This window comes from Porites lutea, chromosome 2 (assembly GCF_958299795.1).
Source record: "Porites lutea chromosome 2, jaPorLute2.1, whole genome shotgun sequence".
In the NCBI taxonomy this organism is placed as follows: Eukaryota; Metazoa; Cnidaria; class Anthozoa; order Scleractinia; family Poritidae; genus Porites; species Porites lutea.
In genome coordinates, this window is record NC_133202.1 from 7200425 (window position 1) to 7269817 (window position 69393).

Consider the following 69393-nt stretch of genomic DNA (forward strand, 5'->3'; position numbering starts at 1 on the left):
GCGTCGCCATATTATACGCAAGCTTCGGGCAGAGAATCTCTTGAACCAAAAATACTCGAATATGTTGATTACATCGAAAGGCCGACAATATCGAGTCCACTGGAAAGGTTTCTCGACCGCCCGAGAGTATTGTATACTCTGGCGAAAGCTGCCGAGATTGCTGTAGACAGACACAGCATCAAGACACAAAGACCTTATCGACTGCGGCAAATTATCGGGCTGAAAGAACTTCATAATAACACAGCCTTCTGGTTTCATGTGGTTCTGGAAGACGGGAAGTCACTTAAAGAAGCGTTCTTTGATGTCGTAATCCCTCATAGTTCGCTGGAAAAGAAAGAATTTGACTCATCTGAGTTCAGATTCGGAGAATTCAAATTTAAAGAAGTTCTGGAGGAAAAATGCGATGAGCTAAGCAGTCGCGCTAACTGTACATGTGGTTACCTCGGCAGATGTGACAGAGGAACAGCAGAGATTTCAGCATGGCTAGCTTTTGCACTTAAAACACAGAGAGAGATTCAACTTGACACACCTTTTGACCAGATACAAATGGTGTCTGCTCACAATGCTTTCAATGACCGAGCTAATGGGTATGGATTACCGGACGACTGTCCCTGGCCGCCACCCTATAAACATACTTGCCTGGACCTGGCCAATCAGGAGTTTAGTTTTACCGACCTACTTGACATGGGTGTACGGGGCATGGAAATTGACCCTTGGTGGTGTTTTGACAAGATGTTAATGAGCCATGATGATGACAAGCCTTATCGTGGATGTGCGCCCTGGGACAGAACATTTGAGGACGGCATAAAAGAAATAGGTGAATGGGTACACAAACCAGAAAACATGCACGAGATTGTGCGCTTGTACTTTGAAGATGGGGCTACCCACACTTTTGGACACGATGACTTAATAAATGGCCCCATCGCAGAGTATCTAGGTGACAAAGTACTCACACCCAATGAATCTGCAAAGTACTTCCCAGGAAGATGGCCGACAGCAAGAGAATTGCGGAAACTTCAAAAGAGCGTTGTCATAGCTGCAGGAGGTGACAATCATGGTGGGGAATTTATCTTTGACCTATACTGGCATGAGCTGACAAGGAATAAATTTGTCAGTCATGCTAACTGTTCAGCATTCAAACAAAACACACCATCAAGAGTCTACTGTGACAGCACAGAATATATCTTTTTTTGGGATGGCCCAAAAGAAACCGGTGTTATTCTTGATTTTTCCCAGTTTATGAAGTGTGGGGTGACATATCCTGCCGCAGATCAAGTCAATCCTGTATTACTGGCTACTGCCGTATTCACATGGGCTGAAGGTGAACCTTCCAAGGCTCTAACAGAACAGTCATGTGTGTTCTTAAATGGCAAGACAGAGCGGTGGTATGTAGGCGACTGTCAACAGGCTCACCCATTTGCCTGTCAGTCTACTATGACAGCCAATGACTGGGTGATAAGTAATGCTACAGGAGTGTACACTAAAGCGGTTTGTCCAGACGGCTATGAGTTTAGCATTCCTCACAATGGCCTAGAACATCAGACATTAGTTAATGTCATGGATGGCAAAAACACATGGATCAACATTACCCCTTACATTCATTTGCTGGCATGATGATGATAATAAGGACTTTCAAATTAGTAATGGTAACAGGACTGAGTGGAGTCCAATTCGGTCTGTAATCATAATAATGAGTGATTAACAAAATCGGATGACCGCATAGGGGGAGTCAGATTTGTTTAATCACGAGTATGATAAAAGACTGAATTGGACTCCACTCATTCCTGTTACCAATTAATCATAACTTTAACAAAAGGCTCTTTTTAAAATCAAAACACAAGAAATTCCAAGATTTTTTTTGCTGGCAATGAAAAAAAAAGCCATTTAAGCGCGTGCGTGATGGCGCGTACTGTCTAATTACTTAGGCCTGACGTGTACTGTTCTGTTAAACTGTCCTATTAAGGCTGAAATCAGGGCAGTTGATCATGCTGATAACCAATCAGATTTGAGAATTTTGTTATAGTTATGATTACTGTACATTTATTATTGGAGAATACATTGTACAAGACAGCACTCAAACCAAGTTTGTGAGTAGAAGATAATCACTTCCCAGGGTAGTATTTTGCCAGACGTTTTTTGTTTGCTGTGTTCAGTAATGACAATGAGTGTGACCATCCACAAACATAGTTAAGTACTTGTTTAAAATTAATAAATCAAAACACTGGTTGTATATAAGCCATTGACAATTTCAAGGTCATAGATTTAATAACAGTAATAAACCGTACCAAAACAAACTACAAAATTCCAGTTGCAAATGGACAAATAATTTAGAGTGACTTAAGAAAGTTATAACTTCTGTCTTCTCAAGAGATATTAATTTTTTTGGTAATGGAATAAAATATTTTGTCCTATTTTATAGTTAAATGAAGAAAATTGGCCTGATGATCAGGCCTCCTTTATTGTTCATTTTTTCTTAATTGATGAAAGACTACATCAAAGTTGTATAACAATGTTTGATATCAACAAGCATGAGAGAAATAATGTTGACATTTAAAATAATTAACATAAAATTTATAAAAAAATTACAAAATACATTTGTAAGAAATTTATTACTCACCATCAGGGCAGCACATGTTTGACAGAATTTCTAAAGCCAGTTGCTGGGCATTCAAAAGCATCTGAACTTCTTCAATCTATAATGTATAATGCAGGAATCACTGAAGATTGTGTAGTAAAGCGTTATAAAAAACAAAATGCTCTTATTCAATTTACAAAAAACACTTCTCTCATTATTATGGATTGTAGCAAGATAATGGACAATTATGTGAGATCAGAGACAGCCAGCTATAATTTAATTATGAATTTCTAGCACAGAACCCTGACTACCACTATAAAAAGAGGACACTAGCGTTTTCCTGCATTCCACACATCATTAAAACATAACATTATTATACTACATACAGGATGTTAAGGGGCCATATTAACACAGTCGCATGGAACACAGGGCCTGTTTTCTTCATTTTTTGTGAGGCACACTTAAAAAATTTCACATAACAATCAACACAATGACCTGACACATTTTAAGATGGAATCCATCAGGAAATTGAGTAAGATTGTTAGTGAAACTTAAATTAATGTTGTGCATTTTGCTTGATCCATAGTTCTAGGATATCATTCCATGCCTAATATTAATTGGGGATCATTTCCGGGTTGACATGAAGAGAAATAAGGATCATTTCAAGGACAGTATCATTTCAGGGTGGAATTGGAGATCATTACAGGGTAGGAATCATTTCAGGAGATCATTTTGGGGGCTGTACAGAATACAAAACGTACCAAAACTTAATTCATTAACTGTTCATCAAAATAATATTATTATTATTTAAGTTTGCACATACCTTAGTTGGTTCTGGAAGTAATTTACCAATAACATCAAAGCAGTTGACATCAAGCACTTGAGCCAAGACCCCAACAACAGCTTGAAGAAGCTCATTAAAACTGCACACTGGTATAGCGTAACGGATGTTATACAACACACCTGACAACAAAGAAAAATCTTTTCTGAGAAAACAGGATCACTTTATCAACCTTTCTGTTAATTTATGTAGAACATTACTTAGTGCAAATAATAATATCTATCCTCTTCCTTGAGGGTTTTTTAAAGATGATGAAACAAAACAATATTTTGAATTACAACATGCTAAACTCACTGGAGGCAAATCAAGGAGTTGGATTCACATCTATACCAGCTTTAATAAAGAGTTAATGGATTAAAATTGACTGCAACCGAATTTGGCCAAAAATCGCCTTTTGAAGGTAGTCAAACTGATTTCTGGTCACTGTCTGGCTACAATGAGCCAAAACTGCCCAAATCCCTGTTTATAAGTCAAAAACTTTGCGGCCTCCTGATTCAAATGCAATGGGCATGTGCAGCTCTAAAAAATACACAGCAGTTGTCACTTTTACTTTTTCATTTTCATTGTTATTTTTGGATCAACTTTACATGGTTTTCAGTCAACCAATATTTGGGAAAAGGTGAGCTGCTGAGGGTTTGAAGCCCTGACCCTGTTTAGGACAAAAAAAAATCATAAAATACAATTATCCTGTTAAGGGCCACACCCTAAATTAACCCTGTTTAGGACAAAGGACAAGATACATTCCAAAACCATTACTGGTAATTACAATAATAGAGCAAGTTCACCCTATAGTCATTTCTGTAGTTGGAGTACAAACAAATTTCATTTAGCAAATAAAATCAGTCATGCAGGCAATACCCTTCAAGACAGAATCAAAAGGACATAAACCATACCCCATCCGTAGCATCTTTCCGTATAAGGGAGTACCATATTTCCTCGAATAATAGCCAGGGACAATCATTTCTTTTTTCTCACCGAAACAGGGCGATTATTCAAGGGAGGCAATTATTTAAAATATTGCCCGCTTAAAGATGGACCTAAATATTTTGTTCTATTTTGCCATTGTGTGGTTCCAGAAAATATCCATACCCCCACCACGGAAGACACTTTGATTTGCACCCCCCCACCCCCCAGGATTTTCCGTTCCAGGGGGTCTTTGATGACCCCCCCTCCCCCCAGGAATTTCCAGAATTTTAAAATGGGGACTTCGCTTACCACACTTTAGAAATTCAAAGTAGTTTGGGCACTTAAAAACAAAGAAAGTTAATACTAACTCAGTTATGAAAATACGGAAGAATTTTATTACAACAGTGCAGCGTAAACGTTTGTTAAGTTTATTATTCAGCCAAACTTTTAGCTTTTTCGCCATCACGTTTGCAAATTATGTCTGTGTTGTTTTTTTGTAAGCTTATAAATTAAGCTTAAACATTTGGTTTGCAAAGTTTAAACGTCGATTGTTCTACGTTTTTGTGTTTACTGCGACACGAACGTTATGAAGAAAATGTAAGTTTCACCCGCTTAAACAACTTTGCAAACGGTAGCAAGAAAAACCCAGAAACTTACAAGGTTCCTGTCTGGCTGTTTTTATTTCTACAGATTTTGTCAGTTTCTTCAGGTTGACTATTATTTAAGGGCCGAAAACTTCACCAACACGTACATGCCAATGCGCTAGATTTCGTGAACGTCGTCACGATTGCAGAATTTACTAGCCAGGTAGCCGGGCCTTGTGAAGGTCGAGCAAGAAATGGGAACGAAAGTATTCTCGTCTCATCGCATTTTTCATGAGTTTCCACGCACAGTAAACGCTGATAAAACATGAAACCTATCTAAAATGTGTGTCATGCATGTCAAGGAAGCGAAAAGGGATACTCAGTGAACAGAAGTGAAAGCACTTTAATGTCGGTCGGACGAAGACGAGACGAAGAGAAGACTCCAGTTATGTCCGCCATTTTCAATCGTTTTCGACTTCGTTCCAAAGACACATCGTTCTTCTGGAGATTGTAGCGCTAGCGAACTCAAAGAAAAACAGAAACATTAAAGCTAATGATGTTAACCTCATGTCAATGGCCAGGAGTACCGACTTTTTTTTCAAAACAACGTACGTAGGTATGTTTTTGTGCTTGAGATCGATCGTACGTTGCTTTCAATGTTTTGTACATGGTCTGTCACCCCTTGGAAAATAGTTTCCCATGAACCCCCCATACCCCTCGGAAATTACTGCCTTTGAACCCCCCCTCCCCCTCGGAATTTCCAATGGTCTTCCGTGGGGGGGGTATGGATATTTTCTGGAACCACACATTAAATCAAAAAATACTCACGTCAAATAAACTGAACATTTTGGCATTTAAAGTGGTCCAAATTTGGTTCCGTGACCAATGTTAATGTTCTAGGCAACAGAGCTTGAACTTTCACTGATCATGCAGTTTTGCTGGATCAGACTCCACTTAAGCTTCACCCTCCAAGTTTACCACTATGGGTATCCCTAGTGGGTAACTTATAGAGGGGGAGGTGATTAATTAGACCTTTCTCTCGAAGGGGGCTATTATTAATTTTGAGGAAATACAGTACATCCCCCAGGTGTTACCTGCAGTTAAGACTTTGAGCAGTAGCATGTCACTGGATGAACCATCGGCCATCAATGACTTCTCAAGAGTCTTCATCATATCACTTGAGCCACAAATAAGCTGAGCAGCTGACACATTATCTTCAGTGACAGTATGAAGACACTGGGCTACAAGGGACAAATAGAAACATCAGTTAGATCAACAGCTCAAAATATTAACTAGCCAGAATAGGCAACAAAATTAGTTGACACACTAACGTTTTGCTAACTTAAAAAAGAGAGAATAAATTTTCCCCTCCCCTATCCCCTCCATGCGATGTTGTACTACTGTTTGAGCTACCTGTAGAAAAAACACTTCAACTTTCAGTGAAGGCGAGGGAGGAGGGGTGAGGAATGTTTTGTTTTCCGAAGTTACCCTATTTGAGGACAATGTCTCAACAATTTTGTCCCAGATTGCAGTTGAAACATGTTTGGTCATTCAGCAGTGATTTACCTTATATCATATCAAACGTTAAAAAACATTGTTAATACAGATGAAACTGAAATGTAGCTGAAAGAGCAGACATAAAAACAATGACACACTGACAGTCCAATCTTTTGGGAACGTAAAATTGGGATATTTTTCAATAACCAACAAATCACGTGAGTGCCGAGGGTGCGAGCTGCTAGGGGAGTCTGGAAGGATGCTACCCCAGAAAAACAAAAAAAATGCTTTTACTTAAAAACAAAAAAAAGTTTAAATCCCATAAAAAAATCTAAACTCCAAAAAAGAAATACTTGTGGTCGGCAATATGCTATAAATAACTTACAATAATAAATCATCTTATTTTTTAATAATCTGCATTTTTAATGTATTCAGAAAATCTAAATTCTGATGACAAAATTAATTCTAATAATTTATTAAAATTGACAGTATAGTTACTAAATGATCATAAACGATGTACAAAACTACTTAGACTTTTTAGTAAAATTTATATGCAGAAAACCTCACCAGCTGGAATAGCAACAGTTGTTGGATAAAGATCAGTTTTTAGGCTTGAAACAAGGTAAGGAAGAAGTCCTTGACTGTTAAAAATTTCCACTGCTGTACCACTGCTCTCACTGTAAAGAAAAAATATTAAAAATATAAACAAGATGATCTTTCAAGTTAGTTCACTAAAATCTCAGGCACTTCCCATACTTTTTTATTATCAATTTTTTATTATTATTATCATGCTGCATTTTGTAATTTGCATTGGCCACTCCCAGTGAAAATGAAAAACTTATCTGATGATTTGATATTAAGATAACCTTACTCACCAAAGATTCCAGAGTAAGCTTACAGCTTGTATTGCTAAGCTTGTTGACTGCCTTTTAAACTCTGAATTGCCTGTACTCTCATTTATAGCACCCAAAGCATCAAGAGACTGAAATATAAAGAATATGGTGTTAAAAGACAAAATTTGATGGTTTGGCTATAATAAAAATATCATTATTATCATCGACGTAAATTGCACATAGTGTACCTGTCGTACAAAAGTAGTAAGAGGAGTCATTACATCTTGTTCAACCATTTTGACACACACATCAGGGCCACCTCCGAGGCTTAGATTCCTGCAAAGTATTAACACAGTCTTTAAATGATCATAACATGAACGATAACATTCATATAATTATGAAAACAATAATTATTTACTATTGACATTTATTAACATTATGACAGTAGAAACCCAGTGACTCAAACTCTGAAGGGAAATAAAAAACACTTTGAGTTAGCAGGGGTTCAAGTTATCTGGATTGATTGAATTTTCAATTCGCCACTTTAATAATATTGATAATACTGATTAATCAGCACTTCAGTGTGCATAGTACAGTGCAAAGTTGCTAATTTCATCAAGAACGGTAACATGATTATGCATTTTTATGATCGAACGCGATCTGTTTCTTGCACTAATAAAAATCAAATTGATTTACAGTTAGTTTTAGTGTTTATACAACAAGAAGAGCTAATGGGATGGCATCTGAGTAGGGTAACAAGAACCAGAATTTGAATTATTGGGGTAAACTTCAGTGAAATTTTGATCAAGGAAAGGAAATCAAGTTTGAGTTAGAGGGGAATTCAAGTAATCCGAGTTTGAGTTAAGGTATCATCCACCCTCAAGCACCCTCCCCGCGTTGATCGGCACTAGCGCCTTTGCTTTTAATAAATACCCCCATAAACCGTACATTTTCTGAAAGCTTAATAGTTTCAGATTATTGCTTATTCCTTTTAAAAAATCAAAACATTAACGCGATTCAGAAATGAGAAGCTTTTTGTAAAAGTGGGTGTCACTGTAAATTTAAGTCCAGGCCAGCGAAAAATAAACGGAAGAAGCCAATTAAGATCTCATTCGCTTCTTAACACGTTTGACTGAAAAACCGTGTCTCAGATTTTTGTCCAGTGGGTTTGTTCTTTTGTTATAAGCAGTTGAAGATAAGGATAGCAAATCATTAGCACTACCTATGAAAAAATACTCTTACTCGAAAACGAAAAAAGAAATCAAAATTCGCAGACACGGTTTTTTAGAAAAACTATCTGACAGTAAGTTAGCCAAATTTCAGCCAAATTGGTTCACGGGTTGCCGACTTGGAGTTTGAAACGTACCCTCAACTTGACCTGATTTTCATTTCGAGAAAACAGGGGAAAAAGATTTTTGGCGGCCTATTACCCGTGACGAGATTATAACAGATTATAACACCAAAGCTGTCAATGTTGAAGCATACCAGAAAAGGGACAACAATAGTGACACAGCAGGAAAAGGTTACAAACGAAACCCGACAAGAGATGAACAATTTATTTATTTCAAAGGCTCTGCTTTATTCGATCCTTCTGTTTTCGAGAAAACATCTTTAGTTATTTGCGACGGGGAGTTTTCATTCTGAGCCAGCCAACTTTTACTCGATACATATTCCAAAAGTTCAACACTTCCCTGGAAAAATCGACAACAAACCGCTTCCTGGAGTTTTTCTTGAAGCTGCTCTCCCGTTACAATAGACTTTGAAAAAAGTCCTTCGTCCGATTTTTATATGGCGCGGGACCTGTTGCGAATTTTTCGCTCGCCTGGCCGCTTCGCTTCGCGGCCTAAAAAGCTCGCTCCGCTCTATAAGAAACTCGTGAAACTCGATTTCGCGGTAGTTTCATCGGGCTTTTCAGAAGCTTTGTCATCCTTAAGCCATTTTCCTTGATTGTAGTAGGAGCCCTTGTCGCTCTCTGCTAGTTTCGAAGCCCACACTTTGCAAAACGATTTTGTCGTCTTCTTTCGTCTTGGAGTCAAGGACGAAAACGGACAAGCTTGGCTCTTTTTTCTTCTTTGGAGGCACTCACTTCCAAAATCCAGGGAAAAACAGTGAGCACTATACTTGTAGACCACGATTTCTGTCAAATTGCGTGATTAGCTTGGTTCAACAGCGGCGTGCGTATCAAGTATGACAGGACTTGTCAACGATCAATTAAAATAATTAGCATAGAAAAAACTTTTGCGCTCCATAAGTTTGCACAGAAAAAACATTTTTTCCTAGAATTTTTTTTAAAAGAAAGCTCTTGATGAGCTCTACTTAACTATCTAAAAATCGAAAATTTCGAAAAATGACGATTTTTTACCCTGGATGATACCTTAACTGAGTAAAAACGACTGAAAACTGCGGTGAAATCCAAGGGAAATAGGACTCAGTTCCAGTTAGTGGGAAGTTCAAGTTATCCGGGTTTGAGTTATCTGGGTTGTACTGTGGTCACACATGGAGGGTTGATCGTATTGTTACATCTCAAATGCCACCACCTCCTGTAAGCAACCGCCAATCCAAAACACCAAATTTTGCCAGTCAAAGCCCTTTAATTAGATCCTCTCAAGAGGCTAGAGTTGCTCTCAGCTCCACCTCAGGTAACTCTTACACCTCTTTCATCCTCTCCAAACTTCCTGCATGTTTCATATCTCGACATAGGAATACTGATGCATATAAGACAATAATTTTTGTTAAGTGACATGTTTTATTTAAAACATTATTATTTTTGAGTGTTCATTTTTATCCAATAATATTTTGGCAAATATTAAAACAACCATCCCTCTCAGCGTGGGTGCAAAGTGCTAGATACATAAATCAATGCCTCACATCTTGGGATATACCCAACACCATTCACATCCCCATAGGCAAATAGTTCTATACTATTATTATTATTTTTATGTTTGTTATATATTTCTACATCTGTTTAGAAGTTTTTCTTCTTTTACATTTTTTTACCTCAAAGCTCCTGCAGCACCCTCCTGTATTGCTCTGTTGCAGTCAATCAACAATGGTCCAAGCCTTCGTACAATATCTTGCTGAAGAAGTGATGGAATGGCTCCTGGATCAAACACCAAATTTGCCAGACCTGCACAGGCACACTCACGCTCAGATGGATTTGCACTTGTTAGCTAAAATGGACAACGGCCATGAAAATTTAGAAATAGACACTACAATACATTGAAATATAGCTCTTTATTATAAAGCTTCAATAGTATGTGCACTCTGATTGGCTGTTTTCTTGTAATGAACAACCATTATTATTTTCTTCTAATGACCGGGCATTACTAACTAGGTGTCGAAGGCATATACAATCTGTGTTTAACTTGATAGTGGATATCCTTATGGTCATCCTTGTTATTTTCAATTGACAGCTGTCAAAAAGTGTATTATCCACTGACCAGTGTCACATGAATGTATGGCGGGCTCAAGAGTACAATAATTGTTCTCTTGAGCCCGCAATACATTCACCACAATGAATCATTCATTGTGGTGATGTGTTTTTTTAAATTATAGTAACTGGTTTTAATAATATTTATTCTTGATCGCAGACTCAGGTCCATAATGAAAAGGCCATACAATAAATAACTTATTAACCTTGTCCATTCAGTCATTACAGGGAAATCTCAGACCTCAGCCTTAATGTAATGACCAACCAGAGGTTAAAAAAGTAGTATTTAACTGGCAATTTTCAATCTAGCACAGATTAAGCCAAACAAATACAATTTCCTTTCCCAATTTACTCTACACCTTTACCAACTTTTCAAAATTCCCCACTATTCAAGCCAAAATACAGCTTAACTTGTAAAATACACACTAAACCATCAATTCTCAGGTTTTCACATGACGTCACCAAAATTCAAAAAAAACTATTGATTCTTCTGAGTTTCTACTTTCATGAGGTATTACAGTACCTGAACGCCTTTCTATAAACAAATTTTTGGTTCAAAAAGGTTTTTCAGGCTTTCCAGGCTTTTGCATAACACAGCATTTCGCTGACAGCCAGGGAAGCTCTTATGTGGGTTAAAAACGTTACTGATTTTGGGAGATTTTGCTATCTAAATATTTCTTGTCTCACAATAAATATTACTTTAATCTTTATGAATTCCTCAAGCGAAGAATTCAGGCATTAGTAGGAAAACTCAAAAACAGATGTTTCTGTTGGTTTCCGGCAGCCATATTGGTGTCCCTAAAGGGACAGCAACATGGCGTTTCCATACAAAGCTTTATAAATTTGGGTAAAACGTTTTTCTGAATATCTCACATACGAAATATTGCACAGACCTGATTCTTGGCAGGGCTTTTTGTAGATTTATCTTCTTTCATTTCTCAGATTCTAGACTTTCTGTACTGAATGATTTGCATTTATATCTTTGATGGCGTGACAGTAAAAACCGTGAATTAAGACGTCTGTCTTTTGAACGACTCCCGCGCCCCAGTAATAACATATCCCATGGAAAAAAAGGCCAGCAAATTGTTAAGAGACTCAAAGGCTCAGAGGCGGGGTATTTAAATAAAGCAATTATTAATCTGAGCCAAGGAAGATTTTATCTTCAGTTGTATTTACCTTTTCCATCAAGGGTGAAGTCTTTGCAACGACATCAGCATTATTTTCTTGCTCTTCCCTTTGCGCTTCTTTCACACTCGGAAGGCCTGTAGGCCTGTTCCTAAAAAAGGACCGTTTCTTTGCTTTTGTCTTTCCCATAATGTTGAAGCTAAAATCAGATTTCAAAATGTTTATCAGCTGAAGGCCGCCATCTTATTTCGCAAGTCCACGTGCTTTCAAAAGGGCAACCTCTGACCATGAAAACCAGGGCGGATATTCGCAGGCTATTTTTGATGCAAATTATATAATTCTCGACTTCTCTGTTGTTACTAACGGCCATCGTACCTAAATGCAAGACAGATCGTTTTAGGAACAGTTTTATTATTAGATCCTGCATCGATAATATATATACGTAGATTTTTAGTCCTTTTATCATATTTTTTATACTTTTATATTTACTGCACTTAGTTTTATATACACATTTTATCAGTTCAATCATTTGTAATTACTTCGGGCTGCTATGTATTGGTTATTAAACTATCCATCTATCTATTTATCTATCTATCTATATCTATCTATCATCTACATTCTCGCAGAACAGAACTTAGCCGCTCGAGATCTGGGCAAGAGATATTAATCGCTCTGTTACGTTGTCCCAAGGTTTTTCCCTCTGGCAAACTGCCCCCCTACCCCTCCCCTAAGTCTGAGAAGTTTTAAATTTAGGCCTCATATATCAAGCAAGTTATTTTTAGTTTCAATATATTGATTCGTTCAAGTTTTGTTAGATGAAAAACAACCCGGTACAAAAACTTTAAAACATCATTTAAAAACAACCCCGTATTGCTAATCACCAGCGACAGTCAGATAAGTAATCAGTAATGATCCCTTTATCGACTTTTTTATTTGAGTTGATTTTGATTTTTTTTTTTCGGTGAAGCTCTTTGGTTTTGTTATTTATATCATCTGGTCATGATCGCCCAGACCCCACCAGAACGGCCCCCTCCCACACCACACACCATCATGTGACAAGTCTCTCTTTATGCAGATCGGAGCCATTCCTGTACATTGACCCGTCAGCGGTTTAAATACAGGAATAGCTCCGAGTGTTTGAGTTCGAACTGAACGCTGTTTGCCAACGCTGTGACAAGTGTAAGTGTAAGTGTAAGTGAAATTTTAAGGTTCATACATCGACTTCTTGCTTCTTTCAATGCGTAAGACGAAACAGAAGTCACACATCACAACGACGTTAGTGATATCGTTGTCTAGTGTGACGCGTGGCTGAAAGTTAAGCTTTAACTTATTAGTTACTAACTATTTTTATCCTCCAATTACAGGTCGGAGCCATTCCTGTATTTAGTCGCTCGGAGCCGGAAGAACCGCCGCCATCTTGGATGTCGCAATATTATGCGCAGTAGGGGGTGCGCAGGGGAAAACAAGGGAAGACATGGACATGAACATTCCTGTACATAGTATGGGCGCTTTCCATTTAGTCAAAATTTCCGGAATTTCCGGTTCGGCGGTAGATGGAAAACATTTCGTCGGTTCATTCCACTGGAAAATTCCCTGAAAAAGTGGAAAATCTAAAAAGGTGGGCCCGTATTTCCAAAAAAATTTCGTGTTCCATTTACACGTTCCTCGTAGTTTGTACCAGTCCCAGGTCCACGGCAAGAAAATCTGTAACGGCCAGTTAACAAATCAAAATGGCTTCCCTCAAGCTCTTGTATCAGTGCACGGTTTGTTTTTTTGCTAGCCCACAATGGAGGCACTTGGTACCACGAGTACCCTGGCCTTGGATTAATTGGTAAGTATCTAGTAACGAGTAATAGCAATATTTATTCAGAGGTTCATATTCACTGAATAGAATCGTCAGGCACCGCGACGTACCGGGGTTTACGACCAAATGAAACAACTTTTTACCAATCGGAAATTCCACTTTTGCTCCCACCGAAATTTCCGGGTTTATTTCCTTAATGGAAAGCGCCCTATGCTTTTCGAGCGCAAAACCAAATACACAATGTTTCTTTTACCCCTAGTCGTCAAGCCTGCCCAGTCGTAAAATTTTAATAAAGAATGTTTCCCGTGCAGCGGCCGGCTTAAGAACCCGGGTCGGCGAATCAATTACTCTCACGTGACGCATTCATGGCAGAAACGTGACTTGGTTCCCGAGTCACGCAAGTTGCACACTGACACGTCTCGAAATTCGTAAAGTCCTACTCAGAGAGTCTATTTCTGTCAAGGAGGAACAAAAGAATTTTGCCAGTTTTGCGGCCAATTTTTTCAAACCAGCCACGAAGAAAGTGTAAGAAAGTGTACATTGGTTACAAAAAGTTGAATCGAATATGATTCGAAATGGGGAACAAGGTAAGATATAAAGTTTTCCTACAGTTGGCTTTTTTGGTCTTCATTAGGAACGCCAAAACAAGAAACAAGAGAATTTAAGCGCCTGATTTCTCGGGTAGACTAACTGATAAAGGGTTGTTGGTGCCTTAAATCGGCTCTGATCATTTTGTCTCAGTGTCTGGCGGTAAAAATAGTTTTTTCCAGCACGTTTGTTGAATTCGTCGGTGAGCATTCGTGTAGAACGCACGCGCGCTTTATTCTAAAGTACATACAGTACAGTTTCTGAAAGGTTTCAATATGGACGAGTGATTTACTCACGGCTTTGCCAACTGGACCAAAGATTTAGAAACATTTCATTTAATATTTATGTACCGTTGAGCAAAAATTATTTGTTCCTCACACCTTTAAATTACAATATGGTTCCGAAAATGTCCTCTCGATTACCATAAACAAAACACACACAGAGCTACTTACGTAATATAATTACTTGAAAAGCCTTAAAACTGACAACATCAAATGTTAGTGTTTTTGTATGTTTTAAAACGTTCATTTACAGCTGGGCAAGGCGTTGTTGTCCTAGTTGTCATAGTAAAATAGAGAAACTAGGATAGGATATCTTCTGTTTGAAATCTAGGACACATCGCTACAACTTCTACTGAATTTTTAATGAGGAAAAGGGACAGTCTTTGTTAGAGTTTATAACATTTCTCTCTTAAACACCGTAAAAAAATTTTATTGGACTCCAAAGACAGAACGTAGTGTTTCTCAAATTCATCTCACAATCTGGCCTTAATCCTGACCCTTCATCTGAAAACTGTCTCGTGCGCCTTCTTCAAAAACCTGAAGTTTAAATTATAACCAGTTTGAAATTACGCTGAAATTAATTTATTTCCTTGTACGATCAACCAAAGTTTGCAACACCCTGCGTTTACCACCGGACTCTCGCAGTAGGAGCTACGTAGTAGGTGAAAGCGCTAAAAATGTGTTAGTATCCTGTAGATTGTCAACTCTGAATGCCTGCTGTCGTGCCTGTTGGTAAAAGCTCTTGCTTTTCTGGTATAGCAAGGTCTTGATCATCAATATCGCTCAGACCCAGTCATGTAATTCTTGAATTATATACGTACACTTCATTAGCGATCCGGAGCTGGATAAGTAATGACAAGTCTACACCACCGGTTTCTAGAATCTATAATAGCCAGACGTACGTGTGAACAAACAGCTGATATAGTCGTTCGCGAAAATACCGTAAAGTGCAATCGTGACAAAAAAGTAACGCAGTGGTATAGACTCTACCAGGACATCCAGCTATTTTGCAAAAGAAAAACAGTTTTAATGTGAAATGCTGTGGACCATGTGTGGAAGAGAAAACTGAAGGAAAAAAAATGAGTACCTTTCGTCTGTTGCATGAAGAGCGTGACCCAGTATCTCCCAAAGATCGTCTTTCAACCGAAGTTGTAGCGATTATTTCCGATTATTAATCGAATTGTTATCGATACGAACTATTGTCGAAAACTTTTCATGTCCACCCTATCGAGTTTTGCATGTTTTTAAACGAGTTTCTCTTACTGTAATAGTTTTCTTTAGTCACTTGCTCTTTTACTAACACCAATGGCACTAAATGTTATGCAAGAAGACTAAATTGCCGAAGATTTCCGAAAGCTCGAACAATGGCTTCCGTAGGTAATACGATCATCTATATAATTAACCTCTGTACGTGACCATGAGTTTATGAATTTTTCAAAAAGACTCAGTCCAACCCCATTTCTGTCTGAGTTTTTGGACAAAACATGTCCTCTTGCCGATTTATATCAAGCGTTTGGGGTAGAAGATGTTTGGTGTCATCATTTAAATCTCGTTCCTTCTCTTTAGTCAACGGAAAATGTTCCAGCGCCAAAATTCTCACAGGAGAAACGATGAACCCTTTCGTGAAACAGATCGAATATGCAGTGAGAGGGGCGATTGTAGAGCGAGCGGGAGTTTTGGAAAAAGAATTAGCGAAGGTACGTTTTTATAGTTATTTTTAGTCCTGAATAAAACTTAATCTTACGCATTTTTAAAATTCTAAAATCGCCCTAAGTGTAGGTTTTACAATTTCGTTGAACGTCTATGATCGCAGAAATAGCAAGAAAACGTGTGAGGCTGCATGAGTAGTGCTTTACATGTGGTATTCGACAATAAACATTGGACTAAACTACCAACCGACTCACTGTGGTGGTTGGTGCGATATTTAAAGAAAATGTTTGTGTTGAGTTTGGCCTTCGACTTTGGTTTCTCTAAAATATCAAAAAATTTAATATGGGACAGGGAAAAGAGGGTGGCAAGGGGGCGTGGAATTATAGAAAGAAGGAAAAGGATGAAACAGGTTTCATTGGCATCATGAGTCACATGAACAGTCAGAGTTGAACTCATCAGAGATCTAGCGAAAACCAAGTTCTTTTTCTACTTTGCTTACATTGTAGTAAAAACTCAACTGCTGGAGTCATGCAGACACAGGAGAACTAACTGGGTTATTCTTCTGTTTTAGCCTGCGAATGGCAGACGTTTCTTCTCGCTCATTGCCGCTGAGGGACATTTCGTGAGGAGGAACGTCTGCGACTCAGCAACAGATATTCCATACTGATGACATAAATCAATGGTTACATAATAAATCCGGTAGTCATGAGGTTCCAAATGCAAATTTGTTCAATTTTACATTTCTCCTGGTCAATTTTGGAAAAGTGTTGTGTTCATCTGTGAATGAGCTCCAGCAAAACTCAAATGCTTCTTCTAGAGAAGACTATGCTCCACAAATATTGACTGTTTTGTTCGAGATTCATCGTGTTTACATTTGACCTTTGCGGCCTATTGTCTTTTGTCTGGCATTCGTAAACAATAGCTAGAACAATGAAACTACTCCGTCGACCAATTAGCGCTTCTGATGGGATTCCGGACAGATTTTGCGTCATCAGTATGGAATTTCTGTCACTGAGTCGCAGACGGTCCTCCTCGCGAAACGTCCCTCAGAGGCGATAAGCAAGGAGAAACTTCTGCCGTTCGCAGGCTACTTCTGTTTCTGCTTACAAAATTCTGAAATACTAGTCCCTCGGGAAACAGTTAATAATTAACAAAACATATTTTTGTTTCCTTCAAGTCTCAATGTTTCCCTTGTCAGCCTCAGGAAACACTGAGATTTGAGGGAAACAAAATTAACTGTTTGCTGAGGGACCAGCGATAAAGTGATTTGTTATATAGCTGGAAGTTCAATAAACCTCGCTGTGATGAGGGTCATCTGTCGACATTCGCAGGTAACAGTGCATTGAGTGCACTGTTACCCTCTGACGTCACAAATTTTGTAATGTTTCCTGCTCAGAGATTTTGATGGGAAACAGTTTCATTGTTAGATGTTATGTGACCTCTAAGTAACCAATGAGAATGTATGCTGTTGGGAAAAATTTTCCAGTTATATAACAAAGTTAATTATATTATTGTCAGTGGTTTGCAACCTCATTCCCATTTCTCTCCTACTCATTCATTGGAGCAAGAGAAGAGAATAGGAGAGAACACAGGAAAGCAGATTGATTGGTTTATGTCATAAACTCGTTAGTGGAGGAGGACAAGAAAGGACACATTTTTTTTCTTGCAATTTTGATTCTGGCAAGCTTTTGTTGCTCCACTTTTCACACTGATTTTTTTTTTGTTATTTCCTCAAGGTCATAGGCATAAAAGCTCTTATGGCCTCTTACGCTAACCCCGACAATCATAAAATGCAGAGTTTTCTTTATAAACCGTATTAAAAGGAAAACTGTTACATATTCTGTGACTAGACAACAATTTATAATGTTTAACTTTCTTTTAACCTTTAGGGGGCACCAAAACCATACAAAGAAGTGGTCAAAGCAAACATTGGAGACGCTCATGCCCTTGGAATGAAACCACTTACCTTTCCACGTCAGGTTTGCCAGTGCTGTGTTCATCAACTAGTGTTATGTAGATCAGTTGAATTACAGCTTTAGTAATTGATCATAAACTTAAGTTTTTTTTTCTTCTAAATGTATTTTAGGTTATTGCCATGTGCGTTTGTCCAGAGCTTTTGGAAACATCTGACTTTCCAGCTGATGCAAAGGCTAAAGCCAGAAGAATATTGAATGATACGAGGGGGTTTAGTATGGGTAGGTGCATGTAGAATTATTAACATCTCATTTCTCCTGCAGATAATAAACAATTATTGGATGAGGTTGAGCATGATATCATGAATTATCAAAACCGAGGTCTGTGTTATCTTCCGAAGCGGAAGGCTGAGGCAGATAATACAGACAGGAGGTTTTGATAATTGATGATATCATGCGAAAACCGAATTCAGTAATTGTTTTATTATACATTTTTTAAACAATAGGCAAAAGAAGACATTCATCTGTTGAAAAATGGCTTTATTTCAAAACTAAGGTGAAAGTGACACTGATAAGCTTAACCAAGATCATTTACAAATTTTAAAATACAATAATAAAACCTTTGTCTGAATAAAGTATACATTAAAATAGAAAAATCCTTAGCGGAAAATCTTTATAAACATTAATTGAAAATAATTCATCCTCAGAAACAGAAGCGAAGCGTTCAGCCATTCTGTTTCTGAGGAGAACACTCCAAGGGGCTTGGTAACCAGGCAGACGTTGAACTTGACATGATAAATGCAATATCTGCAGCAGATATTGCATTCATCATGTCAAGTTCACAAGCTATTGTGAATTGATTGAATGCTCTTGACCAATCAGATTTTTCATAGTGAGTCTGATGTATAATAATGTTGTATATATCTCACAATTTATAATATTTTTCCTGTAACAAGAAAGTTTAACCTGATATTTTTTATGTCTCAAGGTGCGTACTCGGATTCTCAAGGACTGGAGGGCATTAGAAATAATGTGGCCAAATACATTGGTGATAGAGATGGATATCCTTCAGATCCAAACTCAGTTTATCTTACAAGTGGAGCTAGTGAGGCCATAAGGGTGAGAAATGATTTAATGCATTGAGCTCCACAAGAGCGTTGTTCTTTCTTAGTAATTGGTACATGCCCTAGTGGCTTAACATGCCTCACCCTGGGGCAGTCGCTTAACTTTCAAGTTGCCAGGTACATGTGATTAGTAGGTGGATATTTGTACAGCAAGGAAGTTCTTTTGGTTGTATTTTCGTTTTGTTTCTTATGAAAGTAGCCAAGGCTCATGCTCTTAGTAGCCAGGGAAAATCCCTGTTCCCTGGCTCTTTTAGTGACAGGTCACCCTGCAAACAGATCCTTTCTTCCACTTACTTGATTTTGCCATCAACAAGAAAGACTTTGCTTGATTTGAGTAAGATCTTTGGGATCATAATGATCTGATCTTTGTTGAGAAAGAGCTGCTTGTTCCTGGGATACAGTTTCAAATCCAGGCTCAATAGCCATGTGCCTAGTACATCAGGCTCAGTTATGACCATCGGTTTTTCAATAAACAAATGTTTGCGCTCAGAAAACCAGTTCGATAAGAGAGAACAAGATTAACTAGTCCAGCATATGGGTAGCAGCAACTTCAAAGGCTTGATGTGATTCATGCAGAGCCTCCTTTTAAAATCAACAATCAAGAAGGCAAAAAGAGGCTCTACTCACAGGGTGACCATACCTTGTCCCTACGGTGTCCTCTACACATTTTCCTTGAACCGCAGTTGGGACCTTTATTGTTCTGTGAAATGCTGCCTGAGCTACATGTATAATAATAATTATTATACATGTAGCTAATTTGTTTCTAATTTATTTATAGTTTTTTTTTCAAAGCATGTAATGTGAGTATTTATGTGAGGCCTAGTATTTCTTACCTCAGTCAGTTTTGGAAAACTGTGGCATGGAAACCGTTTTTGGATAAAATGACACATTATTTTGCTTGGCAACTTTGATGACTCAGATTAAGAACGTTGCATTTTACTGCCTACAAGTTTTCCGATATTGGAGCCTATTGCTTATTTACAACTCGTAAATTAACAACTTCTAACTATGCCATTAAAGACATACAACATGAGAATACCAATGAATTTTGGAGAGGGCGTGTTTAGTTGTTGGTGTTGTTTGTAATTGTTTATTCTTCTTGTAAACGTTTCTTTATGATATTATTTTCAAGGCAATATTGAAACTTCTCCAGACAAGTGTCAATACTGGAAATGGTAGAGCTGGAATTATGATCCCAATTCCACAGTATCCACTCTACTCTGCAACACTATCTGAAATGAACTCATATCAGGTACCAAATAACCCTGTAAACCCTAACATCAAAATTCAAATTCTCATTTGTTATCCCTATACATTTTTAATAGAAGTAGTGGGGAGAATTTGTTGAAGTATCAATTACATTCATCTAGTGTGATCGTGTCCTTAATTCTCATGGCCACTCTGTTTTATAAATCAGTACAGTGATATTACAAGGAGAAATTTGACACTCATCACTCTTAGAGCTTAAAGGGTTAAATTAGGTCCACTAGTAAACAGCTGACGTAGCATGCCACTCACAATGTTTAGGGTCTTAGTTTGACTTTGGTCAAACTGAAAAATCAAAATCGGTATACTGAATATCACTCTTTGTGAAGTGAGCTCCCTGTATAAAGATTGTTATTATTATTATTATTATTATTATTATTATTATTATTATTATTATTATTATTATTATTATTATTATTCAAATCCAGGTACATGGTTGGGGCCCAAAACAAGGATTTAGGTGCTGTTTTGCAGATAGACTGAACCAAAGTTTAGTTTCGTCTATGGGGCAGACTATAGCTAATTCTGCAGTTTTGGATCTTCAGAGAGGTTACAAGCTGATGTATGGTCTCAATCAAAGAGGGCATACACTTAATCTTCAGACTCTACTATGATCCATAACAAATTATTATCTTGTTTGTCTGCAGATAAACTATTACCTTGATGAAGCCAATGGCTGGAGGCTTGATATTGATGAGCTGAAAAGATCTTTGAATGAAGCCAAGCCCCACTGTGTTCCACGTGCTCTGTGTGTTATTAATCCTGGCAATCCAACAGGTACATGTAACGCCAGAAATTCTCTGTTTTAATCATGGTCCATTGAAGTATCTTCAAGTTTTGCTTTTCATTACCATTAGTACAGTGATAGCGAATTTTTAAGGATGAAAAAATCTCAGTTGAACATTCTTATGATTTTTTATGTTTCTCCTAGGTCAGGTCCTATCTTATGAAAATGTCAGAGACATCATTAAATTTTGCAAGGAAGAAAGACTTGTTCTACTTGCAGATGAGGTAGATATGCCTACGATTGTTCAACATTACAGTATAATTTGGTTATTTTTCCTTGGCCATAAAAAATAAGAAAATAATCTATCAAAAGAGGGAGCTTTAGCAAAGAATTTGAAAGTCTTTATAAAACAAGAAATAAGAAATAGGATTTAAGTATAAAAATAGAACATAATTTTTTACACTACCCTTGTTGACAGAGTTAACGTTTTCAAACCTTTAAATGATTAGTAGAAAGGCTGAAAGATTGAATGCGTAATTTGAAGGTATTTTTCCTTCACTATTACTCACAGTTTTGATAAATTTCATTCTTCAAATTCAGGTATATCAAGCCAATGTTTATGGAGAAGGAATGAAATTCCACTCATTTAAGAAGGTTCTGCGAGATTTAGGATCAGATTATGATGACTTTGAGCTCATCTCTTTTCACTCAACATCCAAAGGATTTCTTGGAGAGTAAGTTCAGAAATATATCCTGCAATGGCTCTAATTAACTTCTAGGGAAGAAAGCAATATTATTATGCGATAAGGACTGGGACCAAGTTCTATATGCCCAAAAGGAGCCTGGTACTAGTGTATAGGACCACCTTGTTGTCGTTTTATGTTCTTGTCATTCTTTAGCAAGAATGGCCATTTTCTATTAAATATGGGTCTCTGAAAAACGGATGAATTCCTTTTAATGAGGAGAGCATAAAACAAGAATAACGTGGTCCAAGAAACTAGTACCAGGGTCCTATCGAACATATAGAACATAGTGTCGAGTCCTTATCTTATAATAATAATTGCATTTTTCTCTAACTTCCAACATTACTTCTTTGCTGGAGATGCTAGTCTTGTGGGTAAAATCATGACTAAGACCATTCTTTAACCCAGTTTTAATCTAAATTCCCTTTGTTTCTTAGCCTTATTCATAGGAGACAAAGGAGATTGTTAGATAGCCTGAGAACATTTTACCTGCAACATGATCCTCAAAATTTTGACAACAGTGTTCAGCTTATAATTTGTTGTTTGAACACTAAAGCCCTTTTACAGTGAAACCCCACGTTATGGCCACTCCGGTAATACGGTCACTTCGTTATTACGGCCAAATTCTTTTGGCCCATTGGTGACCGTATTAACAGGGTTTCACTGTATGGCCTAACATTATAACTTGCACACAAAAATTTCAGCTAAAATACCTAGTCAAACCTGATTTCAAGGTATCCATTCTACAATCCTGGACAAAAGTCCTTGGGACAGTACTGCAATATTCATATTTTTCTGTTATTTCTCGGTTCCCTCTTAAAGCAGTGCATCCTTTTCAAAATTTTCTTGCAGTTCTCCCTCCTCCCACCCCATACAAAGTTGAAAAGTCACGGAAAAAATTCTGGATATACCCGTCCAACATTGTTTGTGGGGTGAGGGGAGGGGTTGGACCTGTGTGAATTGGAAAATGTCCCAGAAATACAAAAGTGTCCCAAGACTTTAGTCCATGATTTCAAGGTATCCATTGTAGTCACAACCGTCAGCTGTTAGTCAGTTTTTTTATCTGTCCCCATTACTGATGCATGAACAGGACTTCCTAGTTTCCTTCTTGTTATTAAAGTGGTGAATGCTTAAAATGTTTTTCATTATTACCTTTTCATTTTCAGGTGTGGCTTTAGGGGAGGGTACATGGAGATTGTGGGAATGGATAATGAGGTCAGATTACAGTTAAAAAAGATGATGTCAGCAAAGCTTTGCTCTTGCATTACCGGTCAGGTGAGGGAAACAATTCTCTCTGCTTTCTTTCCTTGTTTTTGGAATACTTAATCAGGATATCTATATCATTAGCTGAGGGCTGGTGATGGTACATTTTCAAGGTTTAAAATTTTAATTTGTCAGGAATGTCTTCATGTATTAAGTGAATAGCTAGCTTAATGAACCTGTGTCTGTTGAAGTTTTTCTGTAAGGTGTTGAAAACTTGATCATCATATTGAAGTTATTTCTTGTTATTATAAATTATGCTTTTCTTCAGGCTATGATGGACTGTCTTGTTAGCCCCCCTCAACCTGGAGATGAGTCATATGACACTTTTATTAAGGTAATTGCATGCATGAAATCCTCCTCTCTTAAAAATTTTACATACATGGCTAATGTATAAGATCTATGTGGTTCAGTTTTATTCTTGCTTCAGTTTTCATTTTCCTTTTAACTGTTTCAGTCATTGTCATATTACACCAATAACAAAATATTGAACCACAACATAAAATAAGGCATTTAAATTGTCATCTCAAAAATAATATTAATTATCTCCTTACCAGAAAATAATCGGTTCTTGTGCTTGCTTATAATGTGCACCACTCAGGCAACTAGTGGATTTATAAACATTTTTTTATTAATTTGCAGTGAAACTTATTAAAATGCTATGACTTTTCTCTGACAGTGCGGTGAATGTGTTTTTATGTTAGCATAAACAAGTGGAGAGCAGTGGCAGAGTTATTTCATTTCTAAGATATGATAAACTAAGATGAAAGAACTAATGGAAAAAAATTAAATTAAAAAAAAAAAATCAGCCCAGAAATAAATTATAAATTCGACTTTTTTGTCAAAAATTTGTGTAATTTAAAACCGAGAATTAAAAAAAAGCTAAATTATTTGCTTAAATTTTCTATGCAACTATCATAAACTCCTCCTTAAATTTCACATTTAGGAGAAAACAGCTGTTCTTCAATCATTCAAGGAGCGAGCCAAACTTGTTGCAGAAACCTTCAACTCAATGGAGGGATTTCAGTGTAATGAAGTGATGGGAGCTATGTATGCATTTCCACAATTATTTCTGCCTAAAAAGGCTCAAGATGAAGCCAAGGTATTGTTATTTTCAAGTTATTTTTTGGTATTGTACAAGAGGTATTGTCTGATATTTTTATATGGCTGAATTAGTGAGCATGCAAGATTGAGTGAATCCTGTGTTCTGATTGGCTACTCAAGCAGGCAAGACCACTCAGGCTTTCCAACATTGATCCAGCAACTGTGCAAGGAAATAATACAATAATAAGGCCATAGAATAAAATTTGTTCTTTTTTGCATGTTTATTGGCCTCAAATTCCTCTCAGTCCATAAAAACACAAAAAAAATACCTTGGCCATATATCCAGCCATCTCGACCTCACACTTAGCCAATGCAATTAAGGTTACAATCCCTAGGATCATCAACATCTTTATGCATAGTTTCAATCTGATAGTACGCTGCTCTCTAGAACCTCCAATTTCATTGGATCTTCCATAGCACACAGCTGACTATTCTGTTAAGGCTATAAGGTCCATTGTTACTCTTGTTTGTTTATTGTTTTCTCAGCCATTCCTGTTAGAATTTTAAGAGCTATTGTACCATCCCATTTCAGTTGACGCTCTGAAGTTAAACATCTTGTCCTCAGAAGTTCTGACAATTCTTGTGTTGAGATGTGAATGGTGTTGCATTACTCGTGTATTTAAATATGGGGAAGTAGCCCTTTTTGACTATTGTTTGATCATCTCAAAATTGTGAATACAATGTAATATGAGCTATTGTTGTTGTTTTCCCTGTCCTAACAGGCTAAGGGTATGCACCCTGACAGCTTTTATGCATTAGAGTTGCTTGAAAAGACAGGACTGTGTGTAGTGCCTGGCAATGGTTTTGGACAGAGAGATGGAACATTCCACTTCAGGTAAGAGATACTAAACCAGATTTTGTATGCAACTTTTTGTTTCTGCATTGATTAAACTTGAACACCTTGTTGTTGACCAGTGTTCATCAAAATTTATCCAACACCGCAGTGTATTTCTTCAAAATCTCTCAAAAACAAGTCAGAACACAGTTTTTTTGTGCAAAAGAAAATGCAATCAAATATTTAACATTAAAAAAGATCATCACAGTTGTTGATGCAACCGAAACTTTCGTAGTTGTGAACAGAAAGCCTGGAAGACTTCAGGCTTGTACGCAATGCATAATTTGTTGGTTCAACACTTTACCAGTTAGGCTAGCAAGCCAGTTCTGCATGGTAGCTGGTCATTAAGTTGGTTTGTCATAAACCCATGAAACAATTTAAATGAAATGTGAATGAGTAATGTGTGAGTCATAAATGAACTGCAGGATGAAGAATTTCACATGTAAGAAAAGACGATAATCACAGTTGTCTAATGAAACCCTTAAAAAGTTCATGCTTGTACATTACTAGCACAGGGATTCAAACCCTTGACCTCTGTGATACCAGTGCAGCACACAAAAGAAATTATTGAGCTAACAAACAAACTAAACAGGAGATGGTCATTAAGTTGATTCAGTACAATCAAGGAGATTTTAGAGGGGTTATCCAGTTACAATTGACAGAATGAGATGTGCTTATAATTAGTGCTTTAATGTAATCCTAGCCATAGGGTTTTTTTGTGATTTATGCAAAATTGTTTAAACTATTAAAATTATATTACTGCGATTTATTCAACTCTTTCACTACTTGTTTCCCCCTGTACCTTTGTAGGTTGACAATACTGCCACCAATTGAAGCCCTCAAGCCTCTGTTTGAGCGTTTGAAAGCCTTCCATCAAGAGTTCATGGAAAAGTACAGGGACCCCAGCTCTAGTTTATAACTCAACAATTCCATTATTAGCATGAAAATTAGAGATCTGAAGTGCATGGAAAAAGCCTGAAGTGGCATCTGTTCAACTGTTACTCGTAACCCAGAAGGTTGCTTGTTAATATATAGACAGAAGGCGAATCTGAGATTACAACAAACAAATAGTCACTTTCATCGTAGAGCCTTCATTAATATTAAGATAATGAATTTGGCTCAAACTATTTTACAAAAAGAGAAAGAAATCAAAACAATAAGGATGTGTGTAAGGGGTTTTTAATACTAGAACAATTCCTACTTTTTGCTTCTAAACAGTTATTCTAAAGTTCATTTGAGTCTACTACTCCTTTTACAACTCCTGTTTAATTATATATGGCTCTGATGGTTAAATTTTCCCTTGCCTCATGCAATGACCTTAGAATTTACACGAGTTTCATAATATTTGTTTCTGTAAGTTCTAGTGTCTTTTTAATTTTCAAATTCGTGAGGGCTAGAAATAATACACTGATTCAGAACAGATTCAAGAAAGACTCATAGCTCTGAGTTGGAAAGTACTCTATAAAAAGTCTTAAATTCAAGAAATTTCTGTATAACAATGTTGCAGATAATAATATCATGTCACTTAGAAAAAGCTTAGAAAAAAGCATATCCCTCTTGAGATAGAACAATTATATTTATTTCTGGTTGACATTTTTTAAGTCTACTTGTCCATAAGTTAAAAAGGAATGTGTATGAACAGTTAAATTGTGATATCTTAATTTATTATCAGAAAGTATTTTTCCACATCTATCAAAGTTTATGGTCATGTACAGTAGGGGAATAGCTATCCCTTAGATCATACAAAATGAGGACAAGACTAGCCTGGGAGGCATTTCAGAGTGAAGGGGAATACCGTCGAACCTCCACTAAAGGCCACCTCTCTACAACAGCAAATTTTTTCGTCCCAGGAGACAATAAATTCATACATTGACTTTTGTTTAAAACCTCTCTACAACAGCCACTTTCTTCTGTCCCCAAGGTGGCTATGGTAGAGAGGTTCAACTGCATAAGTGCACATGATTTCTTCCTCCTGGTCAAATAACTAACATCCTGGCTAGTTTATAGTAAAAGTGGGAGGATGGGGGGGGGGGGGGGTGGGGATAATACCGAACAGAAAACCTTTTGAGACCTGCATTTTGATTCGTTTTTATAAAAAAAAAAGGCCACAGAAATTATAGCATTGTACAATGTTTAAATTCCAAACCTGTGTAAAATTAAATGTTGGGTTAAAGAGTATCTTTATGATGTCTTTAAAGTCTAGGAATGCAAATAATGTGTGTGACTTGTTTGAGTGAGGAAATAAAATTGAGAAACTTGGTGTCATTTGTAGAACTATGAAAACTAAGGTGAACAAGAGGTTTAGGGTACCGTGAGTCTCCGGTGCACCACCATTTTTGGTCATTACACAATCCCTGAGTGCATAGGAGAGTAGTTGGTAGGTTATGATACTGGCAATCGTGCATCAGCTTGAAATTCTAACAAAAAAACTTTGACTGCTGAAACCTTGGCCATTCCCACCTCCATGTGTTGGATAAGACTGAATAATTGGCTTGCATGCATCTGACAGCGTCTATGATTTGTATGACCTGAGACTAAGAGTCCAAAAATCTTGCAAATTTCTTTGCTCTGTCCTTGAAAACAAAAGAAATGCAAGCAGCCAAAACGAGCATTGGAACCCACATTGCAAACCTGGCACCTTAATAATTATTACTCAACAGCACAAGAATAAAGAGCTTTATAAAGTCCTGAAAAAAAGAGGAATTAGGAAGATCAAGGGGAGGAAACATTTCAACATTTACTGATCACAATAATTTTATGTGTATTACTGATTCCCTCTCTCTCCTCTCCTCTCCTCTCCTCTTAATTTCCCCCTCACCTTCATCACTATTTTCCTTTCAACCAAGTAAAAATGCAAACATGGTCACATCTTACTTTAACTGCTGAATATTGTTCCCCGGAAAATCCAAGAGTTTTCAAACATCCAGCATTAGATAAAATGTCACTGAAGCATAGAAGCAGTATAAGGGTAACACGTGTCTTCTGCACCTGATTCATAGTACAAAGTCATTTAATGACATATTTTTTAATGGCAACATTTTTTCCTTTTATTCTTTTCTTTGTTTCAGTCTTTTTAATTTATTTTATTTTTTATAAAATTGTTATTCTACTTCATCTTGCTGTAAATTGTTGACATCAAAAATAATTTACGCATGGTCTTTATCAAGTAGTGAAAGCAGAACTTGTAAAATGTTAACTTAATAACCAAAAAACTAGCTTTTCCCTTACCCTTTTAGAAAACTTTATAAACAAGATAATTTTTGAACAACACATGTTCAATAGTTGACAAATAGTATTAACATGTATTTAAACTTGCAGTATTATAAAACTATATCTTCTGCAATATGGGTACCAGACTTACAAGTCACCTAGCTTTTGTACATAATTTTAATTAATATCTTCTGAGAGACCAAAGAGATCAGTATCAAAGTAATTATTGATTTCTACATTTCTTTGGCAATCGCAGACACTTACGCTGCTGGCAGTCTGATCATGATTTCAGGATTGTCACACGGATAAGCTTTTCATCAACAAGTGTAAGTTGTGACTGGGCATCAGAAAACTCGAAGGAAGGAGGAATTGCACTTACTTTCTTTACTCCTTTCCATCCTCTAATTGACAAACTTAAGTAAGGCAGTACTGCCGGTCTAAACGTTTCTACTTGGAATATTACAGGGGCACCCAACGAGAATATAGTTCAAAACCACTTAAACATAGCACTGTTGAACGTATTTTAGTATTTAAACGGTAGATACAGGCATATTTTTATCCCCTAAAAATTTTTCATCTGTTCGGATTTCCTAGCTGAAAGTCTAGTGATCCGAAAATTATAGGGATCAAAACTTACCTTTTCGAAAATTTCAGCCAGAAAAGAGGCTCTCGAAAATTCTAGGTGAGCTTTTTAGGGTAAAAATCTGTTAAAAATGGGCACTTATACCATTTTTGGGGGGGTCGAAAATCCTAGGAGAGGCAGGTAAGCAAGAAATTTAACAACAAATGTTCCGAAAATTCTAGATCTCAAATCATCTTCCGAACAGATATTTTCCAAAAATTGTCATTGGGTGCCCCTGATACTACATATTACATGTAACCTCGTCTGTTCGGTCATTACAGGGAAATCTCAGACCAAGGCCTTGAAGGTCTGAGATTTCCCTGTAATGACCAAACAGACGAGGTTAATAAGTTATTTTATTGTCTGTGAGCAATTAAAACTGGTCAACGGATAAATTTAAAAAACACATCACTTCAATGAGTTGTACACCTGAGCCCATGATACAGTCAGGTGACACTGGTCAGTGGATACCTTTTTGACAGCTGCCAATGAAAATATTGACCAAAACATGGATGTCCATATTAGGATGTCCACTATCAAGTTAAACACAGATTGTACAATGCCTTGGACACCTACTGTAGCTAGTAATACCTGGTCATTACAAGAAAACAGCCAATCAGAGTGCGCATACTATATTGTAGCCATATAATAAATTAAAAATACAATAATGCAATGTCGCTCAGAAAGCTAAAGGCAGTGAAAATAAACACCTTATTATTTCCCTCCATATTATATACACAACTAGGATGGAATATGCATCCATGGACAAGAGATATTATTGGGGTTTAAAATAGAAATTTACCAGCTTGTAGATCTTTTTTAATAAAAATAGTCACCTTTGTAAAAAAAATTCACTAACTTGTTAAAAACAAGGGTTTAACACAAATTAGACCACTAATTAAGCAACTCTTACTTTTAACTTTCTACTGTTTGTCAACGAAAAAAAACTCTAAATTTAAAAATAAATATAAAGGCTAAATTATATGTTGTGGTTCAATTTTATCCTTGGTTTAATATTTATTTTCTTTTGATTTTCGGTATGGTAATTTATGATAATAAGTTTGAAACAAAAGAAAATAAAAATTAAACCAGGATAAAATTGAACTACAAGAAATAATTATACTAACTATGTACAGCAACCATTTCACACAAACTTCATGCACGACTGTGATATCATCTTTTGATTGATGTCCATCAATATAAGTGAGTACATCTCTGCTTTTTCACGTGAGATATAGGGCATGACATCCACAGGTTCTCTGTTGTCTGAGCCACTTGATGTTTGGTCATCTCCCTCTTCATTATTTTGAACGGATTTGTTTGGTGAGAGAAGGGACTGGGGCTTGGGTTTATTCTTGGAGCCTTTTGGTCGACCGCGTTTGCGTTTGACTGGAACTCCATCTTCAACCAGTGGAACAGGCTGTGGAAAAAGGGTAAAGGTCCTTGTTTTACATCAGTAACTCATGAGGGTATACTCACTGGCCTGACGAACCTGAGGCCTAGCCTAGTCCCTGTACGGCGTTTTCCCAGTCCCTGTTGGTCAATTCACTATGCTTGGACCACATGACCCGAAACACTTCAGCCGCGCAGATGAGGCCTAGGGACTAGGCAACCTGAGGCCAGCGTTGAACTCATTTTACCCATTTTAATCGAAATCAGAACTTTCCGCACAGAAGTCCACGCTCTAGCCCACTGTGCCAATTGTAATCTAGTGGCTATGAAATGTGCTGATGGGGCTTACTAATTCAATTTCTAGAAAAAGACTTTGGATAGTCCATAAAATATATGACATCAATGTACCTGAGTTTGAGTTGGGACAACATCTCTACTGACTTCAGTTTTCACCTTGTTTTTCGATCCTTTGGGACGTCCACGCTTTTTAGGCAGAACCACACCATCTAGAGTGGGAGGAAGCTACAAAAAAATTAACATTACAAGATTCAAGACTCTCTCATGTGACATTAACTTTTAGATTTATTACGTTAGTTAAGGCTTGTCTAGATGCATTTAATGATATTCTTTTATCGATGCAAGACCATCCCATCTCCAAACATTTACTGTAACTATATGAGGATCAATAAGACTGTTACTTGTGTCGACAATCCCCAAACCCATACAATGTCAGAGTGTGTATAAATGTACCACACCTAAGTCTACCATTAACCACACTGCTTGATCAAATTAAAGTGTTGATTCTTCTATTCATGTTTGTTTCTATTCTGTTTGCTATTTTCTGTCTCTCTATTGTTTTTACCTGTGTGTTGTCATTATAATTTGCTACTTTTAGTATTATTTGCAATTTTTTTTTTTTCTGGACTTAGCAGTGGAGCTTGCTCTGTGAGTGTCCACTCCTTTTGTCTGTGACTAAGCATGTAAATAAATAAATAAACAAATAAATAAAATAAATGGAATGCTGCTTAACCAGAGTTTCTAATAGCAAGGACCTTTAGTTACTGCACCCAAGATTTGATGGGTATTCTATCATGAATCACTGCCCACTAAACGGACAACTTTCCTTTGAATTTCACTTGAATTCCTGACCACCATCAAAAATTAAATAATGTTAGCAGTAGACACTTCTTTCACAGCTACCTGGGGAAGATTTATTTGTTTTTCCTGTACATTCTCCAAGTTGACAACACTTTGCTGAGGCAATGGACAAGGCATCTGCTCTGTTTTTATACGCTCCACAAGGTCTTCTGGGACAAGCGAAAATTCATAGTCAAAATCTGGATTTTCCTTTTTTGGCCTCTCAGGACGAAGTCTTTTATCTCGTTCAGAACCATTCAAACCTTCCCCTGAAAAAAGAAACATTAAATTGAGTCTCATTGCACATTAGAGAACATAATTAGCAAAAACGTTTTATGCATTGTTTCAATGTTACCATCATCTTTAGATCTGTAAAATGCTGGGGGCATTTTCGGTACAGCTATATTACAATTTCTGACCTATTACCTTGCTCTTTTTTAACTTGCACTTGATGCAACTTTCGGCTGATAAAAACATGGCCACATGGACAAGACTTGCATGCAACAGGGAGCTGAAACATAAAGAAATGCAGCATGCAACTTCATTTCTAAAGACAGCAGTTATTATACATTTTTATCTACTTATTTTCATGTTATAGCCAGCCAGTCCTTCAACAAGGTCCACTGTACTAAGGCCAGTACTATCAGGTTACAATACATACTGGTTCATTGGTACAATGCTGGTACAATAATGTTGGTATCATGGTGATACAATGCAGTGAACAGAAAGTGCCCACATTTTCCTCAACCCTTCACATGGCAATTTTGACCTTTCCTACTTGTTTATCTCACTATCTGCCCCTGATTCTCCTAAGAACCTCTATGACAATTTTTTAAAGTATGTTCACGAAATTATGGGATCAGCCAATAATAACTATGGGTAAAATAGTTTCAGACTCGAAGTCACTAGTGTCAGCCATATTACATAGGGCGTCAGCTGATTAACAGATAATTTATTACAAAACTATAATTTTATAATATTTTTTTTATTACTATAATAACTAGCCCTCAGCTCATTATAATAATAACAATAATTTATTGCTCTTATGATCACATTTAAGCAATGCAGGTAGAACATACTATTAAACAGATACCTAAAACTTAAAAATGTTAAAGCTTCATTCATGCATAAATATGTTCCTAGGAAAACATTTGTTAAAAATTAAAAAGTGGAGTAATAAACTCAGTTAAAGATTATATCACATTGCACCCAATTTTATGCGGTAATGAAACAGTCATTTGAAACCCGCGGAACCCCCACCACAATCTCGGGGATGACCAGGGCATTCACTTTTGTAGCAAGTGAAAGCAATTGAGTTCTCCTTTCCCTGGGGCCAAAGTGAATGGTGAACTTCCCTGCACTAATATGACCCGCAACTGTCAACCCTTTCTTGTTATCGCGAAGCATAAAAAGGGATGAAAAATATATTTATAGCTGTAAAATTAAAACTGATGCTTCACAGTCTTCTGAAGTTTTTATAAACCATAAGGCCACTAATACAAGAAAAATAAGACGCGGACCTCATATAAATGGCACAAAAAATCAGTTTGCATCTTTAATAAGACACAACTCAGCTAATTTATAAGACACACTTTATATGCTCTGAAATGGTGTAGTCTAAGTCTTATCTAAGATGTGTCTTATTTTTCCCCGTATAAATAGCCCCAGATGAAACACAACAGACAACTACAATGATGCGGAGTACTGACAATTATACATACATACACACATTAAAATTCTGGGTCAAAGATGCTTCCTTGTCGTTGCAGTTAACAAAGTTTTCATGACAATGCACCTCTATATATATGAGAGAGAATCTTTTGTGTATCTTGGCTCGTACCTTGGTACAAGAAGGCGATTCTGGTCTCAAATAAAGTAAGTGCTAAAGCAATTTCGGCCAATAAATTATTCTCATACATTATTTTAGGTAAGGATTCGCTATTATCGTCATACTCTAAGCAAAATACTATTTATCCAAAAGTAACAGCTACTATGTCCTGTGATATATGAAATCTTAATTGATATCTTTTGAAGAGAAATGGTTGTTTTAAAAGTTATGTTACCATGTGCCACGAAAATGAAAACTGCTGATGACAGAGCGACTGCCCCGCTTATTCCCTGGTCAGGGAACAGAGGACCGTGATTTCTAGCATATCCCCCGCTTGACGGGGAACAAAAATGGAGTGAGTATGAAGTAAAAGGCCCCGCATTACCCCGCTCATCCCCGAGGGGGGGTGGGGGATGCGAGGGTTTCAAATAACTGGTGCATAATTTTATATGGTGATTTTACGAAGCGTTTAATGATCTATAGTCAACGCAAGTGTTATTGAGTGATATTCAAGTGTCGCTAAATACGGATTTTTCAAAATCGCTAAATTAACGTGACGCCAAAATTTCATGTAATAAGGTATATGTTAGTCTTTTCTCATGAGAAAGAAATCGTGGTTGAATTATTGACACAGAGGTGATTAAATATCATGAAATAGGAGCTTAAACTGAAGCTTTTGCAACTAAAGCTCTTTTTTATGTACTGAATACTATTTAAAGAAAACTATAATATTTGAAAAAGGAGCTCAACTTAATACATCGAGAAGGCAACTATCGAAATCGAAAACTAGACAAATCACAAATTGATAAACTTCAATCTATTAAATTTATTACTGGCCGCGCATATTTTAAAGCTTCAATAAGCTTAATTCCTAAGTTTCTCCTTTACATTACAATAATTATCACTTGTTGCTTACCGTTTGATCGCAGTTAGGGCATCGTTTAACTACCATATCAAAAATTTCATCTAATAAAGAGAATTTTGAAAAAGCAGGGAGTAAAATATTTTCATCAAAATTAGTGGCCGAAACAAAGTCCTGTATCAGAATGCTTTGGCTGACCGCCAGTGCCTGGGAACAAAACTGGAACCGAGTTTTCTCGCTTTCATCACCAATAGGGACTTTAAGATCAAACGACGCGGACGACAACGAGAACGTCAAAAGGGCAATAGGTTTAATAAGCAAACCAACAACTTCGCACGTGCATCACACTATTTTGTACATTTCTTTCCCGTTTTTGCACGACTACAACGTGAAAATGCCTAATTTCGCGTTTTATAGAGGACGTGAACAAGCAACGACGAAATTTTATTTCTCTTTTAGACTACGAGTAGTCCCCCATTTTTCCTCGAGGATAGTAGAGCGGGCGAAACGCGAGCGTGCGTGAAAATCACCCCACGCGAGAAAAGGCGACACGCGGCGGGGAGAGAGAAAACTCTCTCCCCGCTGCGTGTCGCCTTTTCTCGCGTGGGGTGATTTTCACGCACGCTCGCGTTTCTCTCGCTCTACTATCCTTGAGGAAAAATGGGGGACTACTCGTAGTCTATTTCTCTTTCGGAGCTTGAATGTGGTCCCTTCTTGAAATTCAGTTTCAGGAGGGTTCGCCTACATTTGACAAAGTAAGTGGTTAGGAATAATCGCTATAAAGACTGAAAGAACGCAACTTCACTTTTTTAGCAACGTTCTTGTCGCTGTCGCGTCGTTGGATCTTAAAGTCCCTAATCTCACTTAGGCACGGACGTGGACGGCAACGAGAACGGCAAAAAAGCAAAAGGTTTATCGCTGTGGCTATATGGCCGGTAACCGGTGAAGGTTTTCAAAATACTAAATAGCCGGCAGTTCTATATTCTTAGTAAATTTCACAAAATTGAAAGATTCCAGCTAATCTAACCTATCATATGTCGATTTAGAAAAGCTGAGAAAAGTCAAGCGATCCTGAAATGCTTTAATTTTGTGAAATTTACTGAGAATAACGGACTGCCGGCCATTTAGTGTTTTGAAAACCTTGACCAACAGTCGAGCTGAAAAGTGTCACAAAACATGGTTCAGCGTACCAAACATTAGACTTGAGATCTGTAAAGCATTTCAGGATCGCTTGACTTTTCTAAATCGACGTATGATAGTTTACATTAGCTGGAATCTTTCGATTTTGTGAAATTTACTAAGACTATAGAACTGCCGGCCATTTAGTGTTTTGAAAACCTTGACCGGCAGTCGAGCTGCAAAAATTTCTAAGTGTCACAAAACATGATTTCCTCCTCTGAGCCCAGCGCAAACCAAACACTAGACTTGAGATCTTTAAAGCATTTCAGGATCGCTTGACTTTTCTAAATCGACATATGATAGTTTAGATTAGCTGGAATCTTTCGATTTTGTGAAATTTACTGAGAATATAGAACTGCCGGCCATTTAGTATTTTGAAAACCTTGACCGGTTACCGGCCATATAGCCATAGCGAAGGTTTATATAAGAGAAAACGACAACTATGCATCACTCTTTTTTGCACATTTCTTTGCCGTCATTGCACGACAACGACGTGAAAATGCCTAATTTCACGTCTTGTCGAGGGCGGAAACACAAGACAACAACTTTTTTTTTCCTTCCCTGAACTTTGATACAGTCTCTTAGACCCGGTTCAGATGCCGGAATTTTCATGAGGCGAACCTAATTCGAATTAAGGCCGACCCAAGTTATTAAATTCCGCTGAATTGATTCAGACGCCGATCTTAATTGTAGCTGAACTAAGTTCAAAAAGCGCAAAATGCTCATGGGGTTTTCCTGTGGAAATGATTTATTGGCTATAACTTCGGCGCAGATCACGAAGCTGAATCAAAATTTGGCACTCATAAAGAACTCATCGTCCTTAACATTTTAAAGTATAAATATTGTGTTCATAAGTCACGTGGTATGTCACGTGACTATTTTGCTAAAAATCGTACATAATTGAAAAATTGGTGGCGGGTTCAAGATAAGAAATCAAGCAACGACATTTTTCTTATTCATATTAATCATATTTCTAACATTTCACGCTTGGAATGACCTTCCATTGCACTTCAATAAAAACTTGTAAGGGTAAACAACATTTTAAATGCCCAGATATAATCTTGAATTATTTAAAATTGTAATTTTAAACTTCGTGTACATTCATTTCAAACGTAGAAAGCTATGTATGTTTAAGCTTGGTTTCATCTTGTTTATAAAAAGCATGTCATGAGTTATCAGACAGCCTAATTTTCCAAAAATTAGTGAAGTTAAAACACACAATTTTTTCATCCGGACAAAACGGTTTGTCCTTAACATATTTTCATTTGCATAGATTTATCACATTTTTCGTTGGGACAAAAAAATGAAAGAAAGTTGTTAATAGTTGGCAATGTAAGCGTGGTCTGAAAGTCAACAATCAACTACTGTTTGATTAATAGTAATGTTTTTAATAGTTACTGAGCCGTATACATCCCCATTACTTATTGCACTATAAATGTGGCTCCTACTTAGTTTTTATCAAGGCCATCAATGGTCAGGCAAAGTTCAAAGCAAAGGACCGTGAATGTCCTCCGAGTGTGTTGTCTTGACCTCTTACTGAGATGGAGGAACTTCCTCGATCATGATTCGGGTTACGGAGTTCCATCCAGTATAAGCATCTGCAGCTTTCGGTCCCACGCAACTACCAACATTAAAACCCACTCGAACGGTTCCCTTGGGGATTCCTTCGCAGTATCCTCCAATCTGAGTAACTTTGTGAATGTTGCTGTCTGTTTTTCCTTGATTTCTATAAATATGCATCACACCGTCAATGGCGAAAGGTTTGCGACACTCTACACCGTTGAAGGTGAAAAACCAACGCGAGCAACAAACGAGACAGTAGGCGATTCTTAAGTCACCATTGTACTCCACTTTCAAGGCTGTGTTATCGGCTACTTTTTTAAAAACACAATCCTACAAAAAAAAATTAAAAATGTTAAATTTTCATACACCTAACTGCACTAACGTTCTCGTACAGAAAATAAATTTAGGGAATACCAATTAGCCATACAAGTGACGTTTTGATATTTTGATAACCCTCAAAACACTTTTGTAGTATGGTACATATTGGGTAAATATAACACATTGTACTGATTGTACACCAATAAAAACGTCGACGAGGTTGACATCAATAAGAATTGAGTTGAGAGAAGGAAAATTATCCCTAAATGTAGTGAGCTTGCCTATAGTAATTTATTTCTATTTAGCTCTTTTCAATTCTCCTTATTTTTCATTTCTGACGACAAAGCTATTGTTTATATATCAATGCAAATAGAAGGCAAAAGTCCATAAGATAATTAAAAATTACGAAATTAGTGGAAATTCTAAGAGTAAAAAACATAAAAAAAAACATAAATTACTATCAATTAGCCATTTTACCTTAATCAATCCACTGTCTTTACCCTCATTGATGTTCTTCCAAGCACACTGTTTCCAGTTTCTCTGCAGGCCTTGGTTACCCTGTTCACCCTTAGCCCCTTTAGGTCCCATTTTTCCCGGTGATCCTGCTGATCCTTGGTCTCCTCTAAGGCCCTTGTCTCCCTGTGGCCCTACAGGTCCCTTATCTCCTGGTGGCCCTACAGGTCCTTGGTCTCCCTTGGCCCCATCTCTTCCATTGAGCCCAGGGACCCCAGGGACCCCTGGTACGCCACTGGTTGAAGTGTTGATGACAGTCGGGCATTGATGCGTTACCTATTGATAATATAAAAAGTTCATTCTTTTATTTCGTTTATAGATATCGTGGTTCTGTTATCCGAATATCTGGGTCTGATTTAAGCATTTCTTTATATCTGTTGACATGTTTTCCTAGACTGTTTGCGACGAAAACTAGCGACGAAAACGACATCGTCAAGCTTAAAGCCATGCAAGTGAGAAATCTCTGTTCTCAGGGTAGTTTATATAGGGGCACCCAACGAGAATATAGTTCAAAACCACTTAAACATAGCATTGTTAAACGTATTTTAGTATTAAAACGGTAAATATAGGCATATTTTTATCCCCTAAAAATTTTTCATATGTTCGGATTTCCTAGCTGAAAGTCTAGGGATTCGAAAATTATAGGGATCAACAAAGGCTTACCTTTTCGAAAATTTCAGCTAGAAAAAAGGCTCCCGAAAGTTGTAGGTGACCTTTTTAGGGTAAGAATCGGTTAAAAATGGGCAATTGTACTATTTTTTAGATGTTCGAAAATCCTAGGAGAGGCAGACAAGCAAGAAATTTTGGAAAAAATGTTCCGCAAATTCTAGATCTCAAATCGTCTTCCGAACAGATATTTTCCGAAAATTGTCGTTGGGTGCCCCTGTTTATAGTTCGTGGACTCTAAGCCACACCGCTGTTTGATTAAAGCTGCGTCGAACCAGTACAAGTGTATTCGGATTTTTTGTGAAACGCAGCCTAGGAAGCCCTAGAAAATAAATTTCTTGCACTACACTGAGAAGTTGCATCGAAGAAAATGTATCATACGTAGTGCGTTCATAATACCCCGCTTGATAAAAATCGCTGAAAATCGCTCGTACAACTAAGGGAAATCATGAAAACTGTAGCACAAAATACTTACGGTTGACTGTTTAACAGAAAAAGCTAACTTTGTAACCATACATGTGGTAAGCAAGATTGTTGCAAAGTTCATGGTTCTGCCTATTTCGGGTCGGTATGATTGAATTTCTCTGAGTCTTGAAGAAATCTGTAAAAGGAAAGATAAATAATAATAGATCAGTTCAATTTTTTGTACCCTGAGAAGCCAATTAATATAATTACTTTAGCTTCAAATCGCGGGGAAAGGCGTGAGAGATTCGTTATACGACACGTCGGGAGGACGTTTCAATTGAAACAGCGACGAGCACATCTTGTTTTGGAGACAATGACTTTGATTGTACACCGATAGAGTATAAAGGCTACACTCGTCGGCTTCAGTGTTACTTGTGTTAGCTTTATCATTGAAGCATCTCTTAAAAGACTAACAGTTCTGCTCTTGAAATCTTCAATCCTTTACTCCCTGGTTTCTTGGGAACTACAACGATGTCTGGCTTGAGGCTGAGGCTAGAACTGATGTCTTTGACTAAATGGCGCACAGAATATTAGTTGATTAAGCGGAAGTCTATATCTCTGCTACGGGTAAAAACGAGTTCACTGGTGACCTTCCGTTTTTCTGATTGGGTAAAAAGAAAACAATCGACTACCTTATGGTGCGTCAGTATGCGTGTACATACATCGACAAATTGATTTGTTGGATAATGATTCAGTAAAAAAAAATGGATTGGACTCATAGTCAGTATGTTCATTCCAAATTGTTACAATCAGTCATTTCTACGTTAATTTTCGAGTTAATATTCCTTAATAGCCAAATTTTATTTACTGAAGTATACTTTAATTTAATTTAAATTCTGGTTGAATTAATAGGGTACTGCTGCTCTTTTCCCAATGCAAATAATTACATTTAGTCTGCATTAGATAATGAAATAAAATGAAACAGGTTTTCATTGGTATTTTCAACTGTTCATTCTCTTAGGCTTCCAACTTTTCGAAAAATCATGGTTTCCTAAGAGACTATTTTTTTCTTGGTTCTCTGGTTTTAGTAAAAGACATGATAATAAAATCAGCTGATTGATGATTTATTCAATCACAAAACTGAACAAGAAAGCCATGCCACGTACATCACGCATAACGAAATCTTGAAACAGAGCAAAAACCACCATACTTCAGAACCACAAAAACAGAGCAAAAACCACCATACTTCAGAACCACAAAAACAGAGCATCTGTACCAGAATTTATGAAATAACACACCAACTTATCTTTTATTATTTCTATTATCATTAATTTACAGAATTTAGTACCCTCGAAAGCTGTGCTAAATCGAGCACAGTCATATTAATGACATTATAGAGAACTCTAGAAATTCAAATGAATTAAGAGAAATGGGTCCTCGAATTTTTTTTGGCTGCTTTTCTACTAAAAAAAAAAGAGGTTTAACCGAATATTCGATCCCGAAGTAGTGAGATACTGCAACTTCTACATGACTAGAACGGATCCATCGAATTATAGCACGAAGTTTGTTTGCTCCGCGAATTATTTGAGAATTTTAATATCTCTAGGCAAAGGCTGTGAAGGTTACGTACCGGATTTTACTTCCCCCGACCACTAAAACGTTGAAAGTCGCAGGACATTCAAGATGGTTGATGGTGGCGTGGAGTTTAAGTTACTTGGATATTTGCACAAGCAGGAAATGAAGCAGGACGACGACGAAAGACTCTACTGCCTTTCTTTGGCGATTTTACACGAACAAGAGCCATAAAGAGACGCGAAACAATGTCAGCTGGACTTCTTAGCAGGACTGTAAAGTCTGTAAACGAGGTTGGACCCCATCTTAAGCCACAAGCGTTAAACGCCATGTCTTGGCTGTCACTTCCCCAGGAACAACTACTGATTGTAAGGTGTCATGGGAAGGATGCAACCGAGGCTGCCTGGGCATGGACGAGTTTGTGGGCGGGAAATACCGTGGTTTCCCCGAGGAAATAGGGCTTCAAATTAAATTTTATTAAACACTTGAGAATAAAATCTATGGAAAAAAACACAATAGCGGAGCACCATGGGTAAGAAAATTTGGTTATCCATTCATTCGAGAAATTTAGGCAGTGACTTGTAGTCACGTGACCCGTCCGTACCACAGGCCTACCAATGTAAAATACATGCATGTAATTCAATCAACATGTATGGCAACCCAAATGCAACTCGAGACGTTTTGGCGAGAAATCGCATAGCCACCCGCGTCTTGTGAAGCAGGGACAAGTTGTTTCTATAACCGTGTCGTCTAAAGTATTATGCTTAGACTAGTAGTAATCAAAGATTAATAAGTGCGTTCGAAGTTCAATGAATTTAGCTAAAATCATACAAAAACAGAGGAGGAAATTAGTTGAGAGATTAAATGAGAAAGACGAAGTATTTAAAGAGCAACATGAACAATAGCAACTTTAATAGTGAAACCCAAATATGTAACCAAAGATGTTTATCTACTTAGTTACAATGTAGTTTAGATACTGATTGTGGGAGACTAACTTTTGTAACAGTAACATGAATGATAGTAACTTGAATAGTTACAAGGGATTGGTTAGTTGCAAGGGAAAATGTAACAAAACATGTTAGTCTACTCAGTATCTTGAAAAACTGAAAATGATAGAGTAGATTTTATAACAACAACATGAGGCTATGATGAAGTTCAAAATGCTATGAAAATTAGATTTTTCCATGTCTAAACGTTTCGTGTCTGTGTGTCATAGCATTGTTTAACAATTTTTCTTAACTTAACAGTAACCTGGATGATACTAACTCGATTAGTCACAAGGTAAAATGCAATAATTAAAACATGTCAATCTACTCATTTACAATGTAGTTCAGATACTAAATGAGTGAGACTAATTTTTGTAACGGTAACATGAATAATAGTAAATTGAATAGTTTCAAGAAAGTTATGAAGTTGGTAATGCTATGAAACTTTTTGCAATGTTTAAAAGTTCTGGTGTTTGCATGTCATACCATAGTTTAACAAAAAAATTTTAATAGTAACATGAATAGTAACTTGAATAGTTGCATGGGATTGGTTAGTTGCAAGAGAAAATGTAAAAAAACATGTCAATCTACTCAGTATCTTGAAAAACTGAAAGAGATAGACTAAATTTTATAACAAGAACTGGAACATGAAGCTGTGATGAAGTTCAAAATGCTATGAAACTTAGATTTTTTTCCATGTCTAAATATTTCGTGTTTGTGTGTCATAGCATTGTTTAACTATTTTTCTTATCTTAACAGTAACCAGGGCCAGGTTGTTCAGAGCGCGATTAAGCAAACCCAGGGTTAGCGTCAATTTTTATTCTAGTTAAATTAATAACCAAAAGAGATTTTCTTAAGGATTCTTGCTCTTTAGTTTTATTTTTCGATTTGACTTCATGTGCAGCTTATAATTAGCTTTTGAAATCTTTTTAAACAAAAGAGATTAAATCTTTGATTAAGCTTTAATCGTGGGTTAGCAGTAATCGTCTTTTGAACAACTGGGCCCTGGATGATACTAACTCGATTAGTCACAAGGTAAAATGCAATAATTAAAACATGAGAATCTACTCATTTACAATGTAGTTTAGATACTAAATGAGCGAGACTAATTTTTCTAACAGTAACATGAATAATAGTAAATGGAATAGTTTCAAGAAAGTTTAATATGAAATTCAAAAATTAAGTGCTATAAAAGTTTTTGCGATATCTAAAAGTTTTAGTGTTTGTATCTCATAGCATGAATTATTAGTAACTTAAATAGTTACTAGAGATTGGTTTGTTACAAAGGAAAATGCAACAAAACATGTTAAATGGCAATTTTTTCAATGTCCACAAGTTTTCGCGTTTGCGTGTCAAAGCATACTTTAACTGTGTCTAGGTTTAAGACAGCCTCTGTGATTTCCTCCTCTGTTGTTTCATTTGCAATTAAGTGACAAATTGAAAACAACTTTGGCACTGCTTCTTGATAAACCTGTAGCTGAAGCTTCTGCAGTGGTTGTTTGGAGTTTTGGATATGGATCTTGAGTGTCCACTTTACACTGCAGCTGGTTGCCTTTTGTGTTACTTTGCAGTTATCGCAGACTGCAATTTTTCCCTTGATTGTAACTTTTTTTGAACATGAACAACAACAGTTGTATTTGGTGACACTGCTTATTCCTAGTATTTCTCCAATGGTTTCTGTTGTTGTTGAGATGTCACTGACTTCAGGTAATGTTTGTTTGAAGGGTTCAGCGTCCTTGATGGTGTATAAATTATCTTGTTTTGGTGTGTTCAAGTATCTTTGATTCTGAGATACTTTCATTCTCAAGTTGTTGAAGAAATAGGTGGACTGTGGTGTGACGCTGTCAACATGCTCACCCCAGAAAATAACTTTTATGTAACCAGATGGATCAACTATATAGCCTTCCTGTTTTTTGACAGGAGAATCTTGGATGACTATAGTTTTGGTCGCACTTAGATGTGATATCTTTCCTTTTATTGACACTAGCTGTTGTGGTGCTACTTTTGACAAGGATGCAATTGATGTGACATCATCTTGTGCTTTGTATGGAAAATCAGCTGTTGTTGAAGTGATGGTTGTGTTCCTGTTTATTACTACATCACTTCGTCCATACTTATTGCTGATGTTAAAATTTGAAATTTTAACCGGTGATCTTTGTGCGGCCATTGCATCAAGAGTTTCCTTCTTTTCAGTTGCAAAGCATACACTGCCAATGAGATCTTTCTCTGTCTGAAGGTGGCAGTTAAAGTAGCTTGTTGGTCCAGATTTTTTTACTGGTGAGACATTATGCACAAAGCAAGTTATGTCTTGTTTTTCTGTAGGAGGAGGTAAAAAGATATTTAGATTAATGTAATAAATTTGGCATGGATGGGATTACTGCATAAGGTAGCTTGTGTTATTTGAAAAAAACATATGTGTAAATATTAGTCTCCTTGTTTCATGTACTGTAAATCCTCTATTAAGCCCACAGGGGGCTTATTGTTTTAAGGCGCATTGGGGGGGGGGGGGGGGGCTAAATAGAAAGGAAGGGCTTAATAGAAGGGGAAGTGTTAAAATTTAGCAAAACAGGAGCAGTTCACCACTCATTAATTACTGTAATTAAGATTATTTTTAGTACAAATAACAGTGATATTTTGGCCAAAGTTCGCCACCAACATGCAAGAGGTGTGGGAAAAATAAATTGTATCATATAACTACATGAGAACATTAAAGGGTGACAAAAGTGATAGGAAACAGTGTACATCTAATACCTAGATGTTCAAAATAATATGTTTTATTAATGAGAGCATATAGAGCAGGTAAGGTTATAAAATGATTTTAAAACAAGAAGCATTAGTTTAATAGAAGAAAGGAACGTATAACCATGATATTTAAGTATGACCGGGAGATACATACCTGAAGCCATATTAGATCTCTGTCTTGTCTGTTGAAAAAAAAAAAATAATAAGGATGTATACAGATGTTTTAGGAGGGTGTTTAAAATACCTTTAAACCCTAGTTAATACAACACTCTGAAACATTACATGGAACTTTGCTTTAAATGTAGTTGGAAAGTGAACTATTTATAACCATAAAAAAAAATCATTTATGTATGCATGTGTTGAAGGCCGTATAATCAATTTATTCTAATTAATCAATTTTGGGTGCTGTACTGTTGTGAGTGACTTTGTTCGCATCACTCAACTTGGGATCAATTTATATTTGCTAGATTATATAGCCTGCTTTCTTCTTCAAGTCTATATTTTAAATTAGTGGATTTCTTAAGACTCTTAAGTCTTTCAAAAGTCATTGGTTCAATAATACAAGATGAAAGTGTTTTCACTCTGCTTATAGCTACATATGAAATGCCTGCAGTAGTTTCAGTCTGACCAATGTCAATCCATGCTTTTGGCAGTGTTAACCCTTGGCTCTTGTGTATTGTGATTGCCCAAGCAAGTTTGAGAGGCAACTGTTGTCTCTCATGTAAACCATCTAGTGTCTGTGAGGTTATTGTTATTGGGCATATAGGCACACATCGTGGAATGCTATCACTGATAGATGGACCTCTATACTCATTAAATTTTACTATGACAGCGACAGGCAAGTCTGGTGGTTGCTGGTTGTTTGCATAAATGAAATCTTCAACCGTTCCAGTTGCACCGTTACAAAGTCCAACATCTATCCATAGGTTCATGGTAAGCATTACATGTGCACCTTTTGCAAGGAAAATGGTCGGTTGTAAACCTGACATGTCATCCGAACTTGCTTTCTTAGCTATATCACTAGAGTGACGTGCAGTGATGCAGGCTATTGGCTGATGAAGTTCTGATAACTGTTCAAAGTTATAATTAGCAACTTCTTCATTGCTGAAATAGAGCCTAGTGGCATCTTGAAACTCATTCACGTTCAATGCTATGGAAGGCTGTCTTGCCAAAAGAAGTTTCCAATCTTGCTCATTAGAATCTCCTGTGCGAAGGCGTATGAGTAAATCTCTAAACTGAGCTTGCTGTTGATTTAAGCCTTGAACCCTCTGGTTTACTGACAGTTTTACAACATTGCCAAACATGTGATAAGCTAAATAGCCTTGTTCACCTGTAGAACTGGAGGGTCTCGAATGATATAATGGCTTATCTGCCACTGGAGGCAATTGAGCTGGGTCACCAACTAATATCATGGATTTACCACCAAATACTTCGTCATTTTTGCCTGTTGCTTGTCGGCAGCGTCTATCAATCCAGCCAAACAATGTTTGTCCTAGCATAGAGTATTCATCAATTAGGATATAACTGATATCTTTCAGCTTGGTTTGTAATGTGACAAGCCCTTGTCCTGTTAATTCTTTGTTATGTCTTGGGCCAACAGGCAATTTTAATAGTGAATGGATTGTACATCAGTTTATGTTAAATGAAGCTTTGCCAGTTGTGGCAGTCACTGCACAAGAGTGTTGGAGCAGGTTTCGGATGGCATTAATGAGGTAACTTTTCCCTGTACCGGCAACTCCAAGTATAATAAGAAGCAATGGATCTTTAGGGCAGGCTTGTTCAGAATGTGCTTTCACCATATTGTAGGCATGTCTTTGCATGTCACTGAATGTATTAACATCAATATTTTGTTGTTGCAAACCAAAGGTAGAATCCAAAGTATCTTTCTTAGTTTTTATCCAGGATGGCATTTCCTGTATTAAGTGATTTGCATACTTAATCTTGTCATTTTGCCAGTCATAATCAGGCTGAGAGGTTTGTTGTGTTATATTATCTTGGTTAACAAAATACCCAGGTATGAGATCTGCTAAATCCATCCACTCTTCACGCTGTGGAAGCTCTTCTGAAGAGTGCTCTATATTTGGTTCCTCTTCTGTGTTATTCTGTACACTTTGTAGTTTTTCATACCAGTCAGGAACATGCTCTTCAGCATATGGTGTTTGTAGAAATTCCTTCCATTTTGTGATGTATATTTCATCAGTGCCTTCCTGACAATCCCAGGCATTGTCTTGTGTAGTATGCCAAGGTTTGTGCTTAAGTAACTGATATTTGCAAAAAAGTCCAAAATTTGGACCTTTTGAATTGGAAGAAAATACTGGAAAAACTCTGGGAATCATGTTATGAGGCTGAACTGTTAGTTTTTTGTTGACAAGTTTGTGTTTTGTTGCAAAATGAATGAAATTAAGAGCCATTATATCTGGGATGGTTTGAATATATTTTTCCCTTTTAGCGTAAGTATCAAGCAATGAGTCATTGGTTACAGTATCTCCATCATTTGTTATAGTTTTGATTCTACGTGAACCATTTAGACTAATAGGTACCACATTAAATGATGAGCTGACAAGTTTCAGTGACATGAGATGATGCATAGTCTCTTGTGCAGAGAAGTCACGTTGGCCAAGTGACTTCATTATCACTTTTTTTATCAATTTTGTAGGGTTGCTATTGTTGTTGCAATTACGGACAATAGAATTAAATGCAAGTTTCATTACAGGTGACTTTGGTTCACCTTTTGAAGCATATTTTGCAAGGTATTCAACACATGCATGATAATCAATGATCACTTGAATATCACAGTTTGCCCTCCAGCCTTGAAGCTGAAGTCGTTGGTGATTATTGAGTCTGCTATCATTCCTCTTTGTTATGATCTTTGCTTTGTATTGAGTGCTTCGATCTTTTGTATGAATGGGCTCAAACTCTAGTTTTGTATTAACACAAGGTTCAAATGGAAACTTAAATCTACATTTCAGTTCTGTTTCGTTTTGTTTCTTTCTAAGACAATAGTTTGTACTACAGCGAGTGTGCCTTTGTACAGTATTCAACAAATCAACATAATCTTGTTCAGAGTCTTGTAAACTCACAAGGTCCTTGTGACGCTTTTGACAAGGATGAATAGAGGGCTTCACCCATGTGCCATTATCTGGTGGATCTGGATTATATGTAGACAATAACCAATCTACATACTGACAAACTACCTGGGAAGCCTTTTTCCCATCCACTATCTGTTGATTGAGTTCTAGTATATTGACTTGCTCAGCTGTATTAGTGGACATTTCAGCCAAATAGCCTTTTAGAGCTGTTTCTGAGAGTTTACATAAACCTGGATCATTTTTCAGCTTTGCTACACCATGACAATGTATACTACCTCTAGCTTGATATTCAAATCTGTACCAGTGCCACTCAGCATCTAGTGAATTGTATAACCAGTATTTAATAAAACTTTCTAAACGCTGTGTAAAGAACCAGTCTGTAATATGAGGATTGTTAATCAGATTCTGCCGTTTGTTGTCAGTTGAATTATTACTGACTGAGTTGCCAAAAATTGCATGAAGTTCAGGCCAATGCATATCAGCAGAGGAGAATGTGAAAAAGAATGTTGGAGCTCCAGCATGGGCTATTATTGCTTTTAAATCTTCTTTAGCTTTGTGCCAATAAGCATTAGAACCAGTAATGTTACTAAGATAGCGTGATATCTTAGATATAAACATACTTGTGTTATTGCTAGTTGCCATTTGCCGCAGCTCTTCAGCAGTCAAATGAGCTTCTCCTGGGTTTTGTTTTAGGAACATGCCTGTCTGTTGCAGAATACGTTTTCTTTGTATCATATTCAATGCCCAGTAACCAAATCTGGGGTGAGTAGCAAAGCGATATACCCATTTGTCATTCTTGTTTTCTCCAAACTTTAAAAGGTGCTTTACTCTTTCTCCGAGTGGTATATCTCGGCGTAATGATGGGTTAGTAGGATCACCCTTACCATCTGGAAATAATGTTGGGAAAGCCATTGTTGCTAAAAAGGGAGTTACATACTCGTTTAATGGTTCACTGCCAACTGTTGGCCAGGGAAAGTGATTAGAATCATTAGACAATTGTTGGCGCACAGCTTCTATTTCTTGCTGCTGACACTCTGGAATAGGCAGAAAACTACTCATTTCAGTACCCTCATTATAAACAATGTCATCTTCATTTTGAGGACCTAAGTCAGGTTCACATGTGGCATCCAAATCTATATTCTCTGTTTCAACCGAGAGAAGACCATGTGGAACACCATGTTCTGGTAAAGAATTTAAAGAATTTTGATTGATGGTTATGTCCTTGTAGTGTGAGTTATTATTAACAAGCCATTGTAGTGCATCAGCTACATTTTGCCTTCGCACTGTCACATCTTTAAAACTGTTCTCTTTACCTTTCATCTTAACAACAATAACAGATAGATCTTTTGGGTATCTAGGCAGAGAATGTGCTAGTTCAGCTATATCCTGAGGCAAATTGATACAGTGGCCTGAATAGCCCCTTTGTCCACCAGGTTTTATGTAAACTCGCATAACAGGAAGTGCACGTGCAATAAGCATTTCTTCTACTTGGGTTAACCCCTGCAGTTGTAAAGGTACTAATGATGGCACCATGTCATTTTCCTTAGAAAACTTTTTTGGTTGTTGTTTATCTCGTATGCACCTCTGACACTGGTAGTGATCAACCTTCCTTGGACTGGATTTCAATGGCCATGCTTCAAAACAGACAGTGCATTGGCAAACTGAATACTGATTGGACTTATGAAAATCGTTCATGTTATTTTGTGCATGTTTTTGTTCGTGAACTGGACCAGCAGAGCTCTCTTTTTGTCCTGCAGAAATTGTTTGAGACCTTTTATAACTGGCTCTCCTATTTGCAAGTCTCTCTTTTCGCTTTTCAACAGTTTCTTCAGACGTTCTTTTTCTATAAGAGTCTTTGTAACTTTTTAGTCTCTCTTTTTGCTTTTCAACAGTTTCTTCAGACACTCTTTTTCTATAAGTGTCTCTTTTCGCTTTTCAGCAGTTTCTTCAGACATTGTTTTTCTATAAGTGCCTCTCTTATCTTCAAGTCTGCTTGCCCTTTCATTAGCTGTTTCTATATATTTGACTCTTTTCATGTAATTTCTGTGCTTAAGAAGTCTACCATGTCTGTTTTCATTGGTTTCTGATAATTTTCTCTTTATGCATGTGAGTTTGTTTTTATATCTACTGTTTTTGTCAGTCAATGTTGAAACATAATGCAACTCGTTAATATATCCAATAAATATTGTCTTTCGTCCATCCTGATCAGCAACAGGAGTTAAGATTGTACTTTCAGGTGAATTTATATTAGACTGTGTGATATGAATGACACAGTTGTATGCATTGGCCACAGCTTGCATTATGATGTTATCACACCATGTGCCTTGTTTTGACATTTGTTGAATATAGTTATTCCAGTGATCATTAGAAATGCTTTCAATATACAATTCTGGGTAACTCTGTAAATGGCCAATTCCAGCCATACGAATTTCAAGATGCAAGTCAGCAGTCCTATACAGTTGGTGCGAAACTGATTTAAAGAAACAATCTCCAAATCCACCTACATCATGTGGTATAAGTCCTATGAGACGAAGCCTTTCAGTTAAACAATCCCATGGTAAATCATGACTAACAGCATTCTCAGGAGACATACCTCCATTTAATTTTGAATTATCATTATGAGTTTGAGGAAAGCTTTTTCCACCAGAATTCATTAAATCTGCCACATGGATATGTGTTTGTCTACAGTTACATGTAGAATAGTTATCTGTTGTTGTAAATTTTCTTTTCTGTATGTTCATGTAAAAAACAAATTTACTATAATAATGATCATTGGTATACCAGAATTTCCAGGTGTTGTAATTTCTACATAAATTAGTGATAAAAGAACGGTCTGGAAGATGTTGTCTTACAAAAGACTTGATTCTATTCCTAGACTTCGTATTACTTAGTGCCTTTAGAATTATTTTAACAGGAACGCGAGATGGTTCCCTGTCCCTTTTCCTCTGACAATTCACTCTTTTCTTACGAACTTCAACATTTTCAGAAATAGTTACACTATGATTTTCAATTTTCTCAGAAGAATAACTTGTCAAAGCCTTATCATGATCTTGTGAACTACAATCACCACTTATCAGCCCGGTAACCATTTGACTTTTGTCACTTTTCATTTGGCGCAATGGCCATCGAGCAGAATGACTCGGTTTATTTGCTTTGTGACCACAACGGGTCATTTGGCGCAATGGCCACCGAGTACAATGACTCGGTTTGTTTGGTTTGTATTTGTGACCGCTATGGGTCAAAGCACAATGGCTTGGTAGATTTGCTTTGAGACAACTTTGTGTCAGAGTTATCGGTTGATTTGCTTTGTTGTTCGGCAAATTCGAGGACATCAATTCAAAGCAGGAGAGCAGCGAAGGTCTTCAGTTTGTTGTAGTTCGGACAACGCCGACATCGGGCTTTCTACATGCTCTTGGAGTACTAAAAAGTTTCCTGGTAAGGCTTTGACAAGTTGAAGCGATGAACTTTTTAAGAAACATCGCATGAAGTTTGAGAAAAATAAATGAACTTACCGAATAATCCAAAGATATCCACGGAGGCGACACGGACGCACGAGCAGCTTGCACTCGCACGAGGTATAGTTGCGTGCGCACTCGCACGAGGTATAGTTGCTTGCGCATAAAAATAGTTGTGTGCGCATGTCCACCAGGTGAGCCCGCAATTTCTTTGGCCGGCTATTGGGCTTAAAATTCGTGCGCGCGCTTAATAATTATTCAAAATGGCGCAGATTTTGAACATCGCCCGTCCAAGTAACCAAAAATCTCGAATCTTCACGCCTGGCATGCACAGGTATCCCATCGACCACAGGATCCCCAAAGATTACGAAGCGTTCTCCTAACGTCGAACGCAATTAACAGTCACGTTCACAGATTTGGAATGTGGAGAAAGAGAAAGGAAGAGAAAACGATAAAGTCGGCGACAGGCTAGCGCGGCTCAACGAGAACTGACTAGCGACAGCTGAGAGCTAAACCGAGAGATAATTTAAAAAACAAAGGAGACGAATGTCGTCGGAAGAAAAACATGATATGCCGCAGGAGAGAAACTAAGAACTGCGAGTGGCCAGTAAGGTGAAAGAGGGACAGTGAAAAAAGCGAACTGGAAAACAAGCAAAAAAAATTTTTGTGTGTGTATACCACATCTTCTCCACAAAACGTGTAACTCAGAAGTTTTACGTTGCAACATAGACTGCAAAACAGTCGCTAAAAACGGAGAGCGAGAGGGGGGAGACGCTAAAAATACGGCCCTACGGGCGTGTGAGGCTCGAGAACTTCGCGCGCGTAAGACTCTTACGCCACTCTTTACCGATTTCTTTACTGATTTTGAGAATAAAACCGACCGTTTTCGGTCCAGTTGCAACAGCAACGGCAAAGTGTGCTGCACGTGCAAAGACGGTTTTTTTGCAATTTAGACCTACTGATTTTTGTTTTTTATGCCGTTCTCATTGCCGTCGCCGTTTAGCATAACACGATTCTATTTTTGGTTTGAGTAAATTGTAAGTATATTAACGAGAGCTTCGCTTTTAGCCTTGTATCAGTTTGAAGTGACACAATATTGTAGAGAAAAAAAGTAACATGTTTTCACGTGTAAATGAAAATGAAAATATGTTGAGCAAGCAGTTTTCCCCGGATGAAAACTTGTTGTGTGTTTAAGCTTGCTTTGGAAAATAATTATTCTGTTATGCTTTTTAATTTAAAAAAAGATCAGATCAAGCCTAAACACGCAATCAGATTCTATCCGGGGAAAACTGTTTGTTAATCTGCGATAAAAAAAAAACGTCTGATCGCAGATTAACTGTTTGTATGCCATATTTTCATTGTTAGTTTCACGTTCAAATATGTCACTCTAGTTCTCAATTCCATTTTATCACTTCAAAGTATATATATTAAATCAGATTTGTGATTTTTATCTTGTCACTTGGTAATGATCTCATGGCGTTATCGAAACGTTGTGTTAAACTCTTTCTGCTAATTTTTATTCCTAAATAGGACTTCATTTGATATTTTAAGAAAAAATGATACTAGTGGATAAACCACGCGGGTTTCACCGCTGTTACTCTATTTTCAGACCAGGTGTAATTCGAACAGTCCCTCAACTCAGACCGATGTATCGAGGCACCAACATCTCTAACAAAAACTTGCTGGATTGATATGAATAGATTTATCAACATATATTTCGTTGGGAGAAAGAAAGGAAAGGAAGTTAATAGTTGGCACTGTTAGAGCTATCAGAGTGTCAACATGCAACTACTTTTTGATTAAAAGTAATTCTTTTAATAGTTACTGAATATACATCCCCATAAAGTAATGCACTATAAATATGGCTCCTACTTAATTTAAATCAAGGCCCTGAATGATCAAGCAAATATCAAAGTAAAGAACCGTGAATGTCCTTCTCTGTGTGTTGTCTTGACCTCTCACTGCGATGGAGGAACTTCCTCGATCATGATTCGGGTCACGGAATTCCATCCAGTAAAAGCATCTGCAGCTTTCGTTCCCACGCAGCTACCGACATTGATTCCCACTCGGACGGTTCCCTTGGGGATTCCTTTGCAGTATCCTCCAATCTGAGTAACTTTGTGAATGTTCGTGTCTGTTCTTCCGTGATTTGAGGCGATATGCATCAGGCCATCAATGGCGAGAGGGCTGCGACATTCCACACCATTAAAGGTGAAAAACCATCGCGAACAGCAGCCGAGACATCCAGCGATTCTGATGTCGCCATTGTACTCCACTTTTAAGGCGGTGCTATCGGCATGTTTATGAAAAACGCAGTCCTAAAAAAAGAAATAAAGACGTTGAAATTCATCAAAATCAAAAAGAAAGAAAAAGCCTATCAATAAAATCATTCAGACTCTCTCTGGACGTTATTAGAGTAATAAATTTGAATAAACCCTTTTCAGCTGCCTTTTACCTTTATCAATCCACTGTCTTTACCGTCATCGATCCTATTCCAAGCACACTGTTTCCAGTTTCTCTGCAGGCCTTGGCTACCCTGTTCACCTTTAGCCCCTTTAGGTCCCATTTTTCCAGGTGCTCCTGATTGTCCTCTAAGGCCCTTGTTTCCCTGTGGCCCTACAGGTCCCTTATCTCCTGGTGGCCCTACAGATCCTTGATCTCCCTTGGCTCCATCTGTTCCATTGAGCCCAGGGACCCCTGGCTCGCCATTGGTCGAAATGTTGATGACAGTTGGGCATTGAGGCCTTGCCTAATATTAATATAAAAAGTTTTTTCTTTATTTCACTTTTAGGTATTGTAATACTTTCAGGGCCTAAGAGACTTCTAGGTTGAAAATTGCTATTAACCGTTCATAACATGTTTTAAGACTGTTTCACTTATTTCTCGTCTTTTTCTTTATTAAATCCTTAGGGGAAATCTTCATGCAGTTTAGAAAATAGGCAAGTCGGGTTTGTTTATTGCCTAGATAAAACCACACCGCTATTCGATAAAAACTGCGCATGCGTACAGTTGTCTTCGGATGTTTTGCAGTAAAGGAGGCGCTAAAAAGGAAATTCCTTGCACTAGACCGAGACAGTGTCACAAACTTTCATCGAAGAAAATGTATCATAATTAGTCGTATACTTGTTAGTGCATTCAGGAAAACACCTCGCTTCATAAGAATCGAAAAAAATTGCTCCTACAACTAAAGGGAAGTCATGAAACTGTAGCGCAAAATACTTACGTTTGACTGGTAGGCAGAAAAAGCTAACTTTGTAACCATGCATGTGGTAAGCAAGATTGTTATATAGCTCATCGTTCTGTTGATTTCTTGAATGACTGAATTTCTTTGAATCTTCAAGAAATCTCTAAAAGGACGAAGAAAACAATTCAATTTTTTGAAAGAAAACAACTAAGATTACTTAACTGAAATAACTCTCAAATTGTAAGGTTTAAGTCCGTTATGCAACATGCCGCAGGGAGTAGTAACGTCAAATAAACAGAGATGAGAACAGCTCTTTTTTCGAGAAACTGACTATGCATGTGCACCAAGGAGTATAAAAGGCTACACTCGGCTTGTTACTTGTGTTAGCCTTATCATTAAAGCATCTCTGAAGAGAAACTTACAATTCTGCTCTTGATCGATTGATTCTTCAATGCTCTATCTGAATTCCTGATTTCTTGGGGACTTAAATGTCATATCACTATCAGCAGCTGGCCAAATGGTGTTGAATAAGTTGTAAATTTAGTTTAAAATGTTTATCCGCAGCTGGCAGAATGGCAAAATGCCAAGTAAAAATTTATTACATAAAAATACATAACTTGTGATTAAAATAAAACATTTCTAGATCGCTTTAAGAGTCCGTTAAATCTATTCGATTTAGTTAAATGCATTTAAGACTTGGATTCGATTGCATGATCCGCTAAATAAAACCTTTATAGTTAAATCGATTTAAGACTTTTCATTTAATCTATTTACTTAAGTCTATTTAAGAAAAAGTAGTTCGTTATAACACCGTTTAGCCAGCTGCTGATCATGATTCGACTAGTAAATTTTAGTTATTAAAATGCATTAATTTGAATTAATAGGATACTGTTGCTCTAAAAGCCGTGAAAGTCATTCTATAAATGCAAAAAATTACATTTAGTCTGCGTTAAGCAATAAAATAAAATGCATGAAAAAGGTTTCCATTGGCATTTTCAAATGTGTTCTTTCTCTTATCCTTCCAAATTTTCGAAAAATCATGGTTTTTGTAAAAGACTTGTAAATATTACGCAGTTGACTGATGAATTATTCAAACAAAACTGAACAAGGAAGAATAGACAGAGGTTTAACCATCACGTTTAAGTCAAACGGTAAACGCGAATTTGTACGACGTGACTATACGTTTCCTCTTTACTTGTCGTTTACTGTTCAATATTTTTGCACCCAAATTAGTAGTTTCACGCAATTTTTTATCCATAAGAATTGTCTTGAGCCGTTTTTATCTGCTCACGTTCTATTTTGAAAAATCGTCAGTCAAATGCTGCCGTATACGTGAAGCTTAATACTCTAATGCCACGTACACCACGCATAAGTATATCTTGAAACGGGCCAAACAAAACCCTACTTCAGTACCACATCCGTACGAGAATTTATAAAATAAAAACATACACCAAATAATCTTTTATCATTGCTAGTATCATTAATTCAGTACGGTACAAAGCCATGCGAAATCCAGTACAGTTGTGTTAATGACATTATAGAGAACTTAAGAAATTCAAATGAATGAAGAAAATTGAGTTCACGAATTTTTTTTGGCTGCTTTTCCACTAAAAAAGAGGGTTAACCGAAGATCACCGAAGTAGTGAGATACAGCGACTTCTACTACATTACTAGAACGGATCCATCGAGTTATAGCACGAAGTTTGCTTGCTCCTCGAATTATTTAAGAATTTTAATATCTTTTAGGGGGACAAAGGCCGTGAAGATACCGGGTTATACTCCTGCCGACTAATAAAATGTTGAAAGTTGCAGCACATACAGGATGGTTGATGGTGGTGTGGAGTTTAAGTTACTTGGATACTTGCACAAGCCGGAAACAAAACTGCAAGACAACGACGAAAGACTCAACAGCTTCAATTTTGTTTGGCGACTTAACGCGAAAGAATGTCAGCCGAAACATTTAGCTCGCTCTGTTTTGCCTTGCTTCCAAATATATCTACCTTTATCGTCCTCATAAAATAGACAGAGCTGTTTTTCTTCCAAAATAAACCCTTCGGCGTGACTTCGGCGGGCGGACTCGTCGCTTCTGAGAAAAAGAAGATCAAGTCGAATCAAAGGAAGTCTGCTTTTCATCCTTCCCAGCTTCCCTTGCAAGCGTTACTCTTGACCATGCCCTGTTATCGCTTTAAATATTAATTAGGCAGGATTTTGAACGAGACTGGACCTCCACATCTCAATTCCCAGACGTTAAACATCATGTCCTCTGCTGTCGAGTTACCAGGAGCAACTATTGAGCGCAGGGTGTCACGGCTCATGAGAAAGATGCAACCGAGGCTGCCTGAGCACAAGGGAGATGCCGCCGGGCCTAAAATTCGGCCCGTAAGGGAAAAGCCCTGAAGAGGAGGTTGCACTGTGTTCCGTAGGCTGACAACTGATCAAACAAACCAAATATTGCATTTTTATTCACTGCCAAACTTATGAATAAAGCGCATTTCCTTTCGTCTTCTTTTGTCTTGTTCGGGTAGACCAGCTCTAATCACGGTTACTTGCATGTCCTCCAGCTGCTGTTCCACTCCCGCAAAATGGGCAGGCACTGGCAGGGCCATTTTAATCTTAATGACGTCCAACCGGTGCTCCCGAAAACGGTCGCCAATTCTACGGCCTGTCTCTCCTATGTAAACGACCCCAGAGCATTTGCGGCACAAAATACAGGGTGTCCCAAAAGTTCGTTCGTCTCCTTTATAAGTCTGTAATGCAGTACGATTGGACTTGATCAGCACATAATTTAAACCAAAGTTGTGACTTTCAATCTAATTTAATATTTCATACTTCTTGTTCCCTCTTTTGACTCGAAATTCGATTTGTGTAATTTCGCGCCAAAGGTGCGCTGCGCGAGTAAATTTTCCCGCCATATATTTTTTGCATTTTGTAGCCCGAAATGCTCGAACTCCTAACTTGTTTTGTGTGAATATCCTGAAAGATAAACCCCCTCAACGAAAAAAACACTCAGCTACATGCGAGCAGAAGCATGTATTTCTGTCCACTGGCTTTTCAGTTAAAGAAATTCCTAAAAAAAAAAAAGGAAAAATCCGAATGTTGGGTGGTAAGATGGTCATAGAGAAATGAAGGTTTTACAGAGAAAAAACGAGGGGGAAGACGGAAAGTCCTGCTAAAATAGTTTTAAAGAAGGCCATGTACAAAACAGGAAACCCAGTGAGATAGATCTTACAACAGTTAGCAAGTTAAGTCTGGAGCAGGTTCGTGAAAAGCAAAGTTTGGAGACCCCTGAGATGGCAAAAAACCCTTTACTCCCGGCCAGGGCCGTCCGCCAAGCAACGTTCAGCTCGTCTCAAATTTGTGAAGAAAAACAAAAGCCTTACTGTGGAAAGGGGACGGAATGATCATCTTTTCTTGGATCAACGCCCAAAATATATTGTTTCAGCTACCTAATCTAAAAAATTACCTTGTTTGGGGGTCGAAGTGACTCCTGCATACTAGGTTATAAAAAAGCTCAAAATGAATCATCTAGGGCTCTACATGCTACATGGCTTATCTCACTTAATGCCGCAACGGCTACAGGGTGTGATAAAAAACAAAGGGAGGATGTCGGTAACTGAACTTCTGAACACAAGTACTCCATAGAGTAAGAAACATATTTTAGAAATTTCATGTAAAAATGAAGTTTTGATCTAAAGTTGTAGCGCATGAAATTAGAGGAACGAACTTTTGGGACCCCCTGTACAACAGATCAGCTGGCTGGTGATGCACGTAAAAAACCCTGAGATTTTGATCTGACCTTGTGTAATGGTAATGCGGTCAGAGGAGTTAATGAAGGGACAGGTCCGGCAGTCACGTGCACGGGACGAAAAATTGGATTTACGACACTTTTGACACGCGTCAAAAGTTAAATCAAATATGGTATTGGCTTTGACGTCACCTTTGACGCGCGTCAAAGATGTCGCCAAATATATAACCTCTGTGCTTACTCCTTTGACCTCGGTAAAGGTGAAGTCAAATTGGTAACAACTTTGACTTCTCCTTTGACGTGCGTCAAAGATCAAGTCAAATGCATCAATGCTTTGCTATTCCTTTAACCCTTGTCAAAGGCGTTGTCAAATATGCTGGTAACTTTGACTTTACCTTTGACGCACGTCAAAGATAAAGTCAAAAGAGTAGTGGCTGTGACCACACCTTTGATACTAGTCAAAAATGAAGTCAAATACGACCGCTACACTTTTACACCACTTTTGAATGGTGTCAAGGGTGAGAGCAAATATGAAATGAATTACTTCTACAAACACTTATGTCGAAACTGATTTTAAGAAAGGAAATTAAAAAGCTGTATTTGAATACTGTTTTAAAGATATTTATACGACAAATACCGAACACAGGCTGGTAATCATTGTAATTGGTGTTTATAATTATTTTTGAAAATGTTCTGGAATATGTACTTTTCGAGGTGAATTAAGTGAGTTTTGTTTTTGTCTTATCTTGAGTGGATCATTTTCCCCTTGATCGATTAATATACGATGAATAAATGATAGCGAAGCAAAACAATGACTCAACAACTGGACGATGGAAGACTGAACCCAAGCAAGACACCCTGTTTTTGGCGCGAAATTGTCGCGGCTGCAAACTCTCTCCGCCCGCGCAAACAAACAAACTACGCAGATCTGAAAAAAACAAAAGCTGCTTTTTTGTACGAAGCAGTCCAGCTTTTTTTTAAGAAATATTTTCGCCCTTATCTCTGATAGAGTTTAGACTACAAACTTGTTCAAAAGGTACGTGTCATTCTTTTCTATGTGTGAATGCAATAGTTCTTCTTCAAACTTCATAGTTGTTTTACTATGTTAAGCTTACAGAAACCAACTCCGAACAGGCGTGTATATCGTGTTTGGGAGCTTTTCTGATCGTTAAATCTGGTTCAGTAAACTATAAAAATCTTTCTGTATCACAGTAGAGTTTACATTAGATCAAGCCCTTTTTCTTAATAGGGTTAATGCATTTCTGTAAAAGTAATGCCTGGCTTATATTTCACAATGCAATTCAACTCAAAACTTCATGCGAGAACCTACTAACATCAAGATTAACCAACTCTGGTTTTTCTAACAGTTTATATTTATCTGCGAGAACTACTCAGGTAATGAAATAATATAAGACTTACATATATCTTTTTTCATTGACAGTGTACTTCAATAAAAATGCCTGTACCAAACTTTGATGGGCATATTACTGAAGCAAGTACATAAGCTTATTTGAACAGGATTCAGTGCAGTTTATCAAACAAAGAGGTGTGATTATTTGAAGACTTCGGATGTTTTGCGAACGTGAGTATCTCTTTCTATTGATTTTTCTGGGTTCTATACGTGATGGGGCTTATACTGCATAATTAATTTTTAAAATATTCCATTGATTTTTTTACCACTACAGTGGCAGCTGGGTATGTTTCAAAATTTAATAACAATCATTCAAACATACCGAGCTGTCCCTTCATTATTGTTACTGGACAATAACTTTGGGGGTTAAAAAGGTAGAAAAATAGCCGCGTAGCAAGCTTTTCCGCGCGAGTTTTGGTGCAAGAGGGCAAAAAAAGAGGAAGGAGGGGCCGGGAGGGGCTAACTCGCGCAATAACTCGATTGGAAACGGTTGTTATGCAGGCTAGGTATAATATAAAGTGTTTCTTTAGTTTAATTTTAAGCTTTGGGCATAGAGGGAAATTTTGATTGAATTTTCCTGGACTTTATTATGTGATAATAAGGCTCGATTCAAACGTCAAATTTCACAGGTGACGAACTTAATGACAATACATGTACACCAAGAGACTATAAAGGGGACAGAGAGGGCATCCCCCATATACACCCTATTCCATAGGTAATTCGTCTCGAATTATTTTTAGAATCGGGATAAAGTTACCTCGCGCAAGGCGTGGATGTTTCGTGGAGGTTTCGCATGACCAAACGCCGTGCAAAACATGTCGCGCGAGAGGCAATGAAAGCGTAAAACGATCGAGAGCATTCCTGAATATTGAAGCGAAATGAGTCTGCGCTCACCTGGGAAAAAGGAATCGCTGGACTCTTTGACAACCCGTGAAATCAGTTTAACTCGAAGTTGTCGTAACCTCAGTGCTTTAATAAAATGAGAAATTTCGCCGGTCTATTGAAACCGGTCGTTTGTACAATTTAGGGAATTTAAGATCCAACGACGCGGACGACAACTAGAACGTCAAAAAAACAATAGGTTTAATTAGCAAAACAACAACTTCGCACGTGCAACACACGTTTTTGTTCATTTCTTTCCCGTTTTTGCACGACTACGACGTGAAAATGCCAAATTTCACGTTTTATGGAGGACGTAAATAAGCAACGATGAAATTTTATTTCTCTTTCTGAGTTTGAATATGGTCCCTTGAAATTCAGCTTTAGGAGGGTTCGCCTACAATTGACAAAGTAAGTGGGTAGGAATAATCGCTATAAAGACAGAAAAAAATAAACATCAAACCAGAAATTGCTCTCTTCAAACTGTAAATTATAAATGATCCTGAGAGAATATTCAGTGTGCATGTGTTAAGGATTTCCCTGCTCTACTGTTAGCTCTATACAAGAGAGGAAGGGCGATTCTTTTTTAATTTCGGTTTCGCTGACACAGCTTTCGCAGAAATCTCACTGTAGTCGTTTTCGTCGACAAAAGGAATAGGAAAATCGCTCTCCGCGTCTTCCCCCATTTTGTTCTGCGTCATTTCGTGAAGGACGCGTGGCTCTCAGCGTGGGTCATCCACGCGGAACACATTCGCGCTATGTGATTGGCTGTTGTCTAATCCCCCTTGAGATCTGTGGTGTTAAAAATAACTCGAGACGAATAACCTATGGAATAGGGTGTATATGGGGATGCCCTCTCTGTCCCCTTTATAGTCTCTTGATGTACACGAAATGTAATGTTTCCATTCAAAAGCATTAGGTTCGCTACACATTTTTAACAGGGTCTTTAAGTTTTGATAAAGGTAAAGAGAAAGGGGGATTTTCTGAAGAAAAGGAGCGATAGTAAAAAGGGAGTGGGGCCAAAAAATTTATTTAAAACACTGTGACTGAGCTTTTTATCTCAAATTTCTATATTTTTTTTACAATTATTTCACAGATAAAAGAAGCAAGGCAAAGTGATAAGTCTCCAGTGGGAAAAAAAAAAGCACACAACAGAGGAAGATTGAAGTTAGATACATGGCGTTTGTCTTTCACTTACATCAAGAGTCAAAAGCACTCTAGAATGAAAATCTTCGCAAAGATAACATCAAGACAGATAGGCTCCTGATCAAGAACATTTCTTACTTACCATGATTTTAGCACTGGCTTTCGTGAAAGAGTGTTTTAAACTATTTTGCAGGTTGCCGTCCGTGACAACAGCGTGAATCTGGAACATTTATAGTGCTTCAAAAATTTGCGGCAGTCGTTATGATTGTCCATTGACAAACTGCATTGAGTACTTTGGACAATAAATCGTGAAAATGTTTTAAAAAACCATTTTTATGCGTTTAAAAAAGTTTTAATCGGAATTATTCAGCTTTCTAATCATCTAGTGAGGTTTTAGGACAATAAAGTACAAGATTAATAACTCAATCTCTTATCTGTCCACCTTTTTAAACGGTATCCAGTTCGCAATTGAATTTGACTGAAAATCTCAAGTTGGATTCTAGCCTGTAATCAAGCGCTTATGACTAGCGAGGCAATAACGCGGCATTCGCGCGAAACGCGAGGAGAACGAGGAACTCACGCGAAGCGCGAGACGAGCGAGAGGCGCGATGCGAGGGGAGGAAAAAAAACAAACATATTTGGCAACACCTTTGTTAAACCTTTGACTTAAATCTCACACGCATTTGACGACAACTTTGTCACACATTTGACCTGAGGCTCAGACACATTTGACGACACTTTTCACAAGCCTTTGACTTTAATCACAGACATAACTTTGCCGCGCTTTTGTCACACCTTTGGCCTGAATCTCAGACATATTTGACGACGCCTTTGATAGGGGTACAAATGCTAATGAAATATACCTTTGACGCGCGTCAAAGGTAGGGATTAAAGGCGTGGCAAAAACGGCCTTTATCGCCTGAAGACGCTCCTTTGACCGCGGGCAAAGGTAAACATTTGTCGCGCGTCAAAGTTGTACAAAGGTGTGCAAAGGTGGCCTTAATCGCACGTTTGACTTCACCTTTGACGTTCGGTAAATCCGTTTTTTCGTCCCGTGGTGACGCAAGTAGCCGTGATTAGAGCTGGTCTACCTGAACAAGACAAAAGAAGACGCGGGCAAATGCGCTTTATTCATAATTTTGGCACCCTCGCGCCGGGTGGACTCAATCAAGATTACTCTTTCATGTGACTTGCGCGCGCGCACACTCGTTTGTTTTTACCCGCACATTTTCAAATGTTCAAATTTTCCGCTACAGTATAGAACTCACATATTTTCCCTGATGAAGGCAGCATTGCCGAAACGTCGGAGTTTTATTTGCAATTATCAGCGTTTAACTTACCACCTTCCTACAATATGGTAAACCCGACGAGGTAGCTATCATAGCAGATAGCAAGCTAAGTTTGGAGCAGGTTCATGAAAAGCAACGCTTAGAGACCCCTGAGAGGGCAATAAAATACCTCTATTTAGTTCACAAAAAAAGTTCAGCTTGTCTCAAAAAGTTGTAAAGAAGTACATAAAGCCTTACTGTGGAAACGGACCGGGATGATTATCTTTTCTTGGATCAATGCCCAAAATATTTTTTTCAGCTGCCTAATCTAAAACATTATACTGTTTGGGGATCGAAGTGGTTCCTGCTTACCAGGTGATAAAAAAGCTTAAAATGAATCATCTCTTGGGCTCTACACGCTACATTGCTACAGAGAGTGATAAAAAAACAATGTGGCCATGCCAGTTACTGAACTTCTGAACACAGGTACTCGACAGAGTATTAAACATCCTTTAGAAATTTCATGTCAAAATGAAATTTTGATCCAAAGTTTTAGCTCAATCATGAAATTAGAGGAACGGACTTTTGGGACATCCTGTAAATCAGATTTTTGTTTTTTATCTTGTCACTTGATAATGGTGTCATAGCGACATCGAAACGTTGTGTTAAACTCTTTTTGCTAATTTTTATTCTTAAAAAGGACTTCATTTGATATTTTAAGAAAAAATGATAGTCGTGGATAAACCACGCGGGTTTCACCACTGTTACCCCATTTTCAGACCACTTGTAATTCGAACAGTCCCCAAACTCAGACCGATGTACCGAGGCACCAACATCTCTAACAAAAACTCGCTGGATTCATATGAATAGATTTATCATATATATATGTTTCGTTGCAAAAAAGAAAGGAAAGGAAGTTAATAGTTGGCACGGTTAGAGCTGTCAGAGAGTCAACATGACACTACTATTTGATTAAAAGTAATACTTTTAATACTCACTGAGTATTCAACTAGGACATCCCCATTACTTAATGAACTATAGATGTGGCTCCTACTTATTTTTCATCAAGGTCATCAATGATTAAGCAAGCTCAAAGCAAAGAACGGTGGTTGTCCTCCGAGTGTGATGACCTCTCACTGGGATAGAGGAACGTCCTCGATCATGATTCGAGTCACGGAGTTCCATCCAGTATAAGCATCTGCAGCTTTCTTTCCCACGCAACTACCGACATTAAAACCCACTCGAACGGTTCCCTTGGGGATTCCTTCGCAGTATCCTCCAATCTGAGCAACTCTGTGAATGTTGCTGTCTGTTTTTCAGTGATTTCTATAAATAAGCAACACGCCATCAATGGCGAAAGGTTTGCGACACTCTGCACCATTGAAGGTGAAAAACCAACGCGAACAGCAGTCCAGACAGTAGCCTATTCTAACGTCACCATTATATTCCACTTTTAAGACGGTGTTATAGGCTACTTTGGTGAAAACGCAATCCTAAAAAATAAAGGAAATAAAGACGTCGAAATTCATCAAAATGAAAAAGAAAGAAAAAGTCTATAAATAAGATTCAAAGAGTAGTTCAGAAAGTATTAAATTGTTAACGGCTCTTAAAATTTAAATTTGAAATTTACATAACCGGTTAATAATTAGCTACAATTATTAATACTAGATAGAATGATATACAGGTAAATGATTTTAAAAACGATAAAAATAGAAATTAGAAAAAGTTCAATGTTCATTCCTTCGGTTCAGACCTGTCTGGTGACAGGGTTTTGCCTCTATCTATGAGGTACGCTTCTCTTGCTTTACGGCATTATTTCCTGAGAGTGGGTTGTGTAAATTTCAGCGGACTCAGTTCCATGTCTGCGATCGAGTGGCCCGGTTGATTAAAGTGGAAAGGGACTGCTGCTCTGATTGTTATACGTTTACATGTTTACATTTTTTTTATTAACATGTTTGCGCGTGCAAATGAAAATGAAAATATGCAAACCGTTTTGCCCGGGTGGAAAAATTGTGTGTTTTAGTTTGATTGATTCATGGAAAATTAGGCTCCCTGAATTATGACATGCTTTCTTTGTAGTATAAAGGAGTAGAAACCAAGCTTAAACACACAATCAGTTTGTCTAAAATTTTTTCATTTTTATTACACGTGCAATTAGGGACTGTGCAATAATTATCAGGAGGGGCCCTGAAAAACCAGATGGGGGCGGGGAAGGGGGGAATTTCATATATCCCATGATGCTTCGCGGCAAATTTCTGTCTTCTCTCCGCGTAGGAAAGAGCGTTCGAGAGTTTCGAGGGAGATTTTCAACGACCTGAATTTCAAGATGCAGCTCATCCAATGTAATTTTCAATGAGCCCTGTTAATCTTTGGTATCTTATTAATAATGTAAAATGGTTTCATGGTCATTTCACGAATTATTGCTCTCGTATACGACCCTGTTAAGCCATGCTGTTTTAACCGCAAGTAAATATTTACTTAGATGGCTTTCAATTATCGAAAACTGTCTTTATTCTAGCAAGGTTTTGTCCTAATAAATTATTTACATCGGCGGACAAAGGGTGCTTGATACTAGTTCCACGCTCCGACTTCTTTCGACCTCGCGATTTTTATGGGTTTGATCACAGGTAGCCCAAGCTCGAAATATGAGCATCGGCATTGTTGCGTAACATTCAAAATATAAGGATTTGTATGGGGAAAAAAACCTATCGTTTCTGTAACCTACGAAAATAAAAGGATTTCAATAAAAAACAGCTTTACCTTACTTAAAATGTGTGTTACGTCTCCCTGTGTGGTCCACGGGCCGATTTATAGCCGTTTTATGGGTTTTTATGTAAACGGTTTTCTCTCTATATTTAAAGGTTTACAGGACGTACTGAAGCAAAGACCTTCCTCGCTAGCTTCTAAGAACATTTGTGTGGACTGCGTTGCCATCGTAGGGCTAGTTAACTCATAATCGGCGGCCAAAACACTTTTTTTGACTTAACAAGAGATATATTAGGAATAGTAAAACGAAAATCGTAAATAGATCGACACAGCAAAGGTACAGAAGGTTTTATCGGCAAAACAAGTCGCTTTCCACTGCTGTTCAACTGTCACGTCCCTGTTGAACTGATAGCATCACGTGCCTTCGGAAGCTTGATAATATAGTATGAAGCGATGCATCGTGGGATATATGAAATTCCCCCCTTTGGGGGTGGGGGTTATGTAAAAACAATGCCAAGATAGGGGGGCTCAAATTAAAATTACTCTTATTACAGGGGCCCCTAACTTTCATTTTATGTCGTGTACCTTTGCATTAAATTGTAAGAACAATTCTACATGCATTGTAAAACAGGAAATGTACTCTTAATTATGCTCAATGCTCTTAGAAAATGTGAAGTTTATATATAAAAAAATAATCATCGCACTTTTTAATACCTGTCGCAATTTGTAATAAATCCATCGCACTTTGAAATACCTGTCGCAACTTGTAATAAACCGTGTCGCACTTTGTAATAAAAAAAGCTGTCGCAATTTGTAATAACTGTCCATCGCACTTTGTAAAAAACTAAGCTGTCGCAATTTGTAATAATTCCATCGCACTTTGTAATAAACTTAAATTATTTTCTTTGGTCAAACATGCATGTCTTCCGACATAAATCTTTCTGCCTTAATTAATCACGTGACCAACGAGAATCGCTTTTATGAAAGACTTGAAACTTCCTGTGACATGTCACCATAAAAATATTTAAATAACAAAAGCAACATTTAACAAAAGAAAATTCATGAATAACCTGGAATTCGTCGTCCCAATCTATGTTTGCATGCCACGTGACACTTGAAGTCTTCGGGGTGGGGGGGGGGGGGAATAATCCCATATACATGTATGGGCTAGGTTGGTAAGTACCGCTGAGGATCTCGAACCCTAAATAGGGTATCATTTTTACCTTGTTGGCTTTGTGTCTCTGGTTTGATCCTTAGATAGGGTAACTCAAGTAATAATGGATGGTTTGGTTTATTATCCTTTGCATTTTGTGGAAAAAGACCTGAACACGCTCGGAAGAACTGCAAGGTCTTACGAGTTGTTCACAGGGAAGGAGAATTTTTACTATCCCAACGGTATTTGCTTAAGAAGGCTCCATAAAAAAAAATTGTTTTAAGATGGAATGATACTCTTTTTGCTCCTCTATGGGACCAAATCAATAGAGAATAATGGACCAAATGGCCAGCCGGCTCCGCGTATGATCCCAAGTGAGTTTTATAAAAACATGTACATACAAAGGTATCGGCCAGCGAATAAGTGGAATGTGTCTTTATATTTTCTGTTGTGGTTCGACGGTTCGCCACTGGTGACCTTTTTGTTTATTTGCAGTAAATTACCTTTTGAATTTGTACAGGCCTCGTCTGATTAAGTTGGCCAAAATATAGAAGACACTATTACTTCTTTTAAGATTGAGCGTTAGACAAGGACGGTGTTGTGTCGACCTGTTATCAGACATAAAAAGGAAAGCTTTCCTGGTGTCTTTATTTGAATGATGTAAGGATGGATGTCACGATTTGTGGAAATTAAATGCCTTTTAATAATGGCTCGTTGGTGTCTAGTGTGTCTAGATTCTGTACTCTGACAACGCTCTGTCCAGCGGCACATCCCCGTATTGGCCACATAAGGGATAAGGGATCGAGTACGTCCCACAGGTAACCATTGCATGCAAACCATCTAATACAATAGCAAGGTTTAAGAATACAGAATTTCATACGTCAGATAACTAATCAACATTAATTTTAAAAAATGCTTAGGACCGTGAATATTTTTAACCAGTCAATAAGTCAAGGCATATTTCCAGATGACTGGAAATGCGCAAAAGTCACCCCACTTTTTAAACAAGGCGATCTGGACGACTTCAATAATTATCGTCCAATTTCGGTGATCTCAGTTATGGCCAAGGTCTTTGAAAGAATCGTCTATGATCAATTATATGCCTACTTAGAAGAGCACAATATAATCTGTAAATATCAATCAGGCTTTCGTACTATTCACTCAACTGTCACGGCTCTCCTTGAGGCCACGGACACTTGGGCGTACAATATTGACCGCGGTAAAATCAACGCCGTTGTTTTCTTAGATCTCAAAAAGGCCTTCGACACAGTTGACCATGAGATCTTTTTATCAAAATTAAGCAATTACGGCATATATGGTAACGCGCACCAATGGTTTAAGTCATATTTAGAGAATCGTACTCAAATGTGCTCTATCAACGGAAAACTCTCTCAAACCTGTTTATTAAGTTGTGGTGTTCCCCAGGGGACGATTTTAGGTCCAGTACTATTTCTGTTATACATCAACGATCTTCTAAACTGTCTTTCAAACTGTGAGCCGAGGATGTACGCTGATGACACCCACCTTACATACGCAGGTGATAATGCAGACAATATTCAGTTGCATCTAAATCAAGATCTAGAAAATGTTCACAATTGGCTGAGAGCAAACAAACTTACTCTAAATATGACTAAAACCGAATTTATGCTTATCGGATCTAGGCAGAGGCTAAGTACTCTCACAGAGTCCCCGACATTTGCAATTAATGATTTTCAAGTTAGCCAGGTCACTACTGCAAAATCACTTGGAGTGACCATCGATGACAGACTTGATTGGAGTGGCCATATCGAGAAAGTAACAAAGAAAGTCGCTTCTGGTATTGGGGCCATAAAACGAATAAGGCACTTTGTCCCTCAGGCGACCTTACAACTAATATATCAAGCTTTAATACAGCCACACTTTGATTATTGCAACATTGTTTGGGGAAACTGTGGGATAACTTTACAGAATAAGGTTCAAAAGCTACAAAACAGAGCAGCCCGTGTTTTGACCTACTCAAGCTATGACGTAGATGCTGGTCACCTTTTCAAACTTCTAGGGTGGAAAAACCTAGCTTGCCAGGAACAAAGAGCTACGATGGTTTACAGGTCACTGCACGGGTTGGCTCCAAACTATCTTAATTCTAAATTTGAAAGGCGAGAAGTCGCATATAACCTAATAGACTCTGAAAATCAATGTTCCATTACCGCGCACAAACTATTACAAAAACAGCTTCAGCTATAGTGGCGCCATTCTCTGGAACAGTCTTCCTTGTAACTTAAGGGAAGCAGAGTCCCTTGGGCAATTTAAACGATTACTCAAAGAACTGTAAGGCACTGCATTCATGGAATGCAGTTTACGAAGTACCATTCATATTTTTGCATTATATTGATGTTGGCGAAGTAAGTTGAATCACTCTCAAAACATTATTACAAAGTGCGATGGAATTATTACAAATTGCGACAGCTTAGTATATTTCAAAGTGCGATGGACAATTATTACAAATTGCGACAGCTTTTTTATTACAAAGTGCGACACAGTTTATTGCAAATTGCGACAGGTATTACAAAGTGCGATAAATTTATTACAAATTGCGACAGGTATTACAAAGTGCGATGACAATTTGAATTGATTTGTGGCATAAAATTTCTATAATTCAGGTATCCATTACAAGGACAAATTCAACTAAAAACATAACTTGTCCCAAACAAACCATTTGTACTTAGATACTGTCCTATAAGACAGTTGTAAGTTCATTCACCCTCAGGTGAAGAAGTCGCAGACAATCAGCTGGGCTTCCCTGCCGAAGCAGTTTGCCTAGCAAAGATCGCGCAAGCATGCCGCCTTTTCTGTCTTTGCGGTAAACAAATGTAGGATTTCACAATCAACTGTTTCCAGTTGGGGAAAACCAAATATGTCCGGCTCAAAGTCCTCTGTAAGGGGGACTCCTCCCAGGGAACGGAAAATAAGGCATGCTCTTTTTCTTCTGTTTTAACAAGTTGCGAGTTTCAGCCTTTTCCCCTTTTTTTTCTCTGCTCTTTCTTTTTTCTTGCTTCAGATGTGTTATATTTAGCGATCACCCTGTCCAAGTCCTACAACAACATGTAACACATCCTTTTCAATGCCAGACTTGACATAATGTCATCAATTCTCATTGCTGAAATTGTGAGGGCAATTTAGGCCAGTGTCATCATGTTTAGTTATGTTTTCTGTGATGATGAAGCTTATCCGAGATGCGATTCACCTCCCTTTTACATGGCCTTATGTTGCTGTTATCATGAGGCTTTGGCTTGTACT

At 37.6% G+C, this 69393-nt stretch overlaps 8 protein-coding genes across 11 annotated transcripts in view; 2 read left to right on the top strand and 6 right to left on the bottom strand.

The window, feature by feature from the left end:
* The window catches only part of LOC140927279 (uncharacterized), a 2507-nt gene extending 96 nt beyond the window's left edge, over positions 1-2411 (top strand). The window contains exon 1 of the mRNA XM_073376906.1: positions 1-2411. This exon is cut by the window's left edge and continues 96 nt beyond it. Coding sequence (XP_073233007.1) covers positions 1-1614 — 1614 coding nt within the window. The 3' untranslated portion in view covers positions 1615-2411.
* The window catches only part of LOC140927566 (HEAT repeat-containing protein 3-like), a 31030-nt gene extending 19032 nt beyond the window's left edge, over positions 1-11998 (bottom strand). The window contains exons 1-8 of the mRNA XM_073377240.1: positions 11843-11998; positions 10234-10406; positions 7485-7572; positions 7279-7385; positions 6971-7080; positions 6001-6147; positions 3399-3538; positions 2618-2693 (exon numbers count right to left, since the gene is read on the bottom strand). Of these exons, the coding sequence (XP_073233341.1) occupies positions 2618-2693; positions 3399-3538; positions 6001-6147; positions 6971-7080; positions 7279-7385; positions 7485-7572; positions 10234-10406; positions 11843-11980 (979 nt within the window). The 5' untranslated portion in view covers positions 11981-11998. The remainder of the gene's footprint in view (positions 1-2617; positions 2694-3398; positions 3539-6000; positions 6148-6970; positions 7081-7278; positions 7386-7484; positions 7573-10233; positions 10407-11842) is intronic.
* Positions 11999-13519: 1521 nt separating this feature from the next.
* Positions 13520-26677, top strand: LOC140927569 (alanine aminotransferase 2-like). Of its 4 annotated transcripts, none has more exons than XM_073377245.1 (14): positions 13520-13622; positions 16031-16161; positions 18004-18093; positions 18201-18309; positions 19016-19146; positions 20284-20403; positions 21065-21194; positions 21349-21428; positions 21745-21878; positions 23054-23162; positions 23419-23484; positions 24094-24249; positions 24974-25086; positions 25897-26677. In XM_073377245.1, the coding sequence occupies exons 2-14, from the start codon at positions 16075-16077 to the stop codon at positions 26003-26005; spliced, it is 1434 nt and encodes a 477-aa protein (XP_073233346.1). In that variant the 5' UTR covers positions 13520-13622; positions 16031-16074; the 3' UTR covers positions 26006-26677. The 4 variants fall into 4 exon arrangements, with proteins under 4 accessions (XP_073233346.1, XP_073233344.1, XP_073233345.1 ...); XM_073377243.1 differs by lacking the exon at positions 13520-13622 and adding an exon at positions 14047-14182; XM_073377244.1 differs by lacking the exon at positions 13520-13622 and adding an exon at positions 15707-15841.
* A 3338-nt stretch (positions 26678-30015) lies between these two features.
* Positions 30016-34352, bottom strand: LOC140926552 (uncharacterized). Its single transcript, XM_073376280.1, has 5 exons — positions 34192-34352; positions 31874-31958; positions 31511-31716; positions 30719-30832; positions 30016-30338 (listed from the first exon to the last, which is right to left on the bottom strand). Exons 1-5 carry the CDS (start codon positions 34225-34227, stop codon positions 30063-30065), a joined length of 717 nt encoding a protein of 238 aa, XP_073232381.1. The 5' UTR covers positions 34228-34352; the 3' UTR covers positions 30016-30062.
* A 2371-nt stretch (positions 34353-36723) lies between these two features.
* Positions 36724-39477, bottom strand: LOC140927573 (collagen triple helix repeat-containing protein 1-like). Its single transcript, XM_073377248.1, has 4 exons — positions 39256-39477; positions 38852-38977; positions 37675-37986; positions 36724-37209 (listed from the first exon to the last, which is right to left on the bottom strand). The coding sequence occupies exons 2-4, from the start codon at positions 38921-38923 to the stop codon at positions 36850-36852; spliced, it is 744 nt and encodes a 247-aa protein (XP_073233349.1). The 5' UTR covers positions 38924-38977; positions 39256-39477; the 3' UTR covers positions 36724-36849.
* Positions 39478-41234: 1757 nt separating this feature from the next.
* LOC140927571 (uncharacterized) lies at positions 41235-51020 on the bottom strand. Its single transcript, XM_073377246.1, has 3 exons — positions 50683-51020; positions 44236-44263; positions 41235-43655 (listed from the first exon to the last, which is right to left on the bottom strand). Exons 1-3 carry the CDS (start codon positions 50788-50790, stop codon positions 42646-42648), a joined length of 1146 nt encoding a protein of 381 aa, XP_073233347.1. The 5' UTR covers positions 50791-51020; the 3' UTR covers positions 41235-42645.
* On the bottom strand, positions 44320-45686 carry LOC140927572 (ATP-dependent DNA helicase PIF1-like). The gene has a single exon (XM_073377247.1). The coding sequence runs from the start codon at positions 45578-45580 to the stop codon at positions 44531-44533; it is 1050 nt and encodes a 349-aa protein (XP_073233348.1). The 5' UTR covers positions 45581-45686; the 3' UTR covers positions 44320-44530.
* A 1456-nt stretch (positions 51021-52476) lies between the features above and the next one.
* Positions 52477-56415, bottom strand: LOC140925535 (collagen triple helix repeat-containing protein 1-like). Its single transcript, XM_073375476.1, has 4 exons — positions 56356-56415; positions 53877-53972; positions 53081-53374; positions 52477-52943 (listed from the first exon to the last, which is right to left on the bottom strand). Exons 1-4 carry the CDS (start codon positions 56413-56415, stop codon positions 52584-52586), a joined length of 810 nt encoding a protein of 269 aa, XP_073231577.1. The 3' UTR covers positions 52477-52583.
* Between the last annotated feature and the right edge of the window lie 12978 nt (positions 56416-69393).

Bases quoted from the DNA above. Each gene is read 5' to 3' on its own strand.
- LOC140927573 (XM_073377248.1), bottom strand. From the start codon at position 38,923: ATGAACTTTGCAACAATCTTGCTTACCACATGTATGGTTACAAAGTTA. The intron at 37,987-38,851 runs GTAAGTATTTTG...TATTATCAATAG, and splicing joins TTTCTGTTAAACAGTCAACC to GTAACGCATCAATGCCCGAC. The intron at 37,210-37,674 runs GTAAAATGGCTA...TTTTTTTTGTAG, and splicing joins AAGACAGTGGATTGATTAAG to GATTGTGTTTTTAAAAAAGT.
- LOC140927572 (XM_073377247.1), bottom strand. From the start codon at position 45,580: ATGCTAGGACAAACATTGTTTGGCTGGATTGATAGACGCTGCCGACAA.
- LOC140925535 (XM_073375476.1), bottom strand. From the start codon at position 56,415: ATGGCCCTGCCAGTGCCTGCCCATTTTGCGGGAGTGGAACAGCAGCTG. The intron at 53,973-56,355 runs GTAACCGTGATT...TCGTCCTTTTAG, and splicing joins AGCAGCTGGAGGACATGCAA to AGATTTCTTGAAGATTCAAA. The intron at 53,375-53,876 runs GTTAGCTTTTTC...TATTAATATTAG, and splicing joins ACCACATGCATGGTTACAAA to GCAAGGCCTCAATGCCCAAC.
- LOC140926552 (XM_073376280.1), bottom strand. From the start codon at position 34,227: ATGGTAGTTAAACGATGCCCTAACTGCGATCAAACG. The intron at 31,717-31,873 runs GTAATAGGTCAG...TTCTTTTTTCAG, and splicing joins GCAAGTTAAAAAAGAGCAAG to GGGAAGGTTTGAATGGTTCT. The intron at 30,833-31,510 runs GTAGCTGTGAAA...ATTTTTTTGTAG, and splicing joins AACAAATAAATCTTCCCCAG to CTTCCTCCCACTCTAGATGG.
- LOC140927571 (XM_073377246.1), bottom strand. From the start codon at position 50,790: ATGCGCAAGCAACTATACCTCGTGCGAGTGCGCACGCAACTATACCTC. The intron at 44,264-50,682 runs GTAAGTTCATTT...TTTTTTCAACAG, and splicing joins GGATATCTTTGGATTATTCG to ACAAGACAGAGATCTAATAT. The intron at 43,656-44,235 runs GTATGTATCTCC...CTCCTCCTACAG, and splicing joins GAGATCTAATATGGCTTCAG to AAAAACAAGACATAACTTGC.
- LOC140927569 (XM_073377242.1), top strand. From the start codon at position 15,949: ATGTCCTCTTGCCGATTTATATCAAGCGTTTGGGGTAGAAGATGTTTG. The intron at 19,147-20,283 runs GTGAGAAATGAT...ATTATTTTCAAG, and splicing joins GAGCTAGTGAGGCCATAAGG to GCAATATTGAAACTTCTCCA. The intron at 25,087-25,896 runs GTAAGAGATACT...GTACCTTTGTAG, and splicing joins GATGGAACATTCCACTTCAG to GTTGACAATACTGCCACCAA.